Below are 72089 nucleotides of genomic sequence, written 5' to 3'. Positions count from 1 at the left end.
TCATACACAGCAGCACAATGGTGCCGCAGAGCGTCGTCATCGCCATTTGGTAGAAACAGGTCTCACTCTTCTTCAATCTGCTTCCCTACCCTATCAATTTTGGTCATATGCGTTTTTAGCAACAACGTATTTGATCAATCGGTTGCCTACACCTATTTTAAAAATGACCTCTCCTTTTTCTAAACTTTTTCATAAAGATCCAAATTATACTAAGTTAAAAGTGTTTGGATGCCTCTGCTATCCCTTTCTTAAGCCTTATAATAAAAACAAATTCGAACAAAAGTCAAAGCCTTGTATTTTTGTAGAATATTCATTAAACCAGAGTGCTTATTTGTGTATGGAACCCACCACAAGCCGAGTTTATGTATCACGACATGTCTATTTTGTTGAGAATAAGTTTCCTGGACAACATTGTTTCCGTGATCTTTGTGAAGAGACTGGTGCTTGGTATAATATTGATAGTGGGCCTTTATCTGAAACGGTACCATTTCCATCAAATAATAAAAAACTCCCTTCTCAATCTGATATTGGGTCTTTGTCGGGTGTGGGTATTCAAGTTTCTAGGGATTTTGGTTCTTCTACACCGATTGTAGCATCTGTTCCTATATCTGATTCTATGTCTTCTCCAACGTCTACTTCAGATTCTTCTAATTCTAGTTCAACCTCTTCTCAACCAGTTTCTGCAAGTACAAATTCCAGTTCTGCGTCGTCCATGGAAGAGTCTCCTGTTTCGTCTCCTGTGTCGTCTCCTGCAGCAGCTGTGTCGTCTTCTGTGTCTACAATGTCTAGTGAGTCTCTAAATTCTTCTATTGCGTCTTCGGTTGAGTCTGGGTCTTCTGATTCGTCTTCTACGGTTCCTGTTCGTACTCATCCTATGGTCACACGTTCTCAAAATAATATCTTTAAGCCGAAAATTGTTCATTATGTTAGTAAACATCCTTTACCCGAATCTGTAGAGCCAACTCGAGTTTCTCAAGCGCTACAAAAACCAGAGTGGCATGAAGCTATGTCTATTGAGTTTAATGCATTAATGGCTAATGGCACTTGGGTTCTTGTTCCACCAAATTCTAATTATAATCTGGTTGGTTGTAAGTGGATTTTCAGGGTTAAGCGTAATATGGATGGCTCTGTGGCTAAGTATAAAGCACGCTTAGTCGCTAAGGGGTATAATCAATGCCCTGGTGTTGATTTTGAAGAAACTTTTAGCCCGGTTCTGAAGCCAGCAATGATTCGGATCATACTCACCCTTGCAGTGACTAATAAATGGGATATTTGTCAATTAGATGTGAAAAATGCGTTTTTACATGGTCCTTTGCAGGAGGAAGTATATATGCAGCAACCTCCAAGTTTTGTAAGTCCAGACAAGTCAAATTATGTTTGCAAATTGGTTAAGGCTTTGTATGGTCTTCGTCAAGCGCCGAGAGCATGGTATCAAGCACTCCGTGCTTGTGCGGTTGAGTTTGGTTTTCAGCAGTCCAGAAGTATCATTCTTTGTTTATTCTTTATAAGGATTAGTTTGTGTGCTGTTTCCTTGTTTATGTTGATGATCTGTTATTGACAGGAAATTCTCACTCCATTATTCGGCAATTTATTGGTGTACTACGAAATAAATTTTCTCTTAAAGATCCACAATAGTTAAATTTGTTTCTTGGGATTGATATCTAGAAAACAGCTATTGGACTGTTCTTAACGCAGCATCATTATATCCGGAAATTGCTACTTGCTGCGAATATGGAAGGAGCCAAGCCTGTATCCACACCATCTGCTACTAGTACTTCTCTTGTAAAGAATACAAAATCAGAGTTGGAGGTTGATGTCAAGAATTATCGCAAGCTTGTTGGTGCGTTACAATATCTCACTTGGACGCGGCCGGACATTTGTTTTACAGTAAATAAGCTATCTCAGTTTATGCAAAGTCCAACAACTATTCATTGGGATGCTTTAAAACAATTACTTCGCTATCTCAAGTTAACGGTTGATTATGGGATACTAATACAGTCACAGACTTCCTTGGTTCTTCATGCCTTTTCTGATGCCGATTGGGCGGGTGACCCGACTGACAGAATGTCAACAACAGGTTTTATTCTTTATCTAGGCACCACTCCAATTTCTTGGACATTTCGCAAGCAGAAATCAGTTGCGCAAAGCTCTACAGAAGCCGAATATAGGGCTGTCGCCACCACAGCTTCTGAGGTTATGTGGGCATATTCTTTATTAGCTGAACTTGGTATTAAACAAAAGCTGTCTATGCCAGTCATTTATTGCGATAATGTGTCTACCACTTATGTGTGCCAGAATCCTATGTATCATTCACGTATGAAACACATTGAGATTGATTTAGACTTTGTGCGTGATTTGATTCAAAAAGGCAAGCTTCGAGTAAGTCATGTATCATCCAAAGATCAACATGCAGACTTGTTAACCAAACCGTTGTCCAAGAACATCTTTGCAGCTAATCGATTCAAGATTGGTATACGCAAGGTACCACAATCTTGCAGGGGAGTATTGAGCTAACAACTAGCAACAAATTTTATCTCTTATTTTTGTAACTGTTTATATTTCGAAATTGTGTTTATCTTGTACAGCTGTACTTGTTATGTTGTTATAGGGAACTGCTGTATTTATAGGTTTGAGAAATAATAGAAAATTAATTCCACTCAAATCGTTTTACTTTCAACAAAAAATCTTGTGGACACGTCTACTTTCAAACTAACCTTCGTTGACGCTAAACTTTATTTTTTGCAATAATTGTATATTTCTATATAGTGAAAAATATATAGGGGTGTGTTGGATTAGACTTGTGTTATATTTTAAAAGAATTATTAAGTTTGATGGAATTGAATGATTTCTTAAGATTTATACATATTCTATTAGAATTCTACATAGAGTCCAATAGAATCGGTGAGACTTTTTTTATAAATTTTAATTGACTTTAATAGAATTAAAATGATTTTTATATAATTAATCAAATGGTAGACGTTTTAATTCTGAAATGTACCTTACATAATAGGTAATAACTATGTAGCTTTCCTCTAAAAATAACATTCTCTCGATTTGTAGCCTAATTCTCTAATAACTATGTAATGACTTTAAGTGGATTAGTCTATAGGCTTGATTTAATGTAAAATTAATAAATACTGAATGCCTTTATGGCAATCATATGGACACAGTTTTGCTAAAAACGAATTTACTTTTCATTTTCTATGTTGTCTAGCAATTTGCAAGGTAAAAAACGAAAATTTGGCTTAATTAAAAACAGTTTCTGAATGGTGGAAGTTGATAACCTGCTGGTGGTTGGTTTAGTGAATATAGATGCTGCTCCTCCTTTGCAGGTTGCTAACTTGGTTTGGAACATTAAAGACTTGCTAAATAGACAATGGGAAGTGAAGGTACTGCATGCGTATAGGGGAAGGGAACAGGTGTGTGGATTGGCTTGCTCATCATGGTGCTAGTCTTTCTCTAGGCTTAACTCATTTAGTTCAACCACCTCAAGGCATGTGTGACGTATGACGGGTGCATCGAGACAGTGCATCGAGACGTATGACGGGTGCACCCGTGACACTTTTTGGGCACTGTTTCGATGTGAAACCCCTTGGAATTCAAAAATGCAAAAATGACTTGATGTCTTACTTATCTTAAACTCAGATTACTGGTCTAAGAAACAATTTCATTGGACATCTGAACTTAATTTATGTTTCAAAAAGTTATCATCATTAAACTTATTTACCGAGGCAAAATTTAAGCATCTACGTCGGGATGACGACCTTGACCAGAAAAATCTTACAAATGGTATTGAACACCTCGAAATGGAGCAATAAATTATCAATGATTTTGAAATCCACAATTGACAAGAAAGTATTTACCTAAATATAATAGATATTAGTAATTTATTATTAATACTATTTTGCCGAAAAATGAATACATATCGAAAATAATAATATATGTATATTCCTTGTGGTATTTTAAGTCCACTCCTTATTGATAAACTATCGTGTAGTAATTTTGAATCATGAGTTGAACCTCCCATCCATATATGAACTCCAAATAAAAGTTATTAAGCTGCTAATATATTTTGTGATATCATTCCATGACAATTGCGATAACTACTTCATTATTGGTATATGTATGCTATCATTAACACCTATGCAATCCTATAATAAATAATATAATTTATAATTAATATGTAATAACAAAAACAATATGTTTACCTTGAAATAAGGGTAAAATCTTGTACTTTCTCGTATTCTATTTAGAGTTTTGGATTTTGATTTAATCATCATATCCGATGTTGTTTTATTTAAAGCCTTCAAAATTTTGTTACAATTTTTGCTTACTGTAAAATGTGATCGACTAAATAGCTCACGAGTCATATTTTTTACCTATAATAAGTAAAAATATTGCAAGCATTTCTTCAATGCAAATAATCAAGTCTACTGCAAATGTGTATTTTTTTTTTTTAAGAATCTTAAATAGCTTCAGAAAAATATTAGGATACATCATATACAGTTGTCAAAAATATTAAGAATATTCTTTAATTAATACTTTATGTATATAATTATACCCTCTAGCCGTAATTGATCACTGAACCAATGGATGTTCAATATGTTCACAACAAAAGCTACTCCATATGTTAATCATCGATCTATACAACACTTCAATTAATACTTGAATTCCAAGCAATACTAATTTAATGGTTCATAAAACTCTTCATTTTCTTATGTGTCTTTTTCTTCCATTTTTTGTGTTATATGATTCATAATATATATAATAGATGTATTACTAAATAATAAATTGTTGAAAATTTTAAATAATATTTTAAACTATGAAAAAATAAAATTAAACTAAAATAAATAAAATTCAATACATAAGAACAAGTAAACCAAAACAAAAATAAACAAAAATCTAACTTAATTAAAAAAACTCAGTACATAAGAACAATTAAACCAAAAGCAAAATTTGAAAGTCAACATAAGCAAAGGAAAAAAAAAAAAGTACGTCTAAAGAAACTACTAACTAAATATAATTAAATAGTTAATCATGTTTATTTTCACAGTGATTCGATATTAGATATCCATTCAAAACGCTCTTTTGGAGACATCTTCAAGAAGGCATCTTTTATTCCAATTTTTGAATCATTGCAATTGCTTTCTAGTGCCCAGGATTATCCAAATCGCGAGTCTCAGTTTCACTATTTTCCGATTCCCTTTTCTTCATTAGGCTACGAATTCCTTAAATTTCATTAGTAATTTTTCCAATTGATTCTAGACCCTGTAAAAGTTTTTCTAAAAAATTAACTCGATTAATGTTACAAGCATACAAGTAAATACTCCCTTCACCCGTAATTGTAGTTCGTTTTCTTTGAACAATGTTTTATGTGTGAACTTTTAAATAGGAATCAGATTCTGACACTGGTGATTCATGATGTTCAGATAAAAGTTCTTGATACGATGGATCACGTTAAGTTTGCACATATGCTTCAATTATTCTCATCATATATAAAATCTTTTATGCCAACACATGCATTTTTTTCATGCCTATAACTTCTTGCATCGGTAGCATCTCCTCTTAATTTTTGGAAGTCTTACTTCTCTTTTGCCGGTCAGCCTCTGCCATTTTTCCTCTTTCCTTGTGGGTTCATAGGATTTGGTTTCCAATCCTCTCCTCTCTCTCACAAGCTCTAATATGCAGACACATACAAAGGCAGCTCGATTTAGGCCTAATTGATGGCTGTAAGTCGTTGGATTTTATGTTGAAAACCAAATGTTGCTATTCATAATTCACAACCTTTGAAATTCTGGTGCTACTCTTAGAACTATGATTAGCATATTATCATATTAATATTTCTATTGCTTGGCCAAGTAACAATTTGGAAACTTATAAAGTATTTTAGCTGTAACAATTAATTTATTGAACACACTGTTACTATCACACTATCCACGATTAACACTATTAATCATTAAATTTAAAAACAATTTACTTTTTCAGGAAGTCTATGCGTTATACGCACTTTTACTTTTTTCTTGTGCATCTCTGATTGTAAATATGTTTAATAATAATGTTGTCGACATAAGTATATCAAAACATAATAAAGAAGCACCAATTTGAATATAGGTATTCAAAAAATAATTAAACAATCATGATTAGATAAAATGGAAACATCAAAACACCAAAGTTATACAATAGATTAACTTTTTATTTATATCTTAGCAATAAGAGTACAAGTAATTAATTTATATGGTTAGGTAAAAATATAAGCAGGTACTATAGTTATCATCATATAGTTAATGGAACATAAACTATATATTAAAATGATAAAAATATTATGTACCGAAACTTTAGATATGTATACTATATATTAAAATTAACAAAATACATAAAGGGTTCCATTATAATGAAGATTCACAATCGGTTATAATTAAAAATCCAAAATTTGATATTTAAAAACTTAACTTTTGGTGGTGATCTGGTTATTGAGATAATGGTTGACAGAGACACGGTGGTGGCAATGAAAATCGTGTTGAGTTGAGAAAGACGGTGAAATTTTGAATTTTAGATATTTTAGAGGAAATAGATTGACAATAATGTCAACGAAAACTTATAAAGAATAATTTCGTCTTTTCCTCTTAAAATTAACGAAAAAAGTGTATTTTTTGGACGGAGGGACTAATTAATATGACGGAAGTGAACCTTAGGAACGTTATAAATATTTGTATAAATGTCGGGGACTACTTAAATAATTATGGCAAAACTCAGGGACGAGATAGTTATTTTCCCAAAGGATAATTTCATCTTTTCCTCTCAAAATTAACGGAAAAAGTATAATTTTTGGACGGAAGGACCAATTAACAAGACGGAAGTGAATCTCAAGAACGTTATAAATATTTGTATAAATATCGAGGACTACTTAAATAATTATGGCAAACTTCAGAGACGAAATAATTATTTTCCCTTTAGATATTAGTTACATAGATGAGATTGAAACACAACTTTTTTTTTTTTTTTTTTTTTTTTGAAGCTTGATTGAAAGACATCGTTGTGACTTGTTTTGACTTTAAAATTTTTAGTATGAGAGTCGATCGGACGATAGTTGAAATCATTGGGTTAAAGAATGTATTTGTAAATTACTCTTTTATTCATACGTAATACTCTAAAATCCAGTAAAATCAATAATTTTATAGAATTTTTCTAAAACAATAATATTTTAAATACCATCCAATTTGTACGAACTTAAAAATTCATAATTGAATGCCATCAAATTTTATGGATGCTATACAAATTTGAATTAAATATCACAAAAAATTTTTTGAGAAAAAATATCACAAAATTTAATAAACTCTAAAAAATCTAAATTGAATACGTTTAAAATTTTTAAATCTAATAGAGTCATAATTCAATATACCCCATAGCGTAATCAAATCATCCATCTCATTACTTGCCCATTTCATCTTCACCGTCAATCTTAACTCCACCACTTAACTACCATTTCAGCTCCAACGTCCATTTCATCTCCATCATTCACCTACCCATCTCACGTACCTTACCATCAACAACGCCATCTTCATCCCCATCCCAACTCCATGTGCTAATTCTTCTCTTAGTTGTGACTACACACACAAATTCTTCTCTAGGCATATCTATCATACAAAAACGAGATAAAATTTCTTTTGTTAAGAAGAAAAGTAGCTTGATTTGAAAACATAATAGAGAGGAGAAATTTATGTGATATTTAATTTTTTATTTTTTTTTCATTTGAAAATGACTAGATATTATATGTTTTTGCAATCAATTAATAGGATTAAATTATATAGGAGAAAATGACTAGGATTAAATTTTTTTTACCATTAATCGTCTAATAATATTTTTAATCGACCAATAAAATAAAAAATTTCCTAAGTATTAATAGGATTAAATTATTTTTAATTTTATTTTTTTAAAAATTTGTAGGGGTATTTTATGAAATCCTCGTATTTTTTATATATACTATAAATATAGATATAGATAGATATATTATAGATAAAACGTTTAATTTTTTTTCTTTTTTGATAAAGAATGTTCATAAAGTCATTTAGAGATAGTTAGAAAAAATTAAAAAAAATAAAAAATTCGAATTGATTTGATATGCAATTCTAAAGCAATTTACAAATGATTACATTTCATATTCGCTTTTCCATAATATAATTTATAATTATTAAATAATTTCACTTAATTAATTAATTTTAATTGAAAAATAAATGTATTAAGTAACTTTTCTAATCAATTAATTCGTTTAAAGTCTACCAATTTGTCTACCCGCTTGTTGACATTTAGACTAAAAACAAATTATGATTGTGGAGAAGAAAATTAGCGTTCCTTAGTCCTTAAAAATAAATAAATAACCATTGCTTGTGCTGCAAAAATCTCTGTTCTGGCATTTTTCAGTTACATTCTCCCTTGCTTATAAAGTTTCTATTGTATAGTATAGTAATTATTAATAATTAATAATTAATAATAATAACCATTACAACCATGTCCATTATTCATCTATTTCTCTCTTGACTCGCCTTCATTTCCTCATCCACACACAGCTACCAAATTGCAAAATCCCTCTCTAACTGAATCACCCTTATATACATCATAGTCCATAGATTACAGATATGCCCGAAGAAAAAGAAGAATCTACGTCTATTCCGCTCAGCCACGCCGAAAATGGCGGCGAAGAACCCGAGGATCCCGCCAAATCTCCTCCTTCCTCCTCCAATTCCTCCACTCGCGAGGTCTGCCCGCTTTCATTTCTCTACCTTCTGTTTCTATTACCCTTTTTTATCAAATATTTTTGTTTACGTTGACTGCCATTGTATGTTAGATTTAGTAATTCTTGGATCTCGATATATCGCGTGAAGGTTACAGATAATTCGTTTTTGTTCCAAAAAATCATTGAAAATTTACTGTGATTTACTCGTAAATTAAGGTTTTTGAATTGCTCTGCCTTGGTTTGATTGATATTTGAACATTTAAATCCAAAGAGACTGGTGATGCTTTACAATGAGTTCAAGAATAAAATTTCTGAACAGTAATTATGAAATTCTACAGTGGGCTCACTATGAAAATCTTTTTCGTAATTGTTGGAGTAGACAGTGGAAGAACTCCTGAGAGCTTAACTTTAATGGAGAGGAATTTCAGCGGCCAATACAATACAATCGCATTTTACTTTCCCATTTAGACGTTGAGGAATGTAGAGTTTTAAAAGCTTAGAACTATCATCAGTAAAAATGTCATAGAAAGATGGCTTAATTGTTGTCAGAAACATAATGCAGAACTGTAGGATGTGTGGAGATGGTTGTAATCAAATCTTTGCATTTTTGTGTTGAAAATACTTGGCAAATGGATTTTAAAAAGCTATTGCCTTATTGATGTTGTTATTGCTGCAATATGATTTGTGAATGGATTAATTTTTGTCAGAAACGTAATGCAGAATCATAGGATGTGTGGAGATAGTAATAATTAAATATTTGCGTTTTTGTGTAATGCAGAACTATAGGATCTGTGGAGATAGTAGCAATTAAATCTTTGTGTTTTCATGTTGCAAATGCTCTGCAAATGGATTTTAAAAGCTTTTGCCTACTTACAGTCTTGCACAAGATTTTGGTTATAGAAATGCAGAACTAATGATCTGGAAAATCATGAGTACGAGGGAAAAAAAAAAGAATATATAGAACTATTTGAAGCTTGGCACCTTGGATGTCAAAGCTGGCAACCCAGTTCATACTCTTTGTTCTGTGAAACCAAAATTCACAAGTATTTAACAATGGCAATGGATTAGTTTACATTTACCTTTATACAACCTTCCAAAAAAATTTTTTTTAAAAAATTAATGATCTTATAGATATGGGGTATTTTGTAATTGGAGAAATGTTTGCACCTTTTGTTGACTGATGTTAATTAGAGTTCACCAAAATTTTAGAAAAAACTCAATGCCCTTATGCAAATTATCAGTAAACAATTGTTTGAAGATACCAAGAACTGCAAATTTTGCTTACAAATGTTGGAAAATAATTCCTTACCCTTATGTGATCAAACAGTTTCTATAGATGTATCCATTGGACATTTGGTTTTCATGAATTTTTTCTGTTTGGAACATTTCCACGCTTTGCATGAAATAATTATTCATTATCTCTGGAAGTTATATTGATTTCAAATGTTTTGTCATAAATGTGCACAAGTTGATATTGTAACTTATCTGAAATTTCCAAGGTTTGATGTAAGTATTACCATATGGGAATGTTCGTGCAGCAGAATAAATATGATAAGGATGATGTTCACAGAGAACACACAAAACAGAATTGTTCTTCATTTACATGCTTGATGGAAATATAGAACAGTAATGTTGTCAGGAGTTTAAGATGGATGTTTAGAAAACACAATGATAAACAATTATGAAATTTATAAGGAATGAATTATGAATGTACTAATAAGAAGGTGGAAGTGGCACCTAATCTAGGAAAGTTAAGAGAAGAGAAGAAATTTGATGGGTTGGACACGTCATAATAAACCAGCAAATTCACTGGTGCAAAGGGGTGAACATTTTAAGGTGATAGGGGATAAGACCTAGGATGGGATGTGGGTAGGTGAGGAAGGGTTATAACTTGTTTGGGAAAAAGATGGACAGGGAAAGGAAAGAAGGGGAAGGCAAGAAGGGGAAATAATTATGGGACCAAGAAGAAGGCCGCTAGTAGTGTTGTTTGGAAAGCTTGGGAAAGAAAATGGAGTATAATTTCAAAGAAGTAAAATTACGCGATTGCACTTTACTTTTTATGCCTAAAAAATAGTTATGGGGCTAAAAAGTAATTTAATTAGTTTTTCCCCTCTCTTCCTCTTAATTTGGAGAGACTGTTGTGGGCCCCAAGAATCTTTTTCCACCATTTTCTTTCTTTCCCTATCATTTCCTTTCTCTTCCAAACAAAGAAAAGAAAAATATTCTTCCATTCCTTTCCCCACTTTTTTCTTTCATCTCCTCATCTCCTTTTCTACCCTTCCCAAACAGCCTCTTGGTGACTAAATGCCACTAAGAATCACTTTTAAGGTTCATTTGGATGTTGGGTCATAAAATTTCCAATTCCACAAGCAATTTCTGTTGGCATTTTGTAAAAGCATCTGAGAAGATGCTCTTTTCACAAATTAGTTTAAAGTTTAAACACATGCCGATCAAATCTAAATATGTTCACCTCAAGTTCTGTTGAAGCAACTACATAACGTTATGGTGATAGGGTTTCTAATCAAGATTCTCTCACATTAATATGGAAATTAAGTTAGATTCCGTTCTTCAAAAAAGAATAAGTTAGTTCCTCAATACTTACACACATATTGAAGTGAGATTAGCTTTCACTTGGAGTGAGCATTTAGTCAATAGCCAAAACCACCACTGATCGAATGGACTGAATTTTTTAAAGATAAAACCGAAAGCATATGAATTGAACCGAACCAAACTGAATCGGTTTGGTTTGAACTGTTCTTATGCAGATTTGGGCTTATATTTTGGTTTGATAAAAAAACTGATCTGAAAAATATTTTGGTTTGATTCTAATAGAACTGAAATAAAACTGATTCTGTCAAAGATCAAACCTAACTGGCTTGGTTCGGGATTCAGGTTTTTCCTAACCATGCTCAGCCTAAGCTTTCTCCTTTTTTCTTTGCTTTTCTTGCGCATTCAAATATTAAAGCTTGTTTTCCTTTATATGCATATTTACTGAGGTTTATGTGGAAAACTATTGTAGCAAGTTTTCGTGAATATATACCTGTTCTGTTCATTTATTCAGGCTTGCTGTTTTGTTCTCCAAAGTTGGGTCTCAAAGAAGTTCATGACTGGATGGTAAGAAGTGTAACTATTACTATAAATGTTCCAAGCAACTTTTGACCTTTCAAGCCTAATATTTTGTTCAATGGTGAAATTGCAGTGTCGTTCTTTTCCCCATAGCTGTGACATTCTTTATTACATGGTGGCTTATTCAGTTTGTTGATGGTTTCTTCAGTCCAATTTATGAACGGCTTGGCATTGACATATTTGGTAAGTTATATTTTTTTACAAATGAGCTAATGTCAAATCATACTGAAAGCTCTACTAGTTAGCTTCAATTTAACTCTAGCAATTTGTATATGTAATCCATATACCTTAATGCCTTTAAAGAAGGAAAAGAGCATCATAGAAACTGCACAAAAATGTTCAAGAAGAAAATGGATTGTAGGAGTTGATTTGTTTCTTGCAGAAGGCCTAAATCTTTTATTGCAGTTTAAAATGCTCATTCTTTACTTCAATGCTAATGCGTGGTATTCTCAATGATTTCTTCAGCTCTTTTAAGAACAGAGACTTGACTATACAAGGTTTGGCAATGAAAATTTGTAAACAGAGATGGAAATTGCTCATATATAGTATAGTGCATAATGGAGAATAGATGTTGCATTTATGTGGTCAGAAACCTGAAGAACATGAGCTATGAAACGTCATTTCTTTGGTTGGTGTCCCATGTTGTTTCTTTTTAAAAAAAAATTCTGAAAAGTGAAGACTTCCATACGAGTGTGTATATATTTATTCTTTGATAAACGACTAGGAGTGTGTACTTATTTATTTATTCTGATCTTCTATTCTTTCGTCTTCATGTGTTTCCTCCCCAGAACCAATATCCTCTTCATCCCTAAGTGTTACAAGAGTGCTTGGCTTGAACTTAGAATTAGTTATCTTTTCTTTTCTCTTTGATAAATGGCTAGAAGTCATGAATTTTCTTGCCACTTTTTTCTATTTTCCATCAAGATACAACAATATTCTTGAAAAATTATGTAGAATTATGCGGTCCCCATCCATGTGCATTCCAGCATTGCTAAATCAAAGAGGAATACCGAGTCTATTATATGGTCAACCTGGTATTTTAATTTTCCATGTGCCATGATATTAAATTATGAAGATAAAATTATTTTCTAGTGATATAATTCAGTGGTTTTGTGAGATTGATACATCATAAAGCCTTTCTGCTTCTCATGTTCTTATTTGGAAATATTTAGATTCTAGATTATTATTTTTAATCTTGTTTTATATTTAATATTTGTAATATGGCCTTTAAAAACATTTGGTCAACCATGCAGGACTTGGATTTGTCACATCTCTGGTGTTTGTATTCTTTGTCGGTGTATTTGTTTCGTCATGGATAGGGTCCAATGTTTTCTGGCTTGGCGAATGGTTCATCAAGCGAATGCCCTTTGTTAGGCACTTATATTCGGCATCCAAGCAAATTAGTGCTGCTATTTCTCCAGGTTAAATTAGACCTTCCTTTATTAATTTCATAACAGGATCTGGAAATGGAAAAGTGTTTCAACACAGGATATTGAAGTTACTTTATATGCAGTAGTAATATATTTTTTTTTCCATGGGTATTACACTTTTCCAGTGATTTTAAGAGTTAATTAATGTTTTTAATGTGAGCTTAAGAACATATTCATACTTCTGGCTTTACTTTTTCTATTTCTATTCACGGTGCTCAGATTTTATGCTATATCTGTGCTAGCAATTTTTTTATGTAATTATGAAATTTCCTGCCAAATAGTGAAGACATCAACAACTGCTGATTCTTGTGAACGATGGCTTAATTGGATCAACTTTTGATTTCTAATTGCCATGTGAAAGTCTTTGACATACTGAAAATGAATTCTGAGGTGGTGTAGACCTTAAATGTACTCATTTCTTTGGATTATGATGATGACATGGTGGACTACTTTAGCATGCAAATTGTTGTTTTCCACAAACCCAGAATCTCTTTTATTTTTTTCCCTTTCAGTTGATGAGCTTTTTCATCATCATTGAAGTCCATCTGAAAACATTGTAAATATCATGTATTTAAGATGAATTTCAGTATTGTGGAGCATTTACCTACATGCTGATATTGATATCTCTATTTCCACAGCTCAGAACACTACAGCATTCAAAGAGGTTGCAATTATCCGTCATCCTCGTATTGGTGAATATGCATTTGGTTTCATCACATCAACTGTCATCCTTCAGGTACTTCTGGTTTTATGATGCCTTTTCCCTTGCAAAGGAATCAGTTTCACCTTTCTGTATGAGTCACTTTAAGAATACTTTCCTGTTTATTTAACCCATTTATTGTGAGTATGATGTTACATGCCTATTTTGTTACTGTTACATAAACACCATGCTTTCTGAATAGGTTTTTATTTATTTTTTGTCTCTTAAGGATCAAACTTAAAAGACCTTTAGATATCAAGGATCATTATCATGTGTCAAAGAAACTTTTTATAGAATTATGCATCCCATGTCTTATATCTTTTGTTCCATGTGACTTGTAGTTGTAGGGATCTCTCTAATAATGAACCTTACCAGCCAACATTTTTTGAAATAAAGAAATGTCCTACTTTCTGCCTATCTGCTGTTTCTTGTTAAGCCATTTCCTTTGGTTACCTTTGGCACTGCTGGAGTTGGAATGAGGCTTATCAATTCCAGTTTTGCGGTATTCCGATTTTGCAGCCTGAAGTACAGAATTGAATTGGAATTAAAAACTAACCTTCGTTTCCATGGAGTTGAAAACAGCTTAGGTGTGATACGTATGTGGTTATTTTAGTTAAATTTATATTTAATATTATTAATACATTAATTAAAATATTAAAGAACATTATTGAAATATTTAATTTTTTTTTTTTTTAAATCAAAGGATGTATTATGCACACAGCACACAGACAAAAAAAAAAAAAAAATTGGCAATTGGGATGATTACTCAAATTTTTAGTTTCAGTTCTGAAGTCTTGTCCAATCATAATTGTAATTTCAGCTCAACTCAATTCCAATTCTGTGAGTCAAATGAACTCTTAGATTTTCTAATGATATGTCTCTAGTCTGAAGGAACTGTCTTAGATTTCATTTCAGTTTGAATAACTTTTCAAAATTTTCCTTCTTTTGAATTTCCCAATATGATCTCAGGATGAATGTTCCTTGGCATTAAGTAATTGATGATCTTTACCCAAATGTAATCACTTGTTCCAATTTGATTTGATGCAAAAAGAAAATTCTCTTGCCAATTTCAGCTTGCTATTTCTCATTGAGTCGCTTGTCCAAGGTCAAAAAGGTGCTTGTAAGCATTTTGTGATCTAAAAACATCTCCCTTTATGGATGTTTCTGTTTGCTTGCCGCTTTATTTGTTATTACTGACACCAACTTATCTATTTGTACCCCTTTTTACTTATCATCTATTTTTGCTTTATGTACTAGACCAATAAAGGTTCTGTTTCTAAAAATGTTTGCTTGCCTTCTTGCCTTGTCCTTGGTGGAATTTTGGGGAGAGAGGGAAAGAGGGGTGGGGAAAATGGGAGAGTCCTCCCACGTTCCCTTGCAAGTTAAATCACACCGAGAGGCATGAAAATGGAGAGGACGCCAAAATGAGGAATGAGGGGGATGGATTTGTAGAGGGGCGGTTGGGATACTTTTGGGCTACCCTAAGCATTTTCAGCCAATTATGGTAAAAGGGGGATAAATTTACTAATTAGTCCTTTTCTATTTGGATAAGTAAAAGCGCTGTACTTTAATTTGTCACTAGTAGAACATAATCATTTTCTTAATCATTCGTCTCGTATTTCTCTGTTCTCATCCAAACAAGAGTGGTGCAGTATATATTTCGGGTTTGAGAACCTAGAGTTCTACTTCTACATCAAAGGCTAGATAAATTACTTTGACCAGTCCTCTTTCTGTCTCATCCTTTCATCCTCTCCTACATTTTTTGCAAACAAAATAGTGTTTTTCTCATTCTCACTCTATGTTGCACGATTTAATCCTTGAGCTTGATAGCACCATAGTTAATATAATGTTCTTGCAGAATATATTTTGTTATTAGAACTGATTTTCTTTCTGACTTTGTACGCCATGTTTTGGTAAATTAATTTGAATTGCTTCATTGATGTTTATGGGTGAATTGCCTTCGCGATCTTGGAGTTTGAGGATTATATCCATGAGCATTTGATTTATACATTTGATGATTAATCATGCGTTGGATATTATTGCCTTTGGCTTTCAGATCATCAACCTAAAAATATATAAAGAATCATATAATTTTTTCTTGTTCTTTTCCACATTTATGATCAATATTTCTTTTTTATCTAGAAAAGGGCATCCTCAATGCATGAGACTCTTTGCGTTACAAGGATTGGGAAAGGGCTTTTATCATATCTAGTTTTTGCTTTTCTTTTATTTATTTATTTATTTATCTATTTATTTTTATTATTATTATTATTATTATTTTTTTTTGTATAAGATGCTGTTTCTATAGCTTGAACCCATGACTAAAGCAACCTTATCAATGCTTCGGGGCTAGCACTCTACCTTTCTTTTCATCTATAAATTGTATATTAAGATATAGTAAAACTATGATCAGATAAAAGAAGACAGTAAAAGTCATAGTATCCTTCATATCTGTTTAGTTTTGATTGGCTACTTAATATCACAAATTTTGAGTTATTGGTTTCATTATTATTGGTGTTTTGTGTCCCCTATATTAGAATGTGGACCAACAATTTTTGACTAAAATTATTATTAGTCATAAGGATTCTTAAATCTTATATGGTTTACTTTTATGTTATAGTGCATGTTTGAATATTGCAGCGTGCCTCTGTATATTTATTAACTGTTGCTTTAAATAAACCAATATAATTTTGTACTTATTTCTTAAGTAGTTATCACTATTTATAGTATAATTTTAGGTCGTAAGAATACAAACTGTGATATTGAAAAAGTTTTGAGATTTTTCTGAAAAGAATATCTATGTCAACACACTTGTATTGTTAGAAACAATATGAGAAAATGTGAAAATTTGTGATTCAAATAGAATGGTGGGAAAATTTTTAAAAAAGAAATACAGTTTTGTAAAACTATGTCAAGTATTACTAATTATCATGTGCAACGGAAGTTACGAAAAGGCCTATTAACTGCAATTTACAAGGTGTTAGGATTAAAAGAGATCCCTAATGTGTTAGGCTATTTTACTTTTCCCGTGCATTTATTGGCAAAGGGGTTATTTCCGCTACTTGAACCATGAACTTCTATTCACTGAGGAACAACCTTACTTTTGTACTAAGAGTGTAAAAATTGTGCATGTAAAAATAAATAAATAACATAGCTTGATGAAAGACAAGTTCCATCACTTTGTTAGATGATAATTGATGAGTCTGCCTTGTCGATTGTCATACTACTTCTGTTGAGTCAGATGGTGGTGGTTTCTGGATTACATAAAAGACTGTTTTAATATTTGTTCACCTTCATTCTAAGTTCTATATGTTTTATTCATTTTCTGGTTCATTTTCCTGGTTATCAACTGCAGAGAGATAACGAAGATGAAGAATTATGCAGTGTTTTTGTCCCAACAAACCATCTGTACATTGGTGATATATTCCTTGTGAACTCTAAAGACATTATAAGACCCAATTTGTCGATCCGAGAAGGCATAGGTATGTCTCTGTTTCTGAAATTGTCATTGCTTATATTGCATAAAATAGTGTGTCAATCTTAATTAGCTTGCATTTAAAACAGTGTATCTTTGTTTCCTGCTGTTGCTTTTGGGAAAAAATGTTTGTGGGATATATCCCGGTTTATCATCTGAATGATCCAGTTTTATGGAACAGAATCGTGTTTAAGCATCTGCCATCACCCTAATGGCGAATTAGAAATCTAGTCATTTTGTTAGATGGTATAGCTGTTATTGCCAGAAGAAGATGCCATCCGTTTGGTGAGCAATAAAAAGGAATATCGAAAATTCAAGTGGCTGAAGTGCTGCTTCATATAGGACCTTTTACTAAGTGGTCATTTAGAACCTGAAAACTATAGGAGTTAATCTTAATGAAGCTAAACCCTGCAAGAAATGTTGAAGAATACATAAAAATGATTTCTTTCATAGTCGCCTAATGCACAGACACCCCCCACCCCCCTTTCTCCTCTCCCCCCCCAAAAAAAAAGAACAAAAAAAGCAATGGTACCATGATCCTGGATGTGCATCCCAAATTGTGGTGCTTACTTGCTTTGGATTGTGGGGGTACGCAATCTGGACCTCCAAAACCAAAGTTCCCGTTTTTTGTTTTCACGTTTTCAAGTTGATTTGCATATACTTTTGGACAAGTGAAGGGCAATAAACAGCCAAAGTTGTATTAGGAATGATGAAGGAGAAGAAGAAGAGATAGAAACAAAAATGGAGAAAAGTTCGCGTGATTGGGAAGTGGAACTAGATATGTAATCCAATAAGTTATGGTGAGGGAGTAAATGAGGTTAAAACTCTGAGAGGACTCTGTTGTATTCTTTGAATTCTTTGCTGAGAATGTAGTGAATATTTTAGGTGTAGCAATTTATGTTTTTGGTTCAACAATAATTTCTTTTAATTGTTCAAAAAGAATATTATTTCTGTTCACTTTTAAACGAGTAACAAAAGGAACATAGTGAGCTACAAACAAGCCCATTGATAGACATAAGCTCAATTTTGTTTGCTTTCAAACTCGTTTATTTGACTTCATTGATAAGCATCAATGAGCTCTCGTTTCAGGAGCTGTTTTATGTGACAATAGGAACCGTTGATTTTAAGTTTCTTCTTACAAGTGTTTCTTGTAGACTGACTTGTTGCTTTTGCATTTAATATTGCAGAGATCATAGTCTCTGTAGGTATGACAATGCCGCAAGTAATTATGCCTGTGGAAAGGGTTGCAAGACAAAGTGAAAGAATTCCTTTGAACAGGATTGTATAATTGTGACAGTTATACCAGGCAAGTAACCCTATTGTTCTGTGCTAATAGTTTGTTCGTCGTCTATAAACGCCTTATAGCAGAGGAAAGTATTGTATTCCCAATGCGTCTTGTAATTATTATTTTTTTTTTTTTTCCTTTTCCCTTGGAGGCTAGACAACAAAATCTTGAGCATCTTTGTTTACCGTTATATGCACTTATGTTTGGAAACAAATGAAATATCAAATCCGTTTTATTTGCATAAATGAATTTAAATGAGGTGAAATTCTTGTAAATTTTTGAAAACTAGTGCACTTTTTCTTGTTCTTTTTTATAAAAAAAAAAAAAAGAAAGAAAAGAAAAAAGGCTTCCATAAAATTTGTTTGTGAAATTTACCATTTTGAGGGCTAAAGTTCAATTATATGATATGATAACCCTTTCGATTATATACATAAAATGTAAGATGTGAATATGTAAATGGAGGTAAAGGAAAAAAGGTGGGCTTAGGGCTGTACGTTGGGTTGGTCGAATCAGGTTTATTGATTTAAAGGATCTAACATTTTGAGCCAATTATTATTATTATTATTTTATAGGTCCAACGTTAGCAATTTACGGGTTATAAACGATAAATGATAAAAATAATAATATAATTATACAATAGAATTTTGTAAACTACTTTATATAATTAAACATCAATATTTCAAAACAAGTTTCTTAAAAAAGTAATATCGTAATGTCAATAAAAGAGAAGTGGAGAGTCGAGCATGATCGCGAATCTAGTGATTTTATCCTTTGCTTTGTGACTTTCAGATTTTAGATGTTTTTTTTTTTTAGCAAGAGAGAGATTTAACGAAACGAATCTTTTTCACGTACAATCATTTTTTATTTTGATTGACAAAGATGTCGTTTTAAATATTTTAATCAATAAAAAGTTGAAATTTTGAATACAAAATAATAAAATTGTTAAATTTAAGCATCAATTGTCTAATTATTTTAAAAAATAACACGCCTTTTCTTTAAAAAGAAAGAATTCAATGCGCGACCCCTGAAGTATGAAAATTGCCAGACATTGCTTCCTTCTTCAAATAACTACGTTCACAATTTTATGTACATAATATCCAAGCATGGCCACACTTGCTTTTAAATTGGAATTGAATTCAAATCAAATCAATAGAACAAGAATGATTAAACTGCAGTCAATGATTCTTGGTACGCACCAAAGATGAAAATTCTCCACATGAATTAACATATTTATCCCATTCCCTTTGAAGATTAGAAAATCCAAGAAAACAACTCTATGGTACGCACAAGATTGCAAAATCCGCTGCCGGCATTAAATATACAATTTGGACAACACCAAATCACAAAGGTACAGACTCTCTCATTTAATTTCTTTCTTCTAAGTGATCAAAACTGGGAAGGTCAAAAAATTTTCTACATACTATGAATGTTTCAACCGATGAATCGCTACTCCATTTCGAGCAGCTGAAATTTGCCCCCACCTTCCTAGGCGAGGCTCCTGTTGCATAAGTAATTAGACATATCAGAAAACGACTAATCAAAATATCATATATGAGATATGATCGGAGAAAAAAAAGTGAAAACAAAGACAAGCGATTAGCATAAATGTAAACCGTTGTCCAATAATGAGCAGGAATAGTAAAAATCTCAACAGGGTCTGAGGGCTTAAAAATTACAATTACAGAAAATAAGGCATATACGCATGCTCTTCAAAATGAGCATTTCTCAGTATGGTTTCTACAATTAGTGTATGAAAACAGATAAAGTTCATCTGCACCTAAAAATGGTTAGAAGAAAATACATCTGAGACTGGCCCTGAATTAAGCGATCTTTGAAGTAACCACAAGAACAATACAATAATAAAGAAATAAATCTAGGAGCATATTGTATGTCTCAAGCTAATCCATTTCCATAACATTGGATGCACTGATAAATTCTTCAAATCTTGTTTAATTTAATTAATCAGGTATATGCGACCAGTTCAAATATAGGATAGTTGGTCCTAAGAGTATCAAGAAAGACTGTTAATATTTCGAAACAATAAATATACTTTGCTGCTTAACTTTAGAAGCCAGTTGGGCCTTAATTAAGTGTTGGGTTTAGACAGTTTTGACTCAAGTATCTGATTCAACTACGTAACCCTTTCTCTCATAAAGAAGCCCTCATTCAATCAAGGATTCATGCTCCTCATCCCAGATTCAAGGAAACAAATAAATGGGAGACAAAAAGGCAGAGAATATCATAAGAATCACAATAACAGAATAATACTTCACCTGACCAACTCCAGCAACAAGGAACTCTCCAGATTTGGAAAAAGCTAGTGAATTGACAAATCCAACCTGCATTACATAAATGGTAAGCACCACAAGATCAATCTTTAATGGACTTAAGTTAAATTAAACATAATAGAAATTGCATGGCTGAAACCTACATAAAAGTAACATTTGCAGCCAAAAAAGAAAAACAAAAATGAGAGAATCAAAAGAGAAATCCGAGACAAGCAACTAGATGAAATGGAAGTAAGATGAATCACTTCAACGCGATTCTAATTAATAATATCCTAGAATTGGGGAAAAAAAAGGGCTCTATAATGGAGATAGGCGCCTCACTAATGACTATGCACAATGTAAAAGATGCTAGTGGCTTATAGACAAGCAAACATTGCTTGATTAATTCAGATGCGCAACTGAGTATTAAGTGATTAAAATAAGAACATATTTCAATGGAATTTCATACTTATTTCCATGGGATTATGAAAGTGAAAAAGGTCAAATAGCTTCCAACATGAAAACTGCTCAGTTATATAATCACACATATAGTTATTCAGGTAGCACAAAGAGGAGCCCACAAGAAAATGTCAAGTTATAAACATTCTGCCACAACATGAATACCAGAAAATCAAAAAAATGTGACAATATTAGGCCAGGCCAGCTTCCATATCAGCTTTGAGCCTAGCAAGGTTTTGAACTGTTAACACGTACAACATACTATTACTCTATTTAACGATTAACACTGATACTGCAAGATAGACTAATAACGTCAAAGCTCTAGAAACTTTAGCCCGATGGAGCCAGGGTGGCAATTAGAAAACTAGTCCATTGTCACCCAAGCCCAATCAAGCAAACCTTCCACTCGCTTGGATGTGCACAAGGAGAAGACATGTTTCCCAGATAACAGCTAAAGAATAATTGCATCATACAACCACTTCTACTTTGTAGCAAAGCTAAATGCCAGTCACATATACAGCTAAGTCATTTCAGAAATAGCTAAAGCTGGTTCGTGTTCTCGTACTCCAAATAAAAATATGAACATGTTTTAAGTTATGTAGCTTACTTTCCCTGGACTTGCTTTGGAGCTTCAGTTTGGCATTTGAACTTTCAGAAGAATTCAGGCATTTAAATAAGCAAAATGGCAGATTTAAAGAGTCTTGTCACAATGTTTTGCAATTCTAAAAATACTGGTTCTAATGGCTTAGGAAATTTCAGAAAAACCAGTAATACAAGTCCTACATTAACATTTATTCCTGAGGTAAAAATGTACGACACATTGAATGGAAGCATAATCCATATAAAGTGTTCAGATGAGGGAAATTGATTTTAAAAAAAGAGAGCATTTTTACCATAATTGGAAGCTTGTGACCTGTTTCTTATTTGGATTAAGTCTAAGTTGAGTAGAGTTAACTAGATTGTATGATTTTATTAGCAAGAATAATCTCCATGATACCTCGTGATTCAGAATGCTGCAATCGAAGATGGGATATGAAATATTCATTGGCAAAGTTACTTGTGGTCAAGAAATTTTTCGCGACATTAAGCTAAACTGAAACAATTGTGTAATAACAACTAGAGCAGGAGCAGCTTTTGTTCGAAAAGCAATATATCAATTAAAATCACTGTAGACACATTATACAGCAAAATCAAAGATTAACTGAATTAGATAGAATAATTTTCACTCACCAATGGAACATCATACAGAGGTCGAATGCAAGCCGGAGCACTTTCAATAGCCCATAAGTGAACAGAACCATTACCAGCCCCTGACGCAGCAAGATCACTGCCTCTACATACAGTGACTGAACTTACCCAGGAACATGCTGATAGAAAAACAATAGCATCCAGGCAATCAGATGATAGATCAATCAGAACTTTTAAGAAGGGCAGAAAAATAAATTAGGATCCTATCTATTAATAACCTCTCACAGACCAACTCTCCCCCTCATTTCTGACAGGCTATAACGTAAAGAAGGCAAAGAGCAAGAAAGTGAACAATTGACACCAAAAAATAATTTCAAACCAGCAATCAAACTTCACAATATAAAAAGTCATTCTCCTTTTCTGCCATCGAAAAAAAAAATATAGGAGTGTGATAATATAAGAAAAAAAAAAATGGAAACATTTACCTTTATCACCATTAAAGATGCTTCCATTTTCTTTTTGCTCCAAATTTGTGTTGTCAGTAAAGAGAGCATGAGCATTCCTCACAATGTACACGGGCTTCTTTTTTTGCATGCCCCAGACCTCAATATTTCCATCATCCGAACCAGATAAAAATTCATCATTATCAATAAAACAACAACATTCCAGAGACGATGCTGAAGCACGAAATATCAACCTCGACTCCTCAGGGACCTATTTGCAGAATGTAAAATGAGATATTAAGGTTACAACAAAAAGATGGTATTATACTAAAACAAGGCTTAAAAAATGCCTCAAAAGTTTAGCACGTCACTAAGCAGAAAATCTGTGGAGGCTGCATGTAATAAGGATCTCCAGAATATCACGACAAAATACAATGAATACACATATGGTAAAAATGAATTGCTAGTCGTAGAATACTAATCTCATTAAACTTAGTTCTAACTATAATAACAATTTTCAGAATATTTTCCCCCTGATGCCTAAGTAAAGAGAACCATGGCATTTGAAAGAAAGACGATTTTGATTTTGTACATCACCAGTAAAATTTTAGTGCCTTCAGAACATTCAAAACCGTTGAGCAAATCAATGCTGTTGTGAACCATATAACAAAACATAAAAATTTAGATATGTACACGTAATATCTAGAGTCAGATGGTAGCAGATTGTTTTGATGCAAGAAACCCCAAACCAGGCACATGGCTTTTGCTCCTAGATTAATGTGTCTCAGATCGAAGGTTACGAGGTTAAACACACATTGGCACTAGGGCTTTGTGCCCACCATCAGAGACTCTTTTAATGACCACATAGATTGTTCCATCTTCACCAATAGCACACAATTTATGTTTCTCCCTTGATATTTTTGTCAACTTACATAGAAAATAGTCATTACAAGTACAATTAAAAAGCTCTATCATCAGAATCAGAATAAGAGAAGGGCTGCATTTCATAAAAGAATAAGAACTAAATACATAATAAAAATTTAAAACTATGAAGTTCTTGAGTCGTGATTGCCATTAATTGCACTGACATAGCAGTTATTCATCTGCTTCTGGAAGAAATCGAAAAATTTCTTGGTCAGACTCGATAGAATTTGATCAATTCTCAAGAGGGCTTATTTGATCCATGATTTATGTAAAGGTGACACGCAAGCAACCCGTCAATTTGGGATCCAATCCAGGATTTTCTTTGGTAGGTGAAGTTACCAATTCCATTAACAAATTACTTGAATAAAATTAAATTTACAAGTTGGACTTGATGCATCATTGTTTGAGCACCAGATAAGGCAGCAAATTTAGGTATCAAACTTAGTCAATCCAAAGTAATGAATGCCATTCCATTTGATACAACAATCTCTTTTCCCACAATTCAATAGGTGCCAGTCTGCAGCAAGTATTCTGTTCTAGAGTAAAAAAAATATATATATAATAATTAAAAGGCCCCATCCTTCCTGTAGGTACCTATACTAGCCTGAGCCTTCTTTCAAGTGACATATAACGACATGAATATAAGGATATATAGATTCCTGCAGGTATTTTCTCTCATTAAATTTAGAAACAACTGAGAATGCCTACACGTCACAAAATGTATTCGCTCTTTTCCAGACATGGAGACCCAAAAAAAAAACTGAAAACTTGTGAAACATGATAGTTGGCATGCCATAGCCCAAAAAAGGAAGAATAGATTGTTTTGCTGCCACCTTTCAATTAACTTTAACAACCTGTAGCTATGGTTTTTTCTTCTAAATAAATATTACTTCTGTTTTCTGATTGGAAGCAAGAAGTGACAGTAGTTGTAATGATGATGATTTACATGAGAAAACCTTAAAAAACAATTAGTTTTTGCACTTGATAAAAAACAACCTCTGTTTCTGTTTCAAAAAGTAACTTTTTATTACTTATCCAAATACTGATTTTTGTAATTTTCTTTTGGATAGTAAAAGGTTTGTTAAAAAAAAAATGCATATTTAGCAAGCATACCAAATAGTATCATATTTATCTTTATCCAGTCAGAATTGCACAAATGATAATATTGCTTCACCTTAGTCCCATTTTTTTATAGTTAAGACCAAGTGAATCACCAAAATGAAGAGTTTCTGTACCTTAAACAACTGCATAGTCCGATCACGTCCAGTAGCCAACAACCGTTCTTTCCGCAGGCAATCAACAGTCAAAACTTCACTTTGGTGACCAAACAACGTGTTTATATAAGCCCTGTCTTCCACATTCCATACTTTAATTGATCGATCAAAGGAACCAGAGAAAAGTTCTGAAGTGCCTTGCCTAAAAGTTAGGCATGACACAGGCCCTCTATGACCTGGAAAAGCCTACAAGTAAACAATCAATGAGTATACCGAGTAAAAACCTTGACTTCAAACATTCAAAAAAATGTGTTATTGACAGCATAATACCTATATCTATCTATCTATCTATCATATGTAATAATTAACATTTAGAAGTTATCTTGGCACACAGAAGGAGAGTATATCCGTATGGTCAGAATACTACGAACTTTTCCAGATTTTATGATCTGATCCATATGGTCAGAATACTACGAACTTTTCCAGATTTTATGATCTGAATAATGCATGTGAGTGGATCCATTCAGGATCTGTCAGTTTTTCTCTCTCAGGACCAGACAGGAAGCTCAGAGTCCCTCCAACCATGCCCATATAACTGTTGTTTTACTGCCAAACCAAAAAGTTGAAAAACAAATGCATATTCTTCAAGTTCACCTGAATATGTTCTCTTGTCCGAGTGTCCCATATGTGAACATGCCGATCTAATCCTCCACTTGCCAAATACCGACCATCAGAGCTAACAGCCAATGCTAGAACCTGTTTACTGTGCTTTGTAGCTTGACCTTCTGGATTCTTTGCCCCATGAAGCCTCAATGTTTCTTCATTAGGCCATCTGTACTTTTCACTTTTCGCAGTGTCTACATCCCACTGCAAAATTGTGCCATCTTTGGAAGAAGAAAATCCCTTCAAGTCATCTTCAGCTAGACATACAGCAGTAACAGAATGCCGATGTTTCACTAGGACCTCGAATCCACCAACAGTTTCTGGCTTTTCAACCCTGAGGCATTTAATGAATAAGACAATTCTTAAACGAAAGGTAATGCATCCATTAACAAAGTTATGCATAAATGTAAAAGAAGATCCTTGTCCTTTAAAACAGTGTCAGTATGAACAAATTATTCATTGTAAAGCAATTAACAATGGTTTAAAGAAATAAAACCAACGCGGGAAAGTTCTCAAACTCCAAAATCATGATATTTCATTAGCCCTCTAGATTCTCTAACAGTCAACCCGAGAGCATAACTTAGCAATGGCAGCCATGTATAATTTCACAATTTTCTATCTGAAATCACCACTCAGTCCATACGTAAATAAAACAAATTTGGAACTGATATGTATAAAAGATCAATTAAAAGATAATAGAACCTATTTCATCACAAAATTGTAGGTTCATCAATAACATCAAAACCCACCAAAAGATGTGAACTTTATCAACCCATTTAATACCTAAACGAAGCATAAACATGTAAAGCTTAACATGGAAAAAACAAACGAATTTCGTTTTTTTACTTTTTTTTTTTTTTTTTTGTTACCTAGAAGCAATAGCTCTTCTCAATCGCCCACTCTCCTCGAGCTGGGCCTGCATCAACTTCTTAAGCACACGAGAATCTCTCTCCCCGTCCTTCTCAAACTCTTTCTCTTCCTCCTCTTCTTCCTCTTCCTCATCTTCTCTTCTCTCAATCTCCCTAAGCTTATCTACATAAGCTTTAGCCACGCGCTGCCTCTTCTCATCTGCCGTCTCCGCCGCAAATTGATCCATCTCCTCTTCCGCATCCTCCTCCCTCTCTTCTCCGCCGCTTAAAAATCCATTCTCCTCCTCTGACTCGCCAGACTCGATGTAATCGTCGTTGTAATCCATCTTTCGCCGTTTCTTCGATTCTTTGCTGAAGAAAGGATCCTCATTGAATTTGTTGCCCTTCTTGCTTCCCTTAGGACCTGAGCCTCTCTTCTTTGGATTTTTGCTCTTCATGGTTAAATGTTCAGTAGGAAAGAAGAAAAAAAAAAAAAAAAAAGAAGCAAAGACAACTCTAATTTGAGTTTTAAGTCTTATGTTCAGAAACGGAGTATTCGAAGAGAAAATGGAGGCTGCGTGTTTAGCAGGAGAAGCAGAGGGTTTAAGGTTGAGGTTTTTCGGTGGAAGCGGGCCAAGCGGCAAGTGTTGAAGGAGAAAAGGTCCGTTTGGGTCGGTTCGGTACCCGGTAGGGTTATAACATAATTTTCTCTTTTTTTTAATATAATTTTAGCATTTAAATTTAAATTAATTAAAAATACTTTGTATTTTCACGATCCAGCAATGCTAGCCACCATCTCAAAATAAATTGTTAGACAATCAGCCTAAAAACTTACTCTTCTATAGCAATATTTTCATAAATATTTTGAATAATAAAAAAATGTAATGTTTAAATATATGAAGTCATGGTATTTAATTAAATTCAAGAGAATCAATAAAATCTTTGAGTAATAATATACAATATTATATTATTTATTATATGATAATTTAAATTTTTAAAATAAAAATTATCGTATATTACTATTTTTGTAAATAATTTATTATGATATTTTAAAAATTCTAAATAATTTATTATATATATAATAATAAGATATAGATATATATAGAAAATTAAACTAATTTACTACATTGAATATTAAAAGATTTTATAAACAGACTGCTTTAGTTAATCAATCAAACTTTAAACGTGATTAATTTGATGGATTATCCATTTTTCTCTCAATAATAATTTCATGAATTTGTTTTATTTCTAAGATCAATTTATTAAGACTTATCACAAATTCTTGATTACATGGTAAAAAAAATATACATATTAACTTTTTTTCACTTTTAGAAATTCATAATTTTCAACCTGATTAATCTTTTACAATTTAAACCTCAACTTCATTGTATCAATTAAAAATATAAACATAACTATAAAATATCAAACTTTTCATATTTGTCTATATGAAAATAGATTGTATCAACAAATAAACTTTTATATCCAAGGTTAGGAAATTTAAACCTGAATTCAATATTATTACAAAATTTTTATTTGAATAGTGTTTGGATTTTTATATGGGATTGAAATTGGTTAAATTTTCTTAAAGTTAGGCTAGTGTTTGAGTTATTATATATTTATTTTTTTTAATTACTTCATTTTTCAATATGTTTCAATTAATGCTTAAAAATCACATCAACAAAATTATTTTACACTCTATCCATGAATTCAAAATGGTGCCGCTCCTTGATTTCAAAAAAAAAAAAAAAAATCATTTCAATAAAATCATCTTTTGTGATCCAACATTCCACTGTGAGTACTCTTTTTTTTTCATACAATTTTTTAATAAATCAATCATGTTTTTCTAATTTTTAAATTTATCAACCTTAAATTTATGAAATTGATTTTTTAATTTATATAAGTGGAGCCGAATATAAATTTATATTATTAAACTTTGTGGGTGTAAAATTATAATTTTCTACATAATAAATTTATAATTTAACCAATTTGCTTTCATTATTATTTTTCTATAAATATAAAACTAGTTAACTTTTTCCTTTTATTATATTGCAACTATACAGCAGTAATTATAATAAGAAAAAAGAAATAATTTTAGACATCTTAAATCATTATTGTTTTATATTAAGTATCTTTTTTTTTTTTGTTAATATAAAAGTAAATATTTATGAGAAATTGTAAATTGTAATTTATAAATTGTTAAAAATTATATTACTCTCGATAGATTAGAGAAATTTAGAGGTGTAATTTTTAAAATAAATAATTTTTTTAACAAAACCTGATGAAATAGAATACATTAAATAATTTTTTTAGTTCGTGTTCTTATAAAAAATAAGATTGAAAATTTTATTTCACTCATAAAAGTAATAAAAAATAAAAAAAATAATAATACTATGAATATATTATTAAAATACTATTAGTATATTGTTAATCTAGTTGATAAGCAGTAAATATTCTATTTTTAATTAGATCGAATGGTTGGTATAGAAGTTATTGAAATCTAATATAAAAAGACTTTTAAAGGCATATTTCGAATATAGAGGAGTGAAAGTTCCCAACAATCAACGAGTTGATCATACCCTTCTATGAACCGTACGAGCACGTCCTCTTGGAATTGACGTCGGAGCCTTGGAATCTCAGTAGCCCCTCCTCTTCATCGCGGAATGATGGATTCGAATAGAAAGCCCTCCTAGTCCAGAAGTTTCTGATGGAGCCACCATCTGAACCTCCTGGTGTCAGAGCCCCCCAAAAAATAAAGAATCCCTACCACTGTAGGCAGGAAAATAAGAGTTTTGTGTTGTGGAAATTGGGTTTTTTCCACCACAAGCAATTTGTGAATTACTGTACTTACTAACTACATTAAGTAAATTCCCAGGTAAGTGGAGGAGTCACAAATGGTCTCACTTAAAATTCACTTGCCTAGACAGAATTTACCTAGAAGTAATTAATTAGACAATAACCACCAAAAATATTTTTGCCCAACAATAGCTATTAAATAAATAAAGACAAAAGCAATAAATAAAAGAGAACACCAAAATTTAACGAGGTTCGGCCAATTTTGCCTACGTCCTCGGACACTACCAAATTTATATTTCACTAAAGAAATATACAAATTGAGAGAGGAGAGAAACTTGTCTAACTCACTTAAGAATTGGAAGACAAGTAGACAAGTTTTTGGAATGAATAAAACTTAAGAAGCTAAGCTCCTTTTATAGCCAAACAACTCCCTATTCCCTTCCCTTTCTTTCGATGTGGGATTTGCAAACCACCTAACCAATAATCTCCACCTTGGCGAAAATCCCACAAATGCAAGCTTCTGCTCTTTCTCTCACAAAGTTGTAATGTCTTCAAATGTGCTTGGCAATGCCAAGCTTCAATTTTTAACAATATTGATCAAGTCCAAACAGTGTTTGAACTTGACAGCTGTCACCACTTTTGTCAACATATCAACAGGATTTTCAGCAGTCTGAATCTTCTGGAGTTGAACCTGTCTTTCCTCCAGAATTTCTCTGACAAAATGAAATCGAACGTCGATATGCTTCGTCCTTGCATGATAAACTTGGTCTTTGCCAAGTGAATAGCACTTTGACTATCGCAATGTACAACAATGTTATTTTGCCTAATTCCCAATTCATCAAGCAATCCTTGAAGCCAAATTGCCTCCTTAACAGCCTCTGTAACTGCCATGTACTCTGCCTCTGTTGTAGACAAAGCCACTGTTGACTGTAAAGTAGACTTCCAACTAACTGGTGCTTTTGCAAGAGTAAACACATAACCAGTAGTTGATCGACGTTTATCCAAATCACCGGCATAATCAGAATCACAGTATCCGACTATGCGTTGACCACTATTCTTATCCTGCTCAAAAATCAATCCAACATCCACGGTGTTCTGAAGGTACCGCAGAATCCATTTCACAGCTTGCCAATGCTCTTTGCCAGGATCATGCATGTATTTGCTCACAACTCCAACTGCCTGTGAAATGTCAGGTCTTGTACACACCATAGCATACATCAAGCTACCTACAGCATTTGCATAGGGAACTCTTGACATGTATTCCCGTTCTGCATCAGTTTTTGGCGACTGAGCTGCACTGAGTTTGAAATGAGGAGCAAGAGGTGTACTAACAGGTTTGGTTTTGTCATCCATACCAAAACGTTTTAGTACTTTTCTCAGATATTGCTTCTGATTCAGACAAAGTCTCCCCAATTTCTTATCTCTGGTTATCTCCATGCCGAGAATCCTTTTTGCTTCGCCCAGATCTTTCATTTCAAATTCTTGATTCAACTGATTCTTCAAATTCTCAATTTCTTGTTTATTCTTTGAAGCTATTAGCATATCATCAACATACAAAAGTAGATAAATGAAAGAGCCATCTTGTAGCTTGCGCAAATACACACAATGATCGTATTTGCTTCTTGTGTACTTCTGCCTTTGCATAAACTTATCAAATCGCTTGTACCACTGCCTCGGAGATTGCTTCAATCCATAAAGCGATTTTTCAAGTTTGCATACCATATTTTCCTTTCCAACAACCTTGAATCCTTCTGGCTGAGTCATATAGATTTCCTCTTCCAGATCTCCATGTAAGAATGCAGTTTTTACATCCAATTGAACTAGTTCCAAATCAAACTGTGCTACCAAGGCTAACAAAATCCGAATGGAGGAATGTTTTACAACTGGAGAAAATACTTCATTATAATCAATTCCCTCCGTCTGAGCGTAGCCTTTAGCTACCAACCTTGCCTTATAGTGAACACTGTCTCTGTCAGGAAATCCATCTTTCTTTGCATATACCCATTTGCATCCTATTGCCTTCTTTCCCTTTGGTGGATCAACTAAGTTCCACGTCTGATTCTTATAAAGGGACTTCATTTCATCTTCCATAGCTTTTCTCCACTTTACTTCTTCTGAACTTTTGACAGCTTCATTGAAAGTGGATGGAATGCTATCATCTGCAATTGGAGATGCATAGGCCACCATATCATCAAAACGAGCAGGCTTTCTTATAACTCTCCTTGGCCTATCAAGTGCAATTGACTCAAGTTGCTGTGGAGGTTCTTGGAGTTGAACCTCGTCTTCATCTGAATCTCCTTCTACCTCAGGAGTTTCTGCAGGTTCGGTACTTGCCACTGGGATTTTCTATCAAACTCCACCCGTTTGGGAGTATCCTCCACCTGTTGTGGAGTACCATCTGATTGCTTTACTGTCACCTTTTTTAACATGGTAGATTCATCAAAAGTGACATCTCTGCTAAAGATTATTTTCTTTGATTCTGTGCACCATAGTCGATAGCCTTTAACACCGGTGCTTATCCCCATGAAAATGGCTTTCTTAGCTCTTGGATCCAGCTTCGATTCCTTAACATGAGAATATGCAGTGGAACCAAATACACGTAAGGAATCATAATCATTAGCAGGTTCTCCATACCATACCTCTATAGGTGTTTTGCCACCAATAGCAGTTGATGGTAATCGATTAATGAGATGGCACGCATATGACAAAGCCTCAGCCCAAAATTTCTTGACTAACCCAACATTAGACAACATACACCGAACTTTCTCCAGCAACGTTCGGTTCATACATTCTGCCACCCCATTCTGCTGCGGTGTATTTCTAACTGTGAAGTGTCGAACAATGCCTTCATCTGCACAGATTTTATCAAAAGCATCATTTTTGTATTCTCCTCCATTGTCTGTTCGGAGACATTTGATGTGTCTGCCAGTCTGAGTTTCTACCAATTTTTTCCACTTAAGGAAAACTCCTAGCACTTCATCTTTTGATTTCAAAGTATACACCCAAACCCTTCGAGAGAAATCATCAACAAAGGCCACATAATAGTGTTTACCACTCAAAGAAGCTGTTGTAGAGGGTCCCCATACATCAGAGTGAACATAGTCCAAAATACCCTTGGTATTATGGATTCCGGTGCCAAATTTCACTCTTGTCTGCTTTCCTTTGGTGCAATGCTCACAGAAGTCCAACTTGCAGGTTTTGACATTTTTCAATAATCCCTGATCTGACAATCTTTTCAAGGATTTTTCACCTGCATGTCCCAAACGCCTATACCACAATCTAGTTGTTTCCAACTCTTTGTCATCACTAGAAACAACTGTTGCTGTCGATCCAATAATTGTATTACCCTGATAGTAATACAAATTATTCCTTCTCCGAACTCCTTTCATCACCACAAGTGCACCTGAGATGACTTTCATCACTCCATCTTTTGCAATTACAGTGAGTCCTTTTGATTCTAAGACTCCCACTGAAATGAGATTCTTTGTCAAACTCGGTACATATCGAACATCAGTCAGGATCCTGATTGACCCATCATGATTCTTCAAACGGACTGAACCAATCCCTTCTGTGAAGCAAGGAACATTATTTGCAGTATAGACAACTTCATTTTCAAGTTCTTTAAAGTCAAAAAACCAATCCCGGTGGGGACTCATATGATGACTGCATGCAGAGTCTAGCAGCCATACCTCACTAGAACTTGACAAATTTGCTGATGAATTGTCTATAGATGTCATGATAACTAATGAGAAGTCTGAGTCTTCATCATCACACTCAGCTATGTTTGAATCAATGACAGCTTTGCCTTTGGCTTTCAGCTTTGGGCAATTTTTCTTCCAGTGACCTTTCTCACGACAAAAGGCACACTCATCTTTTTCAACTCTGGATCTTGAACGGGATCTACTTTTCTTTCCCCCTTTCTTTTGGGTTCGTGAACGACCTCCAACCACTAGAGCTTCTGCTTCAGTTGCCTTTTCCTTCTTTTCTATCTTTCTCAGTTCATGGCTGTAAAGATCAGCACAAACTTCACTGAAAGTCACATCTTTATTCCCATAGATTAGAGTCGTTGTAAGATGTTCAAATTCATCAGGAAGAGATGCTAGCAACAACACTGCCAAATCTTCGTCTCCAAATATCACATCCAAATTAAACAAATCACCCACCAACTGATTAAATTTTGTGATGTGTTCATTCATAGTGGTACTAGGAACATAATCGAAGCGATACAATTTCTTCTTCATGAAGAGTTTATTCTAATTGTTTTTCTTCAAAAATTTCTCCTCCAATGCCTTCCACAATTTGTTTGCAGAAGTTTCTTTCGAGAAAGCATATTTTTGCTCTCTAGAAAGACACGACCGAATTGTACCACATGCCAGACGATTGATGGTCTTCCATTCACTCTCCTCCATCTCGTTTGGTTTCTCTTTTTCAATAGCAACATCTAGACCTTGCTGAAAGAGAGCGTCTAGAACTTCACTTTGCCACATGCCGAAATGACCGGTCCCATCGAAAATCTCCACTGTAAATCTTGCATTTGATACAACATTTCTTACGAAGGTTGATGCTGTAACAGGTGTGGTATTTTTCTTTCCGTCTGTCATTTCTGCTTTAAATATCTAATAGCTATAAAATCAATTTTCAAAATGCGGAACACAACCAAGGAACCTTTTTTATGTGGCAGATCAGACTATGCTGCAACCACAGTGAATACTTAGTAACCTTGGCTCTGATACCATTTGTTGTGGAAATTGGGCTTTTTCCACCAAAAGCAATTTGTGAATTACTGTACTTACTAACTACACTAAGTAAATTCCCAGGTAAGTGGAGGAGTCACAAATGGTCTCACTTAAAATCCACTTGCCTAGACAAAATTTACCTAGAAGTAATTAATTAGACAATAACCACCAAAAATATTTTTGCCCAACAATAGCTATTAAATGAATAAAGACAAAAGCAATAAATAAAAGAGAACACCAAAATTTAACGAGGTTCGACCAATTTTGCCTACGTCCTCGGATACTACCAAATTTATATTTCACTAAAGAAATATACAAATTGAGAGAGGAAAGAAACTTGTCTAACCCACTTAAGAATTGGAAGACAAGTAGACAAGTTTTTGGAATGAATAAAACTTAAGGAGCTAAGCTCCTTTTATAGCCAAACAACTCCCTATTCCCTTCCCTTTCTTTCGATGTGGGATTTGCAAGCCACCTAAGCAATATTTTGGGGGTTCTAATAATCCCCTATTTTATCCAGTTTAAGAAGTGCGTAGCGCTTGATACATCAAGTATGTTTCTGCATTCACATGTGTCTTAATCGGATGCCGTGCTGCGATAATGATTGCTTTGCTTCAAAAAGATAGTTGTAAGAAATAAGACTTCAGATTAGAATACAAATAAGATCAAAAAGGCTTATTCCACATAATGGAATAGATGTGATTTTTTTTTTTTTTTCTAGATACAAAAACTTCTTTTTCTTTACCATAGTTTTAAATTATGCAAATGTCCATTTAGGATGTTGTATATACAATACATAATGGGCCGTGCAAAGTACAGGACTTAGGAGTGTCGAGGAAACATTCTTTGAAATCCAATAAGCCAAACTTCTATATTTTGGGTTCATTTCAGTCACCGCCGAGCCATTGTTGGACCTTCAACAATCCCTAAACCAAGCAGGCTAGGCTTCATAAATCTATCTCAGTGTCTGCCCTATCGCATAACGCTTTCTCCTCGGTAACTCATAGCGGCTTCCTCGCTTCCTCATTCGCTGGGAGCGGCCACACGATCTCCTGAAGTAGCCATCATCTCCGCAACAAGCGAGGTATTTGAAATTTCTAAGTTGTTAACCCTCTCCTAGAAATAATAATCTCCGATTCCTATTTTATCAATATTTTATCTTTTTTTTTAGCAAAAACGGTATGAAATTTCTTTTTAAAACCCTATCTCATCGCTCTTTGATTTAATCGTCAAGATCTACCATGCCTAGCGGTAATTGTACCTAAGTTCTGATTATATGATATTGTACATGCTATTCCTTTGATAAGAGGGTTTTTATTATTTTTGGGTTGTTTTCTTTTGGTGAATGAAGAGCTTTAAACTTTAGGGCCGATGAAAATTCCTGGACAATTTCGTCGAATTTTCCCACAATTATAATGTAAAATCTTATGTCCTGCCTTGATTGAAGAAAATTGAATTAGCCTTTTTTCTTTCTGGAGAATGTGTTGGTATATTAGCCCTGGTTGATGAGTTGTAAAATTTGGACGCGAGTAATCTTCTGCCTCTGTATTTATGCACTGCAATCTGTGCTGCAAAATATGCTGCTAGTGCACTGTCTGTAAGTTTTTAATTCTAGCAATTAGGTTTGGTTTTAGTCCCTCTATTTTTCATCTCCGACTCTCCTCTCTTTGAAACCCTAGCCTCATCTCATCTCCTTAGTGAATAACAATCAACAGGCTAGCGGTCATATTAGTTTTCTCTCTCGGAAACATCTCCTCAATGACTGAAACCCTACCAGCCATCACCATTGTCTCAATTTTTTCTTTTCCCCTTTGAATTAGTTTTACATCTAAAAAATAAATTGTATATTATATATATTTTTTTTTTCTTTTCTTTGAACCATAACCAACACAACCATCTCTCTCCAGATTGTATACAAATACCTGCAAAATCAAAGAATCAACTTTTGTTTCAATCTCAAATTTCGATAGAAAATGGTTTGGACATTTTTTCTATGACTCATTATTGTTAAGAAATAAGTTTATTTGTTTGTTCCCAGTTATAAGGAGTTTGTTGACAGCATATCTCTCATATTTTTGCTGTTAATATATCTACCATATCTTTAGTGATTGATAGCTTTTAAGTTCCTATTTTCTAGCAGCACTCTGTTATGTTATGCTCTTATTAATGAGCTTATGAATGTAAGTTTAACATCAGAAAAACATTCAAGGTTTCATACTCACTTGTTTCTTGTTTACTGTCAAAGTTATTTGACAATTTTGTATCTTGATTATATAATGTGTTTTACATTAGAATCTAAATCTGATTGCTTCTATATTTATGGTTTTTATGAATCCTATTTGTCTGTTATGTTGATTAGTTACTTTTTCAAATTGGGATAAACTTTTAATTATTATATCAAATATGATATTGTTGCCATTCACTTATCTAGTTATTATTATGAACAGGGCATCACATTTACTTTGAACGAGGCTGTTATCCATAATGAATAAAATAGGTGTCTGCTGTCTGTGCGCTTCAGTTCTGCTTTTTTTAACTTTCCGAAGTCCCACGGGCCATCTCTCAAATCGCCGTTTTCTACTTAACAGCCAAAACCATTTATCTACTTTTTATCATGCACACATTGAAGCGCCGCCGTTGCCTGATGACCCAGAGCCAAATCGCGGTTTTCTATTTAACAGCAACAAAAGCCATTCATCTGCTTTCAACGGTTCACACATTGAGCCCCACTTGCCTGATAGCTCAGAGGTAAATTTGGCTGTTTAAATTCATACCAACAAACATATTGACCCATATAAACTTTTAAATAAATTATGAAATGTTTATTAGATAATTGTATATTATTTTAATTTTATACTGATATGTATTAAATAATTGCATGTGGCTAAAATAAATTTAGTCATTATTATGTCTTTCTATAGATATAAGTTGGTTTAGAATATTAAAGAATAATTAATGAATTTTTTTCAGTTACCCTTTTCTATCCTTATTCACATAATAATTAACTCCAAATTTATAGATGTAATTAAATACAACTACGTGTAAAAGCGAATTTATCAAAGTGTACAATAGAAAAAAAGAACTTTAAATGCATACTACAAATCAAAATAGACAATGATTTTGGAACATGTTAAAATAGATCAATTTGATGGATTGTCCATTTTTCTCTCAATAATAATTTCATGAATTTATTTTATTTCTAAGATCAATTTATTAAGACTTATCACAAATTCTTTATTACATAGTAAAAAAAAAAAAAAAAAATACATATTAACTGTTTTTTACTTTTAGAAAATTCATAATTTTCAACCTGATTAATCTTTTTACAATTTAAACCTCAACTTCATTGTATCAATTAAAAATATAAACGTAACTATAAAATATCAAACTTTTCATATTTGTCTATATGAAAATAGATTGTATAACCAAATAAACTTTTATATCCAAGGTTAGGAAATTTAAACCTGAATTCAATATTATTACAAAATTTTTACTAATTCATCTTCTCCGTCTTTGTTTGTTCCTACACTAATACTCCAACTTCATGTTGTCATGGTCTTTTTCAATAATCATCAGAGTCTCTGAATATGAGGGAGAGAGAGAAGTGTTATATATAAAATATGATATAACGTTGAATTTCAAATTTTAAAATTCAACTAATTACAACACATAAAAAGGTCCAAATATTTCAAAATAATTCCAAATATTTGTTATATTTATTAATGAGAGTGGATTAAAAAAAGGTCCAATAACAACACATAAAAATAAATAAAAAATTCAAAAATTTCTAAAAAAAGATAAAGAGAATGTTGAATAAATAAAACGCCAAGTCAACTTTTAGAACTTTCTTTTTCAAATTATAAAATCCAACTAATCTTAGATAAAAGCTAAATTTATAATTAAAATAATTCAAAATATTTATTACATTTATTAATGAGAGTGGATTAAAAAATAAAAAGGTCCAATCACAACACATAAAAATAAATAAATAATTTAAAAATTCCTAAAAAAATATAAAAGGAAATGTTGAATGAATAGAACTCAACTTTTTAGAACTTTTTTTTTTTTTTCTTCAGAATTATATATAGATAGTTAGATTGATAGATGGATAGAGAAATAATGTATATTTTTCACTTTTAGTTTGTTTACTTTTTTTCAATTAAATAAATAGATATAATATTGATAAATAAATAAATGCGAAGTTATCGGATAATTAACACTTATATAGTTATAGGTGACTAGATTGATCTAATTTATAAATATCAAACACTTTTTTTAAAAAGTAAAAATTTATTCCACTGCAAGTACTCTTTTTTTTTTCATACAATTTTTTAATAAATCAATCATGTTTTTCCAATTTTTAAATTTATCAACCTTAAAATTTATGAAATTGATTTTTTAATTTATATAAGTGGAGCCGAATATAGATTTATATTATTAAACTTTATGAGTGTAAAATTATAATTTTTTACATATTAAATTTATAATTTAACCAATTTGCTTTCATTATTATTTTTCTATAAATATAAAAATAGTTAACTTTTTCCTTTTATTATATTGCAACTATACAACAGTAATTATAATAAGAAAAAAGAAATAATTTTAGACATCTTAAATCATTATTGTTTTATATTAACTATCTTTTTTTTTTGTTATTATAAAAGTAAATATTTATGAGAAATTGTAAATTGTAATTTATAAATTGTTAAAAATTATATTACTTTCGATAGATTAGAGAAATTTAGAGATGTAATTTTTAAAATGAATAAATAATTTTTTAACAAAACCTGATGAAATAGAATACATTAAATTTAAAATATTTTTTATAAAAAGAGTTTGTAACGTTAAAAAATGTAGAAAATTTTTAGAGTCAACACGAGAAATTTATTCATGGTAATTTTACATGTATTCATAAAATAAATTTTATTATTAATCAAATTTGAAAAAAAAAACTCATTTCATATTAATAAAAAATATTTTTTAAAAATAATAAAATAGATATTAAAGAAATGAAAATATAGTACTGCCGCAACGTAGTGCGGGTTGGTTTTGCTTACATAGACTATAGTTAAAACATTTCTATATGCCCGGTGGTAGATTTAGAGTTTTTTTTCTTAAAATTAACCATATACTAATGAATAAATAAATAAGTAATAAAATATTATAATAAATAATTATCTAAAATATAATAATTGTATTTTTACAATTGAACTCAATGAAATCTGATAGGTTGAAAATTATTAAAAATTACATTATTATATAAACTATCAAATACATATTTTTTCTATATAACTAAGTAAATAGTTATTCATTAATGGATCATATATATGATTATATAATTTTGTATTCACTGCAGAGAAAGCTTGTTCCAATGTAAAATAAGAGTAAGTTTTAAAAGTAAATAACTTTGTAGATACACAACATTCTTCTTTTGTCTCAACTAATTTTCTGGAAAGATTATTAAGTCGTTTTAATTAATGAAACCTATCATCTTGATGTACATCAAAAATAAAGTTTTCGAGATGATTTTCAAGTGTCAGCAACTCAACAGGATAAAATTGAGCCAATCTAACCAATGTTTTTATGTCAAAAGAAGAGAAATAATTAACAGAAACAAGACACACAAATAAGCAATTAACTTTAACCTCATTGAAATGGTTATTAAGCCCCAAAATCCGCATATTAATGATTGCATAAAATAACTCAATGTGAAAGTGATATAAATTTGTCATACTTTATGCCTTAAATCTTACTTGAGGAACATATGAGTCATCCATACTAGGGGTCAAGATATCATGCTTTTCAAAAAATGAAGTAACAAAATCTAAATCAGGGTCCTCGGCAACAATTTTTAGATAGATAGCATTTAGTATTTTGATTAGATAAAAATATTATTTTTTATTAATTATAGTGTCCAGTAAAGTAATTTATATAGTAGGTTTTAGAGATTAAGAGAGCGTTAACGTTACTTTTTTACAAGTTAACAAGTCCTACCTATAATATAAAATCATTCCCGTTAATTTTTTGTTACTTTAAATTTAACAGTTAATCAAACAATTATTTTTATCAAACACGTTTCCGTTAAACCGCTATGCAAACAGTTAACAACTAATACCTAATAACTAACAGTTAATAAAACAACTAATAACTATCAAAATCATTAATATCGCTGAATAGACTCGAGATTCCCATTTTTATTCTATCATCAATTGTAACTGTTGTTTTGCTAATTTAACAAGTGTAATGTTATTGGTAATATCTTGTTCTTTTCTTTGCGAAGCCATATTCAACTCATTTTTGTTTCCTAATATCCTTTGCATATGGAGAGGGATACAATATTGCTAAAATCTATAACTTTAGGAGCATAATAGGTTCCTCCTAAAGTTTGGGTTGCCACAAGGTTTTTTTTTTGTAAAGTACAATGGTAAATTTATGCATTTGGCAAAAAAAGTTATAAAAATTATAATGAATCAAGAAGCATTTGTGATTGAAGTCTTTGATCAAACTGAAGCTCGTCAATAGCAGTAATATCAAACACATCAATGATAGAAGAAATCATATTAACCAAATTAAAAAAATGAAATGTAATAAGATCTCCACAGAATATCACTAGGTCTTTGAATTTAGTTACTTTATTCAAGCCACATATAGGTTGAAGTTCACCACCATTAAATGCCTCTTTACCCTTTTTAGCTTTTTTCTTTTTGAGAATATCTCTAAGCTTGCAAGAAGCACCAACAATAGTTAACACATTATCTACTAAGTTAAACAATTAAGCAACATCATCACGATTTTTTTCAACTGTAATAAGTGTTAACTGAAGTTAATGTGCAAAACAATGAATAAGATGTGCCTCATAGTTAAGGTTTTTATACTATTAATCTCCTTTCCATGTTGCTAGCTCCTTTCCATGTGCTTCCTGCATTCTAGATGAACATTATGAATGTTTAGTAAGTAAAGAATCAATTGCTCCTTTCAATGACAAAGCAAAAATATCAACCATATGAACAAGATAAATAAATCACTCAAGTATAATTCTCATTCTGTGAACATAACATAATACAAGAGTCATTTGTTCTTTATATGATATATTAGAAGACTCATAACTAATATCCCAAATAAATCATCATCAACATCATCAATAGTGATCTAATTGTTTCTCTAGCACAAGCATGAACAACAACGTCCTTTTGAATAGAAGGTGCAATCATTTGTTGATTTCCTAGAACATTTCCTAATAGAACATTTATTTTGGTTTATATCAACATACCATTATAAAAGTTAAATAAAATTTCCTCTATTACTTTGAATATTCATGCTCATCATGGCCATAAAATGACAACCCTTATCGTAAAAAAAATCTCAAACAATAAATTAATATATTTACACGAATTTGATACTCGGTTTTAGCTTGCTCATGTTGTTTATGAAATGCACCTATTATAGATTGTTTTTGTTTCATCAAATTTGACATTTTATAATAGCTTGGCTATAACTGCTATTACAATCACCAACATGCAAAGTTTATCCTTTTTATTCCATGTCCTAAATCCTCTCTTAATAAGACAATTGCCTCCGACATGCTTTTCAACAAACAAATAACAATACAAACAAAAAAAATTGCATCTTATTTCTTATTATATTATGACCAATATTAAAAACCAAGAAGGATTAAATCTACAAAGAACTCCATTTATACATCTCTAGGGAAAATTGTATCTGCATGGTTTGCAAGAACCTCTTTATAAATATGCTCTCCTTACTTTATCTTGATCAATTGGATGAAAAATAAAAATTCACTTTTTTAATGTTGGATCAACTTCCAGTGAATTAAGATCAATACCTCGTTATGAAATTGACTATTATTCCTTTTCTGTGATCAAGCATTATAAGGAACTTGCCTTTTAAAATATCTCTCTATTATTAATGGTTACAATAAAATAAATATGAAATTATTTACCTCGTTAGTTTTTATGTCATATATAGTATAAATCAAAGGCAAGAAGATACGTATATTTTCGCAGGACTTATATAATACAATGCAAGGTTCAATTTTTAAATCCTTTATAATTATTGGAAATTGATCTCCTTATTAGAATAACTTTTTTTAGTTAAATTTATTTTTCATACATGTATTGATTTTGATTAATTAAGCGCAATTCACATTTTTTAATTATTGTATTTTCTTTTTTCTTTCTACAACTTAATTAGTGTGAAGGAGCACCAATAATGGGTGGTACGAAACCAACTATAAACATTAATTTTAATTATCTGAAACGATGTGAAAAATTACAGAGTGTCCTCTTGATGATATAAAAAAGAAAAGAGAATATAAAAAAATGATGAGAGAACTTATAAATAAGAATGAGACCGATTGACCATGTAAAAATGATCGACTCCTTGGCATACATGTGATGAGAGCACATACCATGTGTGAGGACCACTCGCCAGGAGCTTTCGTGGCGCCACAGGCCAATCTTCGCTTGATGTGATTTTATGTGAAGATGTTGTTGTTTATGATTGATGTTGTTATGCCATTTGAGTGTTCAATTGCATGTTTATATAATTAGTCAGATTATTAGATTAATTTATGCGCACATTCGTGTGATTGTATAAAGTGAGGGGGTTATCTAATTCTATTCATTGAATTTAGGTGTTCACTTGTGCACCAAATATTTTTTAAGTTACAGGTTCTTCAATATTTCGAACTCTTTTGCCAGCGGATATTGAAAATGGAGATTATATTCTTAAAAGGGAAAATAATTTTTTCATTCTTGAGATTTTATAAAATTAATTATCTTGTCTTTCTATTTTTACTATTAGGTATTTAGTCCCTAACGCTCGGTTTCATCTTATTGAATAATCCTTCAGCCTAAAATTATATATTTTTTCTGTTAAACGAGAATAAAAAGTAAAAGAGATATTTTAAAATGATAAAACTACTCTTAATAAAATCTGACAATTAAAAATGGAAAATAATAAAATTCCTTTTGTTTCTCGTGATCTTCTTTTTCGTGTTGCTCTTGAATTTCATATCAAGGGTACAAAATTTTCTTGCTTTTATCGCTAGATCTATGAAAAATTTTCAATTTTTGTGAAAATTCACCTCTTAAATCTTTTAATAGGTTTAATAGAGAAAATTTTATTTTCAATCAAAGCTCCATGTTGAATCTCGATTCCATTCTTGCAATGGCTGTCAAAGAACCTAGGACTGCTTGACGTGATTAATGATGTTGCTATTATTCTGGAATAGATCTGCAGAAAGACCTGATTTTCAATCCCGTTAAGCATGCCATAGAATCCCATCGGAGCAATCTTTGAATCCCTACAAAGTATCGGGTTAAAAAAATACGAACAACAAGTCAGAATCCAACAGGGATCGAGTTGACCGAGTCAGAATGAAGAAAACTGAACTCACCGGGAGAAATCACTTCCCTCGACCAGAGATGAATCAACCCCCGATCGATTTGAGAGTTGTTTTTAATCCATAAGTTTGTGTTGGGGAAAGGTGGAGGATTTGATTCTTTACTGGGAAAAGGTGTTCGTGGGGTCCATATACCAGGTTAGTGTTTAATCCAAAGGTTTGTTTTTCCTTGCTTTGTGATTGTGTAAGCCATGTGATCATGGTGATGGTGATGATCACTATATTGTAATTGCATATTTGGAATTATCACCGAATCTCAAAATCAATAAACCTCTGCCAAAATTCAACCCAAGAGTATATGTTTTATCAAGGTCACCGGAGGTTGGTTTGAGTAGTTGATGATAAAGAAGATGAGATGTGCTGAATTTTAATTTTTTTTGCAATGTTTGTTTTAATTATTAAGGGGTATGTCAATGTTTTCATTCTTATTTAACAGAAAAAAATTCTAATTTTAAGCGGAAAAATCATTTAATAAGACAGAATTAAAGACTAAGTACCTAATAATCAAAAATACATGAATAAGTTAATTAATTTTTTAAAACTTCAGAGATGAAATAATTACTTTTCTTTCTTAAAATGTTACGTAATTAGATTAGATATGTGTAATAAAATAGATGTTAATAATGTGTTGATTTTTTAATTCTTCTTAGAATGTATTATGTTAATATGGCTCAATTAGAATTTTAGAATCAAACTATTATTAATTGTAACGATATGTATCTGGTGAGCACAAGACCTGTGATATTTAGTTGTGAAAGACATTGAAAATATTTAATTCCTATAAGGTTTATTATGGGCTTTAGTACCCTTAAGCCTATCCAGATTATAGTGTCAATCCAGTCCATATAAATGCATAGTGATACTTGCATAGAAAATAAAACCCTTGCTAAAAATAGTAATTGAATATGAATTCTTAGGTTGATTTCAAAAAAGAAAAATAGTTTAATTCTTAGATTCTTTGGTTGATTTTTTTTTTTTTTTTGTTATTGTAAAATATTATTAATGTTTCTACTTACTTTCGTATATAATATTAATAATTCAGTCTTATATAATACAAAATTAAGCTAATAAATTAAATTAAAAAAATTTAAAATACTAATTATTATTATAATAATAATATTAATCTTTTAATATTAAATTAATAAAATAAAATAATAAAAGTTTTCTATTTAATTAGTAATCTATCCAAGAAGGGTACTTCAATATTCAAATGTTAATCTATTAAATTTAATTAAGTAAATATTCATTTATTTCCTCAACTAATAAAATTAATATAATTTTTTTCATCCAATAAAATTAAAAATTTTAAAAATATTTTTTGTTAATTCTTAAATTAATTAAGGGTAATTTTGACAATTCTAATGTCTCCCTTCTCGTTCCACATTAATATATATCATATATTACAAATATAGATTAAGGAAGGATTCACTTTATTTTTTCAATCAATAAAATCAAATTATTTTTTCAACAAATAAAATTAAAATTTTTAAAAATATTTTTATCCATTCTTAATTAATAAATTAATTAAGAGTAATTTTTGCAATTCAAATCATCCCATTCCCACTTTAATATATTTATTATTATTATTGTTATAGAAAAATAGATACATCCATAAGTTATAGATGTAAATTATAGAATGACCTAATGCATAAATTTGACAATATATTTTAGGTGATTACCTTTGTGGTTCGCTGAACTTTGCAATGAATCCATCATAATCCTACACTTTCACATGTAAGTAATAATTATGCTCTCACCAAAATGAAATATGAAAGTGTAGGATTATAATTTAACTCTTGCAACGATATTTTATTTTAATGGAGGAGCACAATTATTATTCAAATATGAAAATGTAAGGTCATGCTTATATCCCCGTAAAGTTTAGCGGACTACAAAAATAATCGGCCAAATTTCAAGGTCAAATTTATGCATTTTAGGCTTATAGAATCATAGAGTATAGATACGCATCATCATCATTATTATCATTATTATTATTATTATCTAAAACGCATAATTATAATCTTTTATAATAATAATTATTTTATTTTATTAACACATTAGAATTTAAATTTAAATATGAAATCAATATAACCAATTAAACAAAATTATTTTATTTTGTAAAAGTCATGAAAAATATTTTTGTCTATACATAGATTTAGTTGGAGTATTTTTGTCAATTCCAATTCTCCGTACTATTCCTTTTATATAGACTAATATAATAATATGTGCTACATGTTTTGCATGGTTGCTTCTTCTCGTAGATACTCGTTATTTAATTTACATTTTTCTTTTATCAAGAAGTATATCCAATCGTTATAAAAATATTTTAATTAAGTTGTAAATGAGTCAAATTTACTTTAGACTTGGTTCAAAAAAAAAAATTCGCTAGTAAGCAATATTCTAAAAAAATCGCACCGGTTATTGAACTGGTGAGCATAGAGGTTCGTTGAAACGGAAGATTCAACCGTATTCCATATGGTTCGATCAGATTTTTTATATATAAATAATTGAGTAGGATGTGGTTTTTCTTATATAAGTTATTCAGTTTATATTTATTTAGTCATCTTGAATCAAATTGATTGAATATTCACCTTTATTATTTTATATAAATTAAAATATACAATATTTAAAATTTTTATTTTCATAAATTAAATTTATAAAATTTGACATAAATAAACTAAATTCGTTGGTGAAAATATTAGAAAATTAGCACTTAATACTAGATATTAGTGCCTTTCAAAAAAAAAAAAAAAATACTAGACATTAGTGCAAGTAAACGATTCAATTTCTAAAATATTCATGGGTGCAGCTTTGTCCTTGGGAAAAAAACTTACATGAATTGAAGTGCAAGGACACCACGTTGCAACTGACATGGCACAAAAAATGTGAAATCTTTTCATTAAGAGCATATCAATACAATCGTAAATTACTTTAATTTATTTGTCACGTCTGAAAAATTTATAGTTAAAAATAAAAATTTTTTTCAATGTTATTTCTGTTTAACACGTGAATCTTACGTGTCAAAAAGAAAGAAAGACACTGTCTATCACGCTCTCTATTGTTAGAGAATCTATTAGATAGCATAAATCAGCTTTTTGTTCTTTTTTTTCCTATTTATTTATTTATTTTTCTTATTTTTTTTATTGTATTTTATGCGTTCTCTTTTATTCGTGCTCAAACTTCTTCTTACTCTGAAACTGATTTCTTTTTCGTGTATTGGAGAGTCATTTTTAAAATCTAACATCTATAAATATATATTCACCCATATCATCGTCCACAACTTCTATTTATCAAGACACGTCAGTCACAATCCATAGTTGTATTAGAGATGTTCTAAGCTGTCAAACTCCTCTTTTTATCTCATCTTCGTCTAGATCCCATCTTCTTTCAAACGTCAATTAATATCTAGTACAATAAGTCGCAACTCTATTTGAGATTTCTTCTCAATGCATTATGATAAATATCTTATTTTTTTCCCCTCTCTCTCATATATATGCTCTCACACTCATACACATCTGTACATTAATAAACCGAGGTTTTGAAAGCCGCTGTTGGTTTGAAGCGGCAATAGAGACTTAACTTCCAAAAACCAGATTTTAAATTCGAACCGTTATTAATTCCGGTCTGTTCACCGGTTTTTATAGATTCTCACCGGTTCTTATCCGGTTTTTTAAACTCCATTTTAATTAGCCAACTTCGACGGACCATAATTTGATTCACGATTGAACCAGTCAAACCGGTCGGTACGGTTCGATTTTCAGAACAATACTGTAAAGTTTAAACCCAGCTTGGCCATCGATAAGTGAAAGTAGAGAGTTATAATTTAAAAGATTGATATCGAATCGGGATTGAATTTTAATTAAATATATACTATATAAAATAATTTGGTTGAGCATCATCTTTTTTTATATAGTACATTTAATGCTCAAATACCTGCTTAGCATCTAGTTATGAATTTGTGATTTTCTTTGATATGAGGACATGTTTGGCTCGTCTGCCATTTTGCGACATTAACTCATTATTTTTATTATTATAATTATTAAATATATATTGGTGTATAATATTGAAGTGGCATCTATTTCGACAACTGATTAATTTATATGTTAAATATAACTACAAAGATTGTTGTTATATTTGGATCTTATAATCAAATTGGTTCTTCGATTTATTCAATTTTAATTATCAATAAGATCTATTATTATTCAATTATTTATTTTTTTTAATACATGATTAAATTATTTATTATGATCTTATTGTGTATTATAATTATTTAAAATCTTCTAGATCTTGAATTTATAACCTTGATATTATGGGCTCGAATTATTTATATTAGATGCTATGTGTCTTTGAAGACACAATAGAAGTTAGAAAATCAAGAATCTAATCAAAATAATTTAAAGGCGATAATTTTCTTCTACTGTATATTTGATAATTAAATATCCATTTATTCTTTAGAATGGTTTGAAAGAAAGGTACAACATCTAAAAGCTCACAAGAATGAATATATTATTGCAAAATCGTAAAACTATAAGTTATTTTGATTTTGCGACATTAAGATTATTTTATTATTATTATAATTATTATTTTATATTGACAGATATTATTCATGTGCTACCAATTTTGAGAATGTTGATTTATTTCTTAAAATATAATTTGTATTGTTGTTATTATATTTGGAGCTTATATTACCTCTTGATCTAGAATTATTAATGATATTTATACCTCGAATATACTCTTGAAGTAGCAATATCGAGAGAAAAAGTTTTATAATAAACTTTGGATCTATTTCATATCCTTTTATTATTGAGCAAAGTATCACACTCCTAAATAATATCATGAAACTTGTCCAATTAGATTTTCTTCATTCCCTGAAGTGAATGGAATTATACATAATACTGGACATGGGAGTAGTGAAATCTACCCAACTAGATTTGATGCATTCTCTGAAGTGAATGCAATAATATATGATGTTAACAAAGATCACAATTGAAGTAATGATCTTAACAATGGTGGCCACATAATTAAAAATAAAATTTACCATCAGAAGTGGTACAAATAATGTGGCATATATAGATATTAGTCATATATTTGTTGTACACCAAAATATTGAGAGGCAAATTTGGCTTTGGTAGTAAAATATTATTTAAAGGTTCCGAATAACAAATATTACTACATAAAGAAATGAATTTTATGCATAATGCATTATTCCAAATATATTTATTAAAATATGTATAGATAATGATTTAAATAAGTATGGTTTTAAACCAGAAGTTTGTAAATCCAAGTACTTTATTATTTGGCATGATCAATTTGACCATCCTAATCAATAATGATGCGAAAAAGGAAATTTTATCATTATATGGATATTTATTGAAGAACCAGAAGATTCTTCAAATTTAATGAATTTTTCATGCTTAGTTTGTTCTAAAAGTAAATTAATTATTGAGCGTCACCAAGAGTTTAAATTGAACTGTTTTTATTTTTTGGGATTTATAAAGGAAAATTATTGATAAATTTATTTGGATATATTATGGATGCATCCAAAAAATATTTACATGATTATTATTAACTTGTAACCTGAAATTTGCAAAGATTATTATCAATATGCAACCGGAAGTTTACATGATTATTTGTGCAAATAATTTGATTAAGAATATAATTTCCAGATTATGCTATTAAGCTGATTTATCTTGAGAATGATGGTGAATTTACATATCATGTGTTAATTGAAATAATTTTAGCGCAATTCGTTGTTGCTTTTATTTATACTCAAAATGATTTAGTATAATCATTTGTTAAATAATTGCAAGGATTATTATGAGAATGAAACTCCCTATTTCTAAGAGGAACATACTATTAAATTTAATAGCACTTAGTCGCATTAAGCCAATAACTTATTATAAGTTCTCCCTTTATAATTGATTTTTGGGTCACGAACCAAATATTACCCATCCACAAATTTTTAAATGTGCGGCGTATGTTCTAATTGCTCCACCACAACGCACTAAAATGATCCTCAAACGAGGTTGGAAAATATGTCGGGTATGAATTTACATCTATCTATCTAAAACTTTCAAAAATAAGAAAGTTATTTATGACCAAATTTGCTAATTGTTATGGATCCCGACATTAGGGGGAGAAAATAAACAGCTAAAAGAATAATTAATTGAAAAATAATTATCGTTATTATATCTTGATCCTCATACAAGGCAGTGTAAATTTAAAATTTTAAAAGATAATTCATTTGCAAATATTACAAATTAGTTGCAAGATATATTTACTAATCCAAAATGAGATAATTAAATCTCACATATTAACTGCAAAATGCTCCTATTAGAATTAAAGTTCTTGAAGGACAAACTGCTTATGCTAATGAGTCTAAGGCACGCCTGAAGCGTGATAGATCAATCCGTTTCAAGGATAAAAATTCTAGAAAAAGAAAAGGAGCAAATATTCAAGACGGTCAAGCTCTAGAGAGCAAAGTGCGGAAGAAGTCTCTGATATAAAGAATAAGTTTCCAAAAGAAATTCAAGTACTTGAAATCATTGAGAATAATGAGATCTTAATAAATTATGTCGTCTGGACAAAGGTTGAACCGATATAAAAATAAACGTCGACGATATTTTTATATATGATATACCGCTGGATATTGTGAAAAAAATGAGGATCTTGAGTATTGTCTATTGGGGAACGTATATATGAAATTGATTGCCAAAATAGAATGAAACATATGTTATTTAATTTACTTGAAAATTAAAATTTGAAATTTTGTGGGCATCAAGAGATGTCAAGCTAGTAGAATACAAATATGTATTTGTGCGAAATTGAAATGAGGCCATGAGATATAAAGCAAACTTGTTGCATATGTTTTTTCACAAGGAACTGATATTGATTAGGATAAATACCTTCATGTGGTAGATACAATTATAATTTGATTAGTTTGGTAATTTATGAAAATTCTAAATGTGTTTAATGAATTAATGATTGCTTATTTATATGCTAACTTAACGTAGGTATCTAAATGAAAATCCCTGAAGGATTTTAATTGCTTCAAGCATAAGTTCTCGAGAGATTTATTCAATCAAATTGTGTAGAGCTCTATATAGATTATTGGATAATGATATCCATGAAAACTGAAAAAAAAAACTTAAAGTAGCAAATCGAGACTTCGAAAAATATATTTAAGATTTCTATATGGATTAAAGAAATCTCAATACATATGGTAAAATTCCCTTAATGATGTTTATGGCTAAGAAAATATTATATTACTTTATGATTATATTCTTTTTATAATATTTTATTATTGAAAGCATACTTTTGATATTTGCTTTATATGCTGTCATGAGTAAGGTGATCTCTTGATTAGTGAATATTTGTTAAAAGAATATTATAATAATAATGTTATATGTTCATAAAGAGATTTTAATATGAATTTGTCATTTATGAACATTATTGGAACTCCTCAAGAGCTTCCAAAGATTATAGATTTCTCAAAGAAAGAATTTGAGATGAAAGATATTGAGAATATAAAATTTTATTTCGATCTGAAGTTCAAGCATTCCATCAATGAAAATTTATCTATGAATCTACATATATGACTAAATTATTAAAATGATTTTATATGAATCCCAAGATCTCAAGATTTATCTTCATGAAGGGGAGTAAATATGCACGGTACTCTTTTTCCTTTTAACCAAGGTTTTTTTTTCCCACTAAATTTTTCTGGTAAAAGTTTTTAATGAGGCAGTATTTCAACGTGTATTTAAGAAACAAATAATGTACTCTTTTCCTTCACTAAGATTTTTTCCCTACTGGATTTTTTTTTCTTAGTAAGATTTTAACAAGATATATTCTTTGAAAAATGGGCATCAAAGAGAAGTGTTATAAAATAAGTAGATGTCCTATATGGACTAGAAGTCTATATTCTTAATTATTACGAACTCTATCTTCCTAATTTTGTGTAGGACTCTATTAGGATTCCATTTATGTAATTATATATATGCGGCTTTTTATCATTAATAAACACCCTCATATTCTTCCGTATTTTGCTCTCTATTCCTTCTCTCTAATTTTATATTATTTTATAACAGAAATTTATTGAATAAACTATAACTATACTTTTTTTTTAGAGTAATAACTATAATTTTTATTAGCCATGCAAATGTTGAATAAAAAGTTATATAACAGTTAAGAAAAAATGTACTATCTTTGTTCCATAATACTTGTCACATTTGAGGAAATAGCTTATTTCAAAATAGTTGTTACATTTGTAGTTTCAAAGAATAATATTTTTTTTTCCGTGTTTACTTTTTGTATATGCCTAATAATTATTACTTCAATTTAATAGTCTTCTTAGAAAATTAGTATTAAATTAAGGGTAATATAGTCAATTTACTCAATAATTTATTGTAATTTAGACATTTTTAATAGTTTTCTTAAGAGATGTGAAATTATAAATGTGACAAATATTATGGAATAGAAGTAGTATATAAAATATTAAAATAAATAGTTTGTTTAAGTAGTTTAACAAAATAATTTATGTTAGAAGTGTGCATTTAACAGTTTAAACCATTAAATTAAACTAAACCGTATCAAATTTTCAGTTTTATATGGTTCATATTTTTATGATTTTATTGGTTGAACCAGTAAAAAGGTAGACAAATACATAAATTAACCACTAAACTTTGTAATTTTAATCATATGGCACTCTGAACTTTATTGATGACTTATTATGCACTTATACTTACAAATTTTGATAATATTTTGTTGTTTGATATTTTTTCTTTTTGATATCGGGATTGTGTCCAGCCCTTAGGACTGACTAGCAGACAAATGTAGTTCTTGTTCTCCATCTCGGGTCCATGCAAATGCCCCCTCCATATGGACCGGACAAATCTCCAATACACATAGGGTATGATCCACGAGCATCGGCAATGTTATAATCCATGCAGGAATTGATTAACTGCTTAGATGCCCCTAAAAATTGAACCCACGACCATCAAAAATTTGTCTAGCGTGGTTTCCATTAGGCTAACCTTTGAGAGTAAATTTTAATAATGTTACATATCTTTCCATAATAAAAATAATAATTTTCAGAATTTTTGAATTTATATGCAAAATAATAGTTTGATATGTGGTTATTATTAATTTTAAAACAATAATTTTTTATTTTTAATTATTTAATCAATCTAATTTTATAAATTAAAGCGTTTAATAAAATAATTTTATAAAATAAAATTTGTAATGAATATAATTTTATAAATTGAAGTAAAATTATATTCAAGTATTTAATAAATTAAAGTAAATGTTGAGGAGCTTAAAGTAATAAAGTTCGGAGGGCGGTTGAGGTCTTAAATCAAGCTCGCTACCGCTAAAGCTCATTTTGACTTTGGATTTGGCTGGTTTAACCGACAAGTAAGCTTACATCAAACTGCGTCGTTTTGATGTAGGGTTTTCAATCTGAAGCCTAAGCATATAAGCAGCCGTAGACGTTCTTGTGTTTCTTTCGCTCGCTTTCTTTCGTTGCCGACTCTCTCGCAACTCGTCTCTTCCCTAAAGCAATTTATCGAGTCTGCTCTCTTCTGCTCTCATTCGTTGCTCGCCTGCTCTCTTATTCTAGGCTTTACTGTAATCTTGAGCAAATACCAAATCTCTCTTCTTTTTCTCTCGATTCGAATCCAAGTTCACCCAATCAGGTCCCCAACGGTTCTTTGTGGTTAGGTTTTATTGGATTTGGATGGGTACCGAGAGGAAAAGGAAGGTGAGTTTGTTTGATGTGGTGGATGAAACATCCATCTCAGCGAAGATAGGGAAAACCAACGGCGGAGGAGTAGCAGCGATAACGATGATGAACAACAATGGAAACAACAGTTTGGTAAATCGTTGGACTGGGAGGCCATACTCTCAAAGGTACTTGGAAATATTGGAGAAGAGGAAGACTCTACCAGTTTGGCACCAAAAGGAGGAGTTCTTGATGGCGTTAAAGAAGCATCAGGTCCTTGTTCTTGTCGGTGAGACTGGTAGTGGCAAAACTACTCAGGTTGGTTAGTTAATCTTCCCCCTTTTGAATGTTGATTATCCTCTGCTTTCTTATTAGGATACCTTCTTAGCATTGGTGCTTGATGGTTATATTTAGATGTTGGGACGGTGTCATAGGCCCTCGTTTTGAATGTTTATGAATGTTCCTTGTTATGACTATTATGTTTATGTGTGGTGAGCAAAGTCAAGAGGACTTTATGTGACGAGTTCTTATATTGTAAGCATCTGTGGAGTTCTTTGCTCCTGTATTTACATGGTGGACTAAATATTTGCAGAACAATTATTATGACTAAATAGTTTTACATACTAGACTGGCAGTCACTAAGGTAAACTGCTGTTGGGTTTACTGATAGCCAGGAAAAGTTGGATATTTGGTTTCCTCTTCTTTCTTAATATCTTATAATTTGATTTTCTTTGGTATCACAAACATGTTCCCTTTTGCATGAATTGTGTTGGAAAAGATGTTAATATATTTTTCTTAAATTTTTTGTACTGGAAGATTTCTGATGACTGTAGAACTTCACAAGCAATTTTTACGTTTCATAATTTGATTTCAAATTAATATTGTAGTTGTTGGACGTAGAAAATATTGGTAACCTGTTTCATGTTACAGATTCCCCAGTTTGTTTTGGAAGCTGTAGATATAGAATCACCAGATAAGCGTAGGAAGATGATGATTGGATGCACCCAACCTCGTAGAGTGGCTGCAATGTCTGTTTCTCGGCGTGTTGCTGAGGAGATGGATGTGACTATTGGAGAAGAGGTCGGTTATAGCATCCGTTTTGAAGACTGTAGCAGCGCGAAAACGGTTTTGAAGTGAGTTATTCATGCAATGTGTTTCTATTATTATCTCTATAACTTGATTTTACTATTGGGTTAAATGGCATGTTCCTGAATTTTTCGGCGTTTTTTAATGTCAGGTACCTAACAGATGGTATGCTTTTAAGAGAAGCAATGACTGATCCACTTTTGGAACGATATAAAGTAATAATCCTTGATGAAGCTCATGAAAGAACTTTGGCAACAGATGTGTTGTTTGGGCTACTTAAAGAAGTTTTAAGAAATAGACCTGATCTGAAGCTTGTTGTTATGAGTGCAACACTAGAGGCTGAGAAGTTTCAAGGTTATTTCAACGATGCACCTCTGATGAGGGTTCCTGGTAGACTTCATCCAGTGGAGATTTTCTACACCCAAGAACCTGAAAGGGACTACCTTGAGGCAGCAATTAGGACAGTTGTCCAGATACACATGTATGAACCATTGGGGGACATACTTGTTTTTCTCACAGGTGAGGAGGAGATAGAAGATGCATGTCGTAAAATAACAAAAGAAGTTGGAAATATGGGGGATCAGGTAGGGCCTGTGAAAGTAGTGCCTCTGTATTCAACTCTTCCACCTGCCATGCAGCAGAAAATTTTTGAACCTGCTCCACCTCCCCTGACAGAGGGTGGCCCTGCTGGTAGGAAGATTGTTGTGTCAACAAACATAGCAGAAACTTCTTTGACCATAGATGGCATTGTTTATGTCATTGACCCAGGCTTTGCCAAGCAAAAGGTTTATAATCCAAGAGTGCGTGTTGAATCCCTGTTGGTTTCCCCAATATCAAAGGCAAGCGCTCACCAGAGGTCGGGGCGTGCTGGTAGAACTCAGCCAGGGAAATGTTTCAGACTTTACACGGAGAAAAGTTTTCAGCAAGATCTTCAGCCTCAGACATACCCTGAAATACTGCGATCAAATCTTGCAAATACAGTTCTAACACTGAAGAAACTTGGAATTGATGATTTGGTGCATTTTGATTTTATGGACCCTCCCGCTCCTGAAACTTTGATGCGAGCGCTAGAAATGCTAAATTATTTGGGAGCTTTAGATGATGATGGAAACTTGACAAAGTTGGGGGAGATCATGAGTGAGTTTCCCTTGGATCCTCAGATGTCAAAGATGCTGGTTGTGAGTCCTGAATTCAATTGTTCAAATGAGATTCTCTCAATTTCTGCAATGCTTTCAGGTATTATCATTTACTTCCTTTTGTCTTTGTATTAGTCTTGAGTCTGGTCTTGAATAATATAAGTAGATGCCATTTGGTTGCATCATCATTGAATGCACTCCATCATATGGCATGTGCACAGTTTTCATTGCTGTGCATGGTTTTAGTTGTTCAACTGCTCGTGTGTGTATGCAAGTGTACGTACATGCGTGCAGTTGAAGAACTAAAGCCATCCAATTAGGTTGTCATCAGCCACTGTCTTATATGGGTACCATGCCCCCGGTTGGCATGCACCATCAGATTCTAAGTAAGTGCTGATGCAGATAGTTGCAGTTTCTCAGTATTATCTCATCTCATGAAGTAAATGGTGTCGTCTCGCCTGTATGCATCTGCTGACCTACAATGGGCCTCTTCTGTGATAACCAAATTCTTTCTTTAGTACCAAATTGCTTTGTCCGCCCTAGGGAGGCTCAAAAGGCTGCTGATGAAGCAAAAGCTAGGTTTGGGCACATAGATGGAGATCACCTGACGCTGTTGAATGTATACCATGCATACAAGCAGAACAGTAAGTGATTGCCGATTGCTTTTTTTTTTTTTTTTTTTTTTATTATCTTACTTTATTCTCTCTAAATGTTGATTATCTGATTAGAATGTCATTTTTGCTCCTCAATGGATTGCAGATGAGGATCCATCTTGGTGCTATGAAAATTTTGTCAATCATCGGGCTCTCAAGGCTGCTGATAATGTTAGACAACAGCTTGTACGCATCATGGCAAGGTTCAACCTTAAGTTATGCAGCACTGAATTCAACAGCCGCGATTACTATGTCAACATAAGAAAGGCTATGCTAGCTGGATATTTTATGCAGGTTGCTCACCTGGAACGAACTGGGCACTACCTGACAGTGAAAGACAACCAAGTATGTTACTTTTCCTTTAATTACTTCATTTTCTTGCCAACCCAACTTAGATATGAAATCTTAGTTGAGTAAATCCTTTTTGTTATTTTCTACATGTTTCCTGTCATGCACTTTTTCATGTGCTGTAATATATGTACCGTTTTTTAGTGTGGTTATTATTGTTATTGTTTTCTTTTTCCCCAGAGATGCACTGTTTTAGTTTAGTTATTTGAGATAGGAAACTGTATACGTGGCATTCATCTATTGGTTGATTTATTCTGCAGGTGGTGCACTTACATCCTTCAAATTGTCTAGATCATAAGCCGGAGTGGGTTATTTATAATGAATATGTCCTAACAAGTCGGAATTTTATTCGTACAGTGACTGATATTCGTGGTGAATGGTTAGTGTCCGTTTCCTCTATTATTTGTGCAATTGTAGTTCCCCATTAAGTTTTAAGATCTGTGATAAAATGTCTTCTGTTATACAGGTTAGTAGATGTTGCACCGCATTACTATGATTTAGCCAACTTCCCTAATTGTGAGGCCAAGCGAGTTCTCGAGAGACTTTACAAGAAGCGGGAGAGGGAGAAGGAAGAGAGCAAGAATAAAAAATGAAGTGTGAACATGTCCAAATATTTTGATTTATTCAATTTTCTTCACCTGATAGTGTGACATTGGTGCTCCTTAAAGTGCTATTGTATGACAACATCCTCCCACTGTGCCGCCATCATCCCCTTTCCCCCTGGGTGCTTTATGCCCTTCTCCGGTTCAACCGGTCAAGCTCCATTTATTTCTTGAAATTATAGGTTTAGAAATCAGCATTTTCTATTGTACCCTTCGCATTCACATTTATTTTTTAGATGTGGCTATATGGCGTTGGTTGCTATTAATGTTTAGTTGAACATCGGAAAAGTGGAACCATTTGAATCTAGATAACTGACCCTCTGCACTTCCCAGTCCCCATCTCCCTACTGTAGGTGGAAAACTGCATTCTGATTGTTTTCTCTCCAGTACGCTCTTCATTTGGTAGGAACAGTGTAAAAGGTTCAAAGTTAAAACTCCCATTTATACGTTGGCTCTGTCAATTGCTGACTGAATGTTTTTTAAAAAAAATTCAAAAGCTTCACTCGTGCTTGAAGTAGAGTTGATCTTGAAGCGTTCTTGCTGTAAGATAAAAGCTTTACACCCTTTACTCTTCCTACGATGCTTTGACTCTCTAAACCTAGGCCAGCGAAGTACTGAATTCCGAGAATCGCATCCAGCCAAAGGCACAGCGACCTTGTGGACATCGGCTACAACATATATTTCCCCTAATAGGAAAACCTCATGACGATGAGATGCGATACACGCACTACACTATGTGCATCTTAGGCTTATAGCTTCCGCAATGCTCTACCTAGTTTAACTCTACCTAGTTTAACTCTAGAGAGGTTAATTAATACATTAACTATGCCGAACAAATTCCCTTTGGTAGTACCTCCCTAGGACTAGGAGCCATCAAATTCTCATAACTATGGAAAATTGTAAATATTGTAATTTGTCTTAGTAACCTTTTAGGGGGTCAAAGCTTGATCCATCACAAGAGAGGTCACAAGCAATGGTGATAGATGGAAATTTTACAGCTTTCAAGAGTTAAATGGAACCCAAAATTACAAGGTTGTGAAACTGCTGTAAAATCTATGATCCTAAACTGCAGCAATGGAATATTGATTTCCTCTTTATTACAAAAGAAACAAGTCGTTCACTATCAGAAAGAAAGCAATCGATCATGTGCAAAAAGCCATAAGAAGGAACGAACCTCTAAGGTCCTTGCCAAGACCAAAGCATCTTCCAAAGGACCAATAACATCAGCAAAATTATTATGTAACATGAAACAAGCTGATTTGACCGTAAAATATCCTTTCCAGGTTAATGTGTAGGTTCCGCACTCAACCATGTGCGTCTTTCTCTACGAATAGCTGGTCCCTTTTACCACTTTCGACAAATTAAAGAACTATTGCTCTTTGGAGCAATTCGAGCTACCTATCGGTGCTTTTTCTTTTTTGAAATTACATTTTCATATTATTAAAATTCAAGAAAAACAAATCCAATTAAACAGACCAATAAATCTTCCCCATAGACCCAACCTAAAATTCAGAATTCTAAAGTGAAAAAAATCTGGTTGAAGAACATCAAAACAGGAGAAAGTAAAGAATGAGCATCCCTCTATACTAACACCAGCACATCCCTTTAAACTATATCATCATTAGAAATAGCAGCTTTTGCTAACAGATGAATTTATATATTCCGCCTAATTCAAACGAAATCTATAAAATTTTATGGTATTTATTTGCATCGAATGTGTCCTTAAACAGTGACCTAAGATCATCAATACATTAGGTTATATATTTATATTAAAAAGAGAGAACAAGTGTCTACATGTTTATTTCTTCTTCCTTACCTTGTATGTTGCTTGTATCGTTCCACGGAACATTGATTTACCTCCAGAAAATACTAAAGCAATATTTATTATACTTGTATTTTTCGGGGACGAACAAAAGGAAATATACATTAGAAAGGAAACAGGAAAATTTGCAGGAGTTGAGAAATAGTAAACTACATTAAAATTAGCATGCAGCAACTATGTTATTAAGAATAAAAGAATGTTCTGCTCTATCATATTCCTATATAGGAAAAAGAAAAACATGTACAACCTTTTTCTCAGTATGCTAAACACCTGATCAGCAGTAACTACAAAAATAATCCCTACTCCTACAGGAAGACAAAACTGCAAGCACCATGGTTGCAACCAACACTTCCACAACTTAGAAACTTAAGACAGACAATGCCCAGAAATATCATCAAAATTTATCAAGACAAGCAAAGCAGAGCAGGCATCCATGTATCACTTTTCAACTGCACACCTATTTTATAGTTTCTAAAACTTCAAGCAGCTGCAGCTTGGACAGGGCCCTCTGACCTGAAACCACGACCACGCCCACGGCCCCTTCCCCTGCCACGACCACGCCCTGCAAAATTCACATAGACTAGCAGTGATGAGGACAGAAAAGTGTGAATTTATAAAAATAATTCATTTCATTTGCTCTCATAAATGTACAGAGTGCCAAATATCAGTGATGTTCACAGCAGAATTCTGATTTGAGCTGACGTAAATTAACTAAAACTGCAGTTCATACTAGGATTATGGGTCATTCTGCATAAAGCAAGACGAGGTATAATCTGATGCATTTAAAGAGAATTAAAAACTACTGGCATGTCATAAAGATTTTCTGTGCACAAAGGCAGCTAAATGCTCACTTCACGGTATCAAACCTATCATCTGCATTCTCCATGCATTCTGGAAACAGTTGTTAAATTGGCAAATACCATTAGATTTTTCTTATTTAGAAAATGAGGCATCAGTATCAGACAGCAGTCACAATGAACCTGGCAATGACAGAAAACACTCAGAAATATTCATCTTCCTGCACTTGATTTTTCTTAAATTCAATCATAAATAAGAGCTCTTATTGCTCTAACTGCAAGCTATTACCACGAAATGGAAGTGCAATTAAAGATAACGGGAATGCTAGACTTGAATGTGCAATTTGCCTTCACAATAACCACCAATTGTTATACAATTGTCAAAAAAATGAGGGAACATAACTTGTTCATATCATATTACCCCTTAGTACATCATACTGAACTACCTAAGATTTTAGAAGATGTTTCATTAGCGACACAAACAGAAGCACAACATAATTATCCAAAAAGTTCATTCAGGGCCAAGTTCATCCAAAAGTTCTAATGCACTTTGTGTATTCAGAAAACATAGAGCAGCGTAGTGCAGGGGGGCATGGAATTTAAATCTCTGTTAGAAACTCACCACGACCAGGGGCAGGCACTGCACTTGATTTTTCTTAAATTCAATCATAAATAAGAGCTCTTATTGCTCTAACTGCAAGCTATTACCACGAAATGGAAGTGCAATTAAAGATAACGGGAATGCTAGACTTGAATGTGCAATTTGCCTTCACAATAACCACCAATTGTTATACAATTGTCAAAAAAATGAGGGAACATAACTTGTTCATATCATATTACCCCTTAGTACATCATGCTGAACTACCTAAGATTTTAGAAGATGTTTCATTAGCGACACAAACAGAAGCACAACATAATTATCCAAAAAGTTCATTCAGGGCCAAGTTCATCCAAAAGTTCTAATGCACTTTGTGTATTCAGAAAACATAGAGCAGCGTAGTGCAGGGGGGCATGGAATTTAAATCTCTGTTAGAAACTCACCACGACCAGGGGCAGGCACTGCCTCAAATTCACCATAGTCATAATATCCACTTGATTGACCACCAAATCCTCGCCCACGACCACGACCACGGCCTCGGAAAAAACGGCCTCTTCCACGAGCTCGACCTCTGCCACCATAACCACGCCCACCATCCCAACCATCACCATTATATTCTCTTGCTCCATTGTAATTTCCTACAAAAACGGAAAAAATAAGATGAATCATGACCCAATGAGACAATTAAACCAGCTGTCACATAAAACAGGACCCCATCAATATATCATTACCTAGATATATATACACTATGGACATTTACGTCGTCGTTTCTTATCCAAAGAAAAGATGAAATCACATAACTATGACTTCAAACCAGACTAAAAGCAAATAAAATTGAAAAAGAATATAAGTTGTACAAATAAAAGTACCAAAATTATCCCCATCAGGCTATTACCACTATGATGATTAATAAACTATAATAGAAAAACCAGTCAATTGTATTTTTCTTATAAGTGCAAAAACATCCACTTAGATCTTTAACCTGTATGGCTGAACATAAAGTTAACATAAAAGACAAATAAGCTGTAAAGGAACTCTACCTCTACCCCTTCCTCTTCCCCAACTATCACGTCCCCTCCCTCGCATCCTCGGCGAACTTTCTGAATTAGAAGTAGAGCATATGATCATTTTTTTTAATAACAGCAAAGAGCTTCACAAATACATAGAAAAGATTATCACTGCACCTCCTTCATCCTCAAATTCATTCAACGGCTTCACTTGATCAATTGGAAGAGGAGGTTGATATCTGTATTGCAAGATAGGAGAAATAAATTAGGAATGATCCCAATGATATCAACTAGAATCTAAATGTCACAACTCAAACACAAAGAATAAAGAATTCTTTTGAAACTTCAGTATCCAGAAAACAAATATTTCAAATTTACAAGTGAAAGGTGTCCAATAAAATATAGCAAACAGTTAAATTTGTGTTCATAGATAATACTACATCTATATTTATATTTATACGCAGTCCCTTGAACACTTTCAGTTAAATCTAAAAAGATGGTTTGAACAAGACTTTAGGATTACACAAACCATTCAATGTAGCGTGTTTATCTCTTAAAATTGTATTGTTCTTCAGCACACACCTTCCAATAAAAGTCACTACTTTACAAACATGAACCATCCACAAGAAGTCATGCAAACCAATCATATTTTATTTCAAGAGAACAGAGAACTGTATATCCCAAAAGCCAAAACCAGTAGCAGATCAACTTTTCTACATACTTCACAATGCTAAAACAAGAAGAAATGCTAATCCAAATGGGTTCCATGTACCACTGTTATTTTTTCTCAAACATATATAAAAAAAAGCATGCATCTGTGTCAATTGTTTGAGTGTAAATTTCAGTGTTATGCTAGAAAAATTTAGACAGCCTGATATGATAAATGCAGCAAACCAAAAATATCGCCACTCACTCAGTCAACCATACCACAACCCAACCATATAACTGAAATAAGAGTTGCTTCATCTATAACCTGACCTTGCTCATTGTCTAAGCACCATATACCTCAATGATAAAAACACCAAGATAGTTAAATTGCTAACAGAGAGAATCAGAGACATGCACTATTAATTCAAAATTACCCTGTGGAGGATGTATCCAGCTCCTCCTTTGAAAAAGTAATTGTTATCATTGAAACATGTCGAGTAGTCTCCAGACTGAAAGAAAACAGAAACCAATTATTGCATGATTTACACACCAAAAATGGCATTTGTATGATTCCGGATAGCGTAAAAATCAAAAGTTACATACGGAAGAAGGCCTTCTTCTAGTGGCTCCCACATGTCTGTGATATCAGTTGACCCAATTGCAGTGTTCTGATGCAAACCAACAATCCTTCTCTGAAAGAAAAAAAAAAAAAAAAAAAAAAAAAACTCATGAAGAGATAGTGGGAGCACGAGAAAGAAAGAAACAGAGCACACATCCCACCTTAATTAACTCTGCAATCATCACTGTCTTATTTATGGCTCTGCCCATGGCTTTAAGAACAATTTCATTGGACCCTTTCTCCTGCAAGCAAGCACACATCAACATCCATAGGGAAAAAAGAAATATAAAACAGGTAAAACATCCTCCAGAGTGACTTGAAAAAAAAAAAAAGTCTAGCATTAAAATTGAAAATTGAGACAAGTATTAATATTGTGTGGTCCAAGTCCAACTCAACCAGTAGAACTTCAATATGTAAAACTTTCAACACACTATAAGGCCATGTTCTACTATATTCTCCATTTCAGACCAAACATTCTTTTACTACTTGCTTTCTCAAATGAGAAAACCACCAAACAATTCTGTCACAAAACAAGTCCAAACAAACATGGTATAGAATAGCTTTTATTCCCACCAAAGATGGGCATAGGCAAAACAATTGCTGCAATTTTACCTGGTAAACAATGCTTTAAAACCTTCACTAGAATTATCATTTAATTTGTTTCAAACACAATACAACAAGCAAAGAATAAACGAAATGGGAGCAAAAGAGAGGGGTTTACCTGAAGTAGAGTGGTAGCATAGGTAATATAATTTCTCATCCTGCCTTGAGTCGTAATGCGAATCTCATTCTCATTTATTGGCGTATCCGCCTTCGGCTTCTCTACCCTCTGGTACCGATCCATCTCTTCTATATCACCCGTAAAACAATAAAAAAGATACTTTAATAAACCCATTCGCACACCATACCACATTAGCAAGAAATGCATTAAAAACGAAATTCTGCTTCGAATTACTACAAAAACCACCAAAACTGATAATGAAAAATAAAAAATGACATAAATTCCATGAAAATGAAACAACAAAATAGCAAATCAAAGAATCACGTTAGGGTTTTGGATAGATTTAATATACCGAGCGAGCTAAGAGGCTTGAGTGTGAATTAAACAGTTAAAGGAGCTATGCAAAAGCACTCTGCCTCTCTCTCTCTCTCGCCGACTGGCCTATTGTTGAGTGCAGCTTTGTCTGTATATCTGAAACTGAAACTCCGGGTGTTGAAGTTTCATATGTTAACCATGACAGAAAGGAGAAAAGCGTAAGCGGAAGCTGTGTTTGGTAGTAGAGCAAGTAGTGAAAGGAATTTTGGGAATTTGTTGGTTGTTGGAGAAAAAAGAGGATAAACCAGGCAGTTCAGAGAGAGTAGGGCTTTCCCATCCCGGTCTTGAAGGCAAAGAGACCGCCGATTAAGGCTCCATCGGTAAAAGCCCATAATGCTTCATTCTGTAAGGCTTTCAGCCCACTCTGTTGGATGTGTCTTTGGGCTGGTTACTGTTATATGTACAAAATGGCTTTTTGCATTTTTCTTTGTCCTCTAAACTTTATATTCCTTATAGCGTGCATCCAGTAGAATTAGGGAAAGACTCATATGCATCGAGTATCATCTATAAGGACTCACGTACAAATAAAATTAATTACAAACAGTATTTTAATTTAAACGACGTTATCTCAGACTATATATTGAGAAAAAAAAAGATAAAATAATAATATTTATTAAAAAAAATTATTTTTAATTGTCTTGGTGCATGACATAATTCATAAATTGATAAACTCGGAGTAGACAAATTTTATCTGTAAAATTATTTTGGTAAGAAATATGCTTAAAATTAATAATATTGATGTCACTTTTTGTGAAAAAGGGAGGAACTAGATAATCATTGTAAAATTTCATTTTTGTCCATATATTTTGCACAATTTTTTTTTTCTATAGTATTTGCTTGGACCCTCTAAAACTTAAATTGCTTTTTTTTTTTTTTTTTCAAGAATACGTGAGGTTTCTTAAATTTCATTGCTGTCTCTTAAAATTTGAATTCATGTTTTTTTCAATATTATTATCAGTTGTAGAACGAGTTGAAGGAGTTGGTATTGTTGGTACAGAGGAAGCAATAAATTAAGAGTTTTCAAGACCAATGCTACGAGTTTCTGGAGTGATTTTTAAAATCTAAAAAATATTCCCATTTAACCCCCAAATGTTTTATTGTATAAGTTTCTATTGCAGTTTCACAGCCTTGTAATCTTGCAAATGACTCTAATAACATTGTCCGAAATTTTTGGATTGCATTTGACTAATTGTAAAATTTTTTTATTACATTTGCTTGTGACTTCTCTTGTGATGGTTCAAGCTTTGACCCGTTGAAAGGGTAATATGGTAAACTAATATTTATTATTTGAATTTATGATTTTCTGGGCTATCTTGGAAGGTCTTAAACTTACTTTGATAGAGGCTTTTCTAAGGTTTTGGTTGAAAGTGATAATCTTTTGGTAGTCCGGACTCATTAGAGGGGAACCTCTAGTCCCTGCTTTGTTTCGTATTCTAGTTCTTTCCATTGAGAGTTTTTTCCATCACGATTGACGCTTGTATTTTTCGAAAAGTTAATTTTTGTGCCAACTAGTTAATTAATTATGTTTTTTTTTTCTTTGAATTTAGGTATTCATGTTCTACATGCCCCTCCAGATGATCTTCAGTATTAACTGTATCATAATGTTCTTGGTGTAGCTTATTCTAGAAGTATTAGCTAGTATTTAACAATGTGCATTGCATGTTATCTGTTAATACTCGTCATATAGTTATTTGTTTTTTATTTTTTATTTTTAAATATGATTGGTCAATATTGAGAAAAATGATAAATATATTAGGTGTTTTTTTAAATATTTTACTGTCAAGATTATAATATATATGTAAAAAAAATGAATAAATATTAAAAAAAATTATTAAAAAGGAATGAAAACAATATTTTATGATTTAAACAAGGTGGAAAAATAAAAATAATTAAAATTCAAGCTAAATAATAACTCTAAGATTAAGAAGTAATTAATCAATAAGGAGAAAACCCTTTGACATAAAATAATAATAAATCTTATAATTGAACAAAATTAAAATTTTTTATAGTGATCTTTTTCTATAAGAATTAAAAATATATATTGATAATTTATAATAAAGTGGTAAATTAGTAAGATTTCTAATTGAGTTATAATTATAATTTCTAAATAATTGATAATTAAAATATTCTTCATACATCTTTATGTTCTATTATTGAAAGTACAACAATAAATTTAAACAATAATTATCAATTTTTAATTATTTTAATTGAATTCTTTTTGTTATTTTTTTAAAATTATTTGCTCTATTAGTTAGGTTAATTGTTAGATAACAATTTAACTAATAAAAGATTAAAGTCATCTTTCTCCCTAGAAGGTCTTTTTTCTTCTTCCATCAGTGGCCACGATGAGCTCTCACAACCTCCTCCTTTTTTTTAATTTATTTTTTTGCAAATAATCTGTAGATCTGTATACAAATATGAGTTATCGTCATTTAAATATTAGGATTTACTATTGTCCATATCTTGAGATTTTGTTTTCAAATCTAGTATTGAGTTATTATTGACATCATTATGATGTTTTTATCTAGAGTCTTTAGTTGTTTAAATATGCAGAAAGAGGCACAGATCTTCTCTCCAATAGAGGAAGAAATTTGAAGGTAATCAAATCAGACTTGTAAAAAACCAATGGAGTCGAACAGTGGCTATAAATAGCCACCAAGTGGAGCAAGCGACATAAATATTATTGTAATACCCCTTCCCGGTCCACCCGTAAACCCGAATAAACCGAGTCGAGACGTTACAAACTGGTTGACTGTATGGCCTGACATGCTGAAGTCATAATGTATATTGAATATAATAGCATGCTGATACTGTTTACAAAAATAATGTAATTTATATTTACAAAATATGATACTATTGTTAAAATGAAATAGGCCCAACTGTGTGCCCTGTACATGCCATGAAAAGGGTAAACAAAAAATACACATCCGTATGAGTAGCTACCCTGAAGACTGAGTCTTCTACAGATGAACTGCAGCAGTTGTAAGCCGACTCTCTACTGTCCAATCTCAAAACCTGCGAGTTAAACAGGTAACTCGCTGAGCAATAAAGCTCAGTGGATATCTCAACATATAAAGAAACAATTAAACACATACATGTATAGAAAGAACCATGTAAACACATATGGCACATATAAGCACACACACATCATGATACTTTCATGATACCTTGATTATCTTTTGTACTGTTTATAATACTGTATATTTCATGAAATGTTATGTCAAGATATCTGTATGGCTCCATAAGGTTATAGTGAAACCGAAGTGATAAGAAAAACTGTATGAAACTGGATGAATACTGTATGCTTGGCTGCTATGGCCCATATAATCATATCCACTCAACGGCCTGTAGCTGGAGTACCAAACTGTATGAGGTGCAGATCTGCTATCCTATGTCGCGACATAGCCTTATCTACATGGTTTCTACCTAACCTCAATGGAGCGTAATGTTGGTATGTCAATAATATAACACAACATCACATTAATAGTTCATAACTTCATAATTCATAATGTATATTTGATTTCACATCATTTGCATGCTTGAATGTTGTTTTGATACATGTTCTAATGTTGTATTTGATGTTAAAATGATTGGAGGCATATAAGTGAAGCAAAGGAATACAATTGCATTGAAAAAGAAGTCCAAAAGTGTATGAAAACACAAGTCGTGAGCGCGTACTTCAAAGTCGCGAGCGCGTAGAATGCAAAATGAGAGACAGTGAGTTATCGGGCACAAGTCGCGAGCGCGTACTTGAAAGTCGCGAGCGCGAGAAGTGCCAAATGAGAGACAGTGAGTTCTCAGGCTAAATTCGCGAGCGCGCGATGAAGGTCGCGAGCGCTTACAGGCCAAGGGCCAAGTACGCAAGCGTGCACTTCACAGTCGCGAGCGCGAGATGTGCCAAATGAGAGTCAGAGAGTTTGCGAGCACAAGTCGCGAGCGCGTACTTGAAAGTCGCGAGCACGAGATGTGCCAAATGAGAGTCAGAGAGTTTCAGGTGAAAGTCGCGAGCGCGTAGTTCAAATTCGCGAGCACGAGACGGCAACGCGAACTCGTCATGCAATTCGCGCGCGCGCTTCCAGCCTGCACTATCTGTACTCTTTTGGTCATATCTCTCAATATACAACTCCAATTTGGATGATTCAAAAACCCATGTAAAGCTAACACATAGAGGAACAAATAACTCTTCTATGACACTTCCTAATTCCATCACTAAATAGGATCAAAATCAAGATGAAGTTACTAGTAAAATTCCAGCAAGCCCTGTTTCAACATAAACTCAATATTCACTTCATTTATTCAATACCTCCCCTGTTTTCCCCTGTTTTCTCACCATTACCAGTCCTCCCACTCAACATGAAGCAAGATTTGTCTCAATAGCAACACACCACACAATTCTCATACAAAGAAAATGAAAAATAACAAGAGATATCAAACCTTCACTCCAAAAGCTTGAGCTCCTCTTTAGCTTCTTTTCTCTACACTCTTAGAACTCCCTTCACCTAAAAATAAGAAGTCTTATGAATTCTAAAACAATAGCACCAAATGATTCAATTATGAACTTCAAGAAGGTTTACTTACTTAGATAAAAGAGAAGTTGAAGTTAAGGCTTAACTACCATTAAAATTGAAAGTAAGGTGGAAGAGGAAAGGAAGAAGATGAAGATAAACATGAAAATGGGAAAGTGAAAATGAGTATTACGAGTAGGCCATCAAAAATCAAAGGATTTGTGAGTAAAAGGTCTAAATGGTACTTCAATTGTAAACAGGCTACAACTTAATACTCAAGCTCAATCTTTTAATGCAAATCACTCCTCACCTATATGCTTGATCTTTTTCTCTCACTCAAATAAGTCCACTTAAAATCCCATTCTACCCTAATCGGGTTTGATTCAACTCGACTCAACAACTCTATGCTAAGACTCGACTCGGAGTAGGATGTCACAATTATAGTCTATCAACTCGATTTAGTACTTCAAATTAAGATTGTATTTTTCTATTTTTTATATACGTGATTTAGTATTAGCCTTCCAATATAAAAATATAGAAATATATTAATGTGTATCTAATATTTGTATACAGTTTCCTTTTAATGAAATTTCTAATTTGATTTCTTTTTTTTTTTTAAATATCAATTTACCATTTGTTATTTAATTATTTAATTATTTAATTAATTATTTTATTTCAACGATTTTTAGATTTTTTAGCAACTTAAATTAATATAAAATAATTAATTATATTATAAATATATAACATTTCTAATAACAATTACCCTCTATGTTACTAGTTTTTGTTGTGATTATCAAATTTACCGATGTCTATTTTTTGTGAATCGCAATGTTACTAGTTTTCATTCGTATTTTTATATATATTAGTCTTTTGTATGACATACGTTATACATTGACTATATTCGTTATATATTTATTTTTTTATCTTTATGATACTAAAGAATAAACTTTGTTTAGATTAAAATAAATACAATTGGTGAATTTGTATTACATTTTACCGTACAAACTACTTGTAATGCTACTTCTTATGTACTTAATTCTATTGTATATATTAAAGTGGTCTCAGAATAATGTTCAATTCAATCCCTAAACCTAATCCTTTAATCTCTAATTTATAAATGCAGACTTTTAAAATTGTAATAAATGTCTAAAAAGAAAATCAAATTATTACTCAATTTCCAATTCTTTGCTATCAACCCCAAGTCAATATCTATATATAATTATAATGAAAAACAATATGTCCCAAAACAATAGTCTACTTTATATGTTTACACAGATTAAGAAATAACAATTATTATGGTTAAATGACAATTTTATTCACATAATATTTCTATTATGTCCATCTTAAATAACACATGGGCAATTATTATATTGGAATAATAAGTAAGAATTAATGAGGGTTATTGAAAAAATAAGATAAAATTAATAAAGGTATAGTAGACAATTTAAGGATTAACTATATTGCAAAAAAAGAAAGTGGACTGTGTTTTGGAGCAAACCTAAAAGAGAGATGAACTATCTTTGTGGGACGGAGGGAATAATAAATTATTTTTTACTGCTAGGTAAAAAAGAGAAATGAGAAGATGATCTGAATTGATAATGGAAATCACTTTGGCTACAATGACAATATTACTTACCCAGTAGATCAGAGAATGGAATATATGCGCATACACGTAAATTATTGAAATCACAAAAAGTGATCCAAATAGAAATATATAATTCCAATTTTTTTCCAGTTTTCTAATCACTATTTTCTTTTAAGTCAAACATATTTAGAATATAAGAGAAAAAAAATAAAAAATGCATAATCATCAATAAGCCATTTATTTATTACAAGAAAGATATAAATCTCTTATTAAATTAAAATGATAGTAGTTACAAATTATTCAGTAACGAAAAAGAAAATGAAAAATCATTATTAAAAATAAACTCTTTCAAAATTCATCTAACAAACAAACATTTCAATGTATATATAATATATCAATAATATATTATATATCTTTTTTAAATTAAAATTTTCAATTGTTTGCTATCCCAAGTTTAATTATGTAAATTCTATGTGAAAATTTACTTTTCAAAAAATATATCCAATCCAATCTTACGAACATAAAAAGTACTAATAAAAATAATATACTTTTTTCTTTTTTTATCTTTCTCCTAAATAAAATATTATATATATTATATTTGAAAATTATTTTTTAAAAATATATCCAATCAAATTATGTTTACATAAAGAAACAAATATTAATAAAAATAATATATTTTCATTTTTTATCTATCTCCTAAATAAAATATTTTAAATTATAATCAAAATAGAATTAAATATTTAATAAGAATATAAAAAAATTTTCAAATGTCCCATTATCATATATATTTATTAAAAAATAAATTTAGTAAAAATAAAACTTAAAATTTTGAAATGCTTAATTATCTATACTATTTATTTAAAAAATAATTTTTTTATTCATTTCGAGGTTTAATGGCTGAAAAAACACTGCGAGGTATACAATAAGGAATAACTCTTCTCTAGACTCACCAAATTAGTGAAAACACTTGTGGTCGGGAGGAATCATACTCGAGACCTCTCACTCCCCATATAAGTGAGAAGATAATCAAACCACACATAATTGGTTTAAACAATAATTTTTATAAATATATCTAACCAACTAATAAAATATATTTTTCTAACTGGTTATGACTAAAATTATTTTAGGATATTCTAAACTTCATCAAGCATGCTCGAAAATCTCATTATTCCCTCATATTTCCACATTTATATATAATGTAGATATAAATATACTAATTTTTTTATGACACGCGTTGCACGTTGACTTTATTCATTATCTGTACTCGTTCAATTTTTTTATGTCATTACTCGCTTTTACTTGTTATTCATACTCTTTTTATTTTTTTAATATTAAATATTGATTATAATTTTTTGTCTCATATTATTTGGATTTTTACGATGTTAAAATTTCTTATAAGATTAATGTAAAAATAACGGTAAATTAATAAAACAACCATGTGTATATATATACACATTTCAGTTTAATTTATATCGTCGTTTATCTAAAATTCATTATAATTTTGTATATACAATCCTACAATATCACATAATGCATAGATTTCAATATATATAGATATAAAAATAAAATATTATATATATTTTTAAAATTAAAATTTGAACCCACACGCACCTATGTTTATATTTTTTTTAAAGTAAAAGTTTAAAAATTTTAAAAAGCTTAATTATATGTATTCTATTTGAAAATTTATTTTTTAAAAAATATATCCAATCAAATTATACAAACACAAAGAAAAAAGAATATTATAAAAAAAAATTTTTTTCTTTTGTATCTCTTCTAAAATATTTTAAATTATATTAAAAATAATAACAAATATTTAAAAATAAAATATAAGAATTTATAAATGTGTCATTATCATATATATATTTATTAAAAAATAAATTAAAAAAAATAAAGCTTATAATTTTAAAATTCTTAATTATCTATATGTAATTATTTAAAAAATAATTTTAATGAATTATATTCAATTAACAAATAAAAAATAATTTTCTAATTGGTCAAGGCTGAGGTTATTTTATGATTTTCAAATTTCATTAAGGCGCTATCGAAAATCGCATTACTCTTTCTATTTTCACATTTATATATAATATATAGATCATAGATAGATAAAATAGATAATTACATTTTTAAAAATGCAAATGAAAAAAGAAAAGGAAAACC

The 72089-nt window shown here is 31.7% G+C and overlaps 4 protein-coding genes and 1 long non-coding RNA gene across 5 annotated transcripts; 3 read left to right on the top strand and 2 right to left on the bottom strand.

Moving 5' to 3' along the window:
- Nucleotides 1–8466: 8466 nt before the first annotated feature.
- LOC105636585 (protein LIKE COV 2) lies at nucleotides 8467–18992 on the top strand. The gene is made up of 7 exons (XM_012219896.4): nucleotides 8467–8753; nucleotides 11793–11845; nucleotides 11931–12040; nucleotides 13111–13278; nucleotides 13926–14023; nucleotides 17343–17469; nucleotides 18650–18992. Exons 1-7 carry the CDS (start codon nucleotides 8634–8636, stop codon nucleotides 18748–18750), a joined length of 777 nt encoding a protein of 258 aa, XP_012075286.1. The 5' UTR covers nucleotides 8467–8633; the 3' UTR covers nucleotides 18751–18992.
- A 916-nt stretch (nucleotides 18993–19908) lies between these two features.
- On the bottom strand, nucleotides 19909–27421 carry LOC105636586 (U3 snoRNP-associated protein-like EMB2271). Its single transcript, XM_012219897.4, has 7 exons — nucleotides 26775–27421; nucleotides 25897–26239; nucleotides 25264–25488; nucleotides 23147–23375; nucleotides 22704–22840; nucleotides 21021–21086; nucleotides 19909–20245 (listed from the first exon to the last, which is right to left on the bottom strand). Exons 1-7 carry the CDS (start codon nucleotides 27209–27211, stop codon nucleotides 20168–20170), a joined length of 1515 nt encoding a protein of 504 aa, XP_012075287.3. The 5' UTR covers nucleotides 27212–27421; the 3' UTR covers nucleotides 19909–20167.
- Nucleotides 27422–35226: 7805 nt separating this feature from the next.
- Nucleotides 35227–37194, top strand: LOC110009781 (uncharacterized). Its single transcript, XR_002284658.3, has 2 exons — nucleotides 35227–35366; nucleotides 36730–37194. It is a non-coding gene; the product is annotated as an uncharacterized LOC110009781 (long non-coding RNA).
- Nucleotides 37195–53206: 16012 nt separating this feature from the next.
- LOC105629126 (putative pre-mRNA-splicing factor ATP-dependent RNA helicase DEAH2) lies at nucleotides 53207–57564 on the top strand. The gene is made up of 7 exons (XM_089719409.1): nucleotides 53207–53745; nucleotides 54358–54560; nucleotides 54665–55749; nucleotides 56168–56293; nucleotides 56409–56647; nucleotides 56911–57029; nucleotides 57117–57564. Exons 1-7 carry the CDS (start codon nucleotides 53443–53445, stop codon nucleotides 57241–57243), a joined length of 2202 nt encoding a protein of 733 aa, XP_089575535.1. The 5' UTR covers nucleotides 53207–53442; the 3' UTR covers nucleotides 57244–57564.
- Nucleotides 57565–59208: 1644 nt separating this feature from the next.
- On the bottom strand, nucleotides 59209–64109 carry LOC149497789 (uncharacterized). The gene is made up of 9 exons (XM_089719723.1): nucleotides 63817–64109; nucleotides 63465–63592; nucleotides 62905–62985; nucleotides 62728–62816; nucleotides 62559–62633; nucleotides 61654–61715; nucleotides 61510–61569; nucleotides 60913–61107; nucleotides 59209–59636 (listed from the first exon to the last, which is right to left on the bottom strand). The coding sequence occupies exons 2-9, from the start codon at nucleotides 63585–63587 to the stop codon at nucleotides 59554–59556; spliced, it is 768 nt and encodes a 255-aa protein (XP_089575849.1). The 5' UTR covers nucleotides 63588–63592; nucleotides 63817–64109; the 3' UTR covers nucleotides 59209–59553.
- Between the last annotated feature and the right edge of the window lie 7980 nt (nucleotides 64110–72089).

The sequence above is a fragment of the Jatropha curcas genome, chromosome 3, assembly GCF_041381405.1.
Source record: "Jatropha curcas cultivar XTBG-Jc1 chromosome 3, XTBG_Jcur_1.0, whole genome shotgun sequence".
Taxonomy (NCBI): Eukaryota; Viridiplantae; Streptophyta; class Magnoliopsida; order Malpighiales; family Euphorbiaceae; genus Jatropha; species Jatropha curcas.
The sequence above is the reverse complement of the archived record's forward strand: the minus strand, read 5'-3'. Positions and strand labels throughout refer to the sequence as shown.

Coding starts and splice junctions, on each gene's coding strand:
- LOC149497789 (XM_089719723.1), bottom strand. CDS start 63,587: ATGGATCGGTACCAGAGGGTAGAGAAGCCGAAGGCGGATACGCCAATA. Junction 62,817..62,904: donor TGATTGCAGAGTTAATTAAG/GTGGGATGTGTG, acceptor TTTTTCTTTCAG/AGAAGGATTGTTGGTTTGCA. Junction 61,716..62,558: donor CTGGATACATCCTCCACAGG/GTAATTTTGAAT, acceptor CTTGCAATACAG/ATATCAACCTCCTCTTCCAA.
- LOC105636586 (XM_012219897.4), bottom strand. CDS start 27,211: ATGAAGAGCAAAAATCCAAAGAAGAGAGGCTCAGGTCCTAAGGGAAGC. Junction 25,489..25,896: donor GGACAAGAGAACATATTCAG/GTGAACTTGAAG, acceptor GTTTACTTGTAG/GCTTTTCCAGGTCATAGAGG. Junction 20,246..21,020: donor TTGTTGCTGGAGTTGGTCAG/GTGAAGTATTAT, acceptor CTTATGCAACAG/GAGCCTCGCCTAGGAAGGTG.
- LOC105636585 (XM_012219896.4), top strand. CDS start 8,634: ATGCCCGAAGAAAAAGAAGAATCTACGTCTATTCCGCTCAGCCACGCC. Junction 8,754..11,792: donor CCAATTCCTCCACTCGCGAG/GTCTGCCCGCTT, acceptor TCATTTATTCAG/GCTTGCTGTTTTGTTCTCCA. Junction 11,846..11,930: donor AAGAAGTTCATGACTGGATG/GTAAGAAGTGTA, acceptor GTGAAATTGCAG/TGTCGTTCTTTTCCCCATAG.
- LOC105629126 (XM_089719409.1), top strand. CDS start 53,443: ATGGGTACCGAGAGGAAAAGGAAGGTGAGTTTGTTTGATGTGGTGGAT. Junction 56,648..56,910: donor TGACAGTGAAAGACAACCAA/GTATGTTACTTT, acceptor TTTATTCTGCAG/GTGGTGCACTTACATCCTTC. Junction 57,030..57,116: donor ACTGATATTCGTGGTGAATG/GTTAGTGTCCGT, acceptor TCTGTTATACAG/GTTAGTAGATGTTGCACCGC.